At 34.3% G+C, this 72,089-nt stretch overlaps 3 protein-coding genes and 2 pseudogenes across 5 annotated transcripts; 4 read left to right on the forward strand and 1 right to left on the reverse strand.

Moving 5' to 3' along the window:
• The first annotated feature begins 2,964 nt into the window (after positions 1-2,964).
• Positions 2,965-8,981, forward strand: LOC124836692 (NADH--cytochrome b5 reductase 1-like). 2 transcript variants are annotated; one of them, XM_088098785.1, is made up of 9 exons: positions 2,965-3,153; positions 3,723-3,864; positions 3,993-4,083; positions 4,443-4,520; positions 5,287-5,367; positions 6,397-6,486; positions 7,384-7,449; positions 7,660-7,746; positions 8,681-8,981. In XM_088098785.1, the coding sequence occupies exons 1-9, from the start codon at positions 2,988-2,990 to the stop codon at positions 8,771-8,773; spliced, it is 894 nt and encodes a 297-aa protein (XP_087954911.1). In that variant the 5' UTR covers positions 2,965-2,987; the 3' UTR covers positions 8,774-8,981. The 2 variants fall into 2 exon arrangements, with proteins under 2 accessions (XP_087954911.1, XP_087954912.1); XM_088098786.1 differs by lacking the exon at positions 4,443-4,520.
• A 235-nt stretch (positions 8,982-9,216) lies between these two features.
• On the reverse strand, positions 9,217-25,708 carry LOC124836693 (vacuolar protein sorting-associated protein 36-like). 2 transcript variants are annotated; one of them, XM_088098784.1, is made up of 8 exons: positions 24,928-25,708; positions 23,228-23,431; positions 19,587-19,680; positions 19,428-19,489; positions 18,627-18,692; positions 11,396-11,531; positions 9,842-9,926; positions 9,217-9,459 (listed from the first exon to the last, which is right to left on the reverse strand). In XM_088098784.1, the coding sequence occupies exons 1-8, from the start codon at positions 25,576-25,578 to the stop codon at positions 9,402-9,404; spliced, it is 1,356 nt and encodes a 451-aa protein (XP_087954910.1). In that variant the 5' UTR covers positions 25,579-25,708; the 3' UTR covers positions 9,217-9,401. The 2 variants fall into 2 exon arrangements, with proteins under 2 accessions (XP_087954910.1, XP_087954909.1); XM_088098783.1 differs by having other exon boundaries at positions 18,627-18,696; positions 19,432-19,489; positions 24,928-25,707.
• LOC148192421 (uncharacterized) lies at positions 13,019-13,728 on the forward strand (annotated as a pseudogene).
• Positions 25,709-37,579: 11,871 nt separating the features above from the next.
• LOC124836691 (uncharacterized) lies at positions 37,580-44,443 on the forward strand. The gene is made up of 8 exons (XM_047311866.2): positions 37,580-38,012; positions 38,759-38,929; positions 39,029-39,130; positions 39,807-39,905; positions 40,483-40,614; positions 40,907-41,044; positions 41,364-41,543; positions 43,939-44,443. The coding sequence occupies exons 1-8, from the start codon at positions 37,632-37,634 to the stop codon at positions 44,338-44,340; spliced, it is 1,605 nt and encodes a 534-aa protein (XP_047167822.2). The 5' UTR covers positions 37,580-37,631; the 3' UTR covers positions 44,341-44,443.
• A 26,833-nt stretch (positions 44,444-71,276) lies between these two features.
• Positions 71,277-72,089, forward strand: part of LOC148192422 (uncharacterized) — a 2,594-nt pseudogene continuing 1,781 nt past the window's right edge.

The raw sequence follows: 72,089 nt of genomic DNA on the forward strand, positions 1-72,089 counted from the left end.
GTCAAACCTTCACCCAGTCTTCCACGTTTCCCAACTCCGGAAGTACATAGCCAACCCTTCTCATATATTGGAGTTGGAAGACGTTCAACTTCGCCAAGATCGAACGCTGGAGTTGCAACCAGTTCGTGTGGAAGACAGTCGCACCAAGTACTACAAAGGAAAAGAGGTTCGTCTAGTGAAGATGGTGTGGGACACAAAGACTGGTGACTCAACGTGGGAAGTGGAGAATGCTATGAAGGACTTGTACCCCCACTTATTTCCGGGTAAGTCTTAATTTTCGAGGACGAAAATTTTTGTAGTTAGGGGGAATGTAAGACCTTGGAAATTTAACACCGTAAAACCACCTGTCAAATCAAAAATTAATGCACTAAAACCCTGCTCAGACCATTAAAAACCCACTCACTAACTCTGACGCGCAACTGCCAAGTGTCAAATTGGAACATTCTGAAATCAGTAGTGGAAGACAGGTGTCCGTATGAGAGAGTGCGTCCGTTTGACCTTGGGAAGAAAACTGATTTTTCTGAAACACTTCTTCCCACTCTCTGCATGCACCCTTCTTCCTCCTGAAAACTGATTTTTCACATTCTCCTCCTTCTCTCTAGAAAGCTTCCATCTTCTCTCTACTGTAACTGACCACTCTCTTCTCCGATCAACATTCAGAAACCGTAGGAGCATTCTCTGAGTCGTGAGCTTCAATTTGGACCGAACAGATCCAAGTTCTAAAACTGGTAAGTCTCTCGACCCTAGACGTTCGTTTCTGGGTTACATGCAAAACCAAGATTTGGCTGCATGCTAGGGTATAAGCTAAATTCTTCTGCATTTTCTTTTGGTTAGACTTAGTTGAAGAACTTAAGAAAATCGTTGAGGGTAGAAAGCCATAGTTGGACGAGTCAAAATCATACTCTTAGGACGTTCACCACTGATCCAAGTAAGGGAATCTTATTTAATTTAATTGATACTTGTATGTTGTATGAACGTCCGTTATTGACTGAATGTATGAGATATATGCTGATTGATTATGTATGATGATGGTTGATATGTATGAATGTGAATATGGATAATTATTGTAGAGTATGAATTGTTAATATGAATCCTATAAAGTATATGAATTGATAAATGATATGAAATTATAAGATATGAACTGTATGAGAAATGTTGAGTTAGAAATAGATGAAAAATCTGAATATGACTTTCTTACTATGATAATGTACGCTCGTCGTCGAACGGTCTTCTACCGTTCGGTTTTCTAGTAAACGGTTTAAAATGGAATTCTTTCATTCGGAAAGAACTCAACATGCTATGTGAAATGCTATGTTTGAGCGTTCGGCTCAGCCTAGCGGTATCCGAGTATTTGAAATAAAATAATAATGTATTTATACCCTCGTACTTTAAAATAAGTAACGCTCGGTCTTACACCTAGCGTTCGTAATAAGTAACGCTCGGTCTTACACCTAGCGTTCGTAATAAATAGCGCTCGGTCTTACACCTAGCGTTCGTCCTAAGTAGTGCTCGGTCTTATACCAAGCGCTCGTATTATTGTATAATCAATCTTGATAAAATAGCGTTCGTACATCTGTAATAATATTTTTCCATGTTCGGTCATTTACTGGCATTGGATTTCCGTGGGTGAATTAATTGAAATATAGTCTTTAACCCATTTCTTTTCTCTCTGCATTGAATATGGTCTAAGACCTTCTTACTCTACTTACTTCTTAAGAATTGGTTTAACTCAAGAGAGTTAGTTCATTTAACTAACTCATGTGGTAATTACCGTTCGTCACAGATTGCTCTAGTTTACTCAGTTCACTTCTTAAATTCAAAAGATATTCTCTTAGTCTTCTTCTGTACCGAACGGGAGAATCGTTGATCTCATTATTATCGTTCGTCCTCGTTTTTCAGAGGGTTGAACGTTCGTTATTTCATGTCCTTGTAACTAATGATGAAAATAGTAATAAAGTAAAGGATTATAAAGGGTGAACATTATATGGAAAGAATATACGGTTATGGAATTTGAACGAGCGTTCCGGGGAGGAACGACTCATATATTGAATATTGGATTTGGTAAAGTATGATTGTGGTTATGCTAATGCTGGCAGTTCATCTTGATGTTCCATGAGTACTCGTCCTCACGTAGAGGGGGTAGGTCATGTGTGGGAACGGCAGGAGGTCCTAGTCCTTAGGGGTACTTTGGATAGGGCTAACCTCGAGTGGCAACTGTTGAGTGTATCCCAGTTACTACATCACTCGGGTGCAAGAACGCTTGTAGCTACACAGATTCATACAGTCCGGACGGTCTGTCTAGTAATAGATTTCGTATGATGTTATATGTTGAACTATATGCTTGTGTGGATTGGAATGTTTATTTTATATGTTGATGTATGAATTAAATTACATAAGCTTACCCTTCGTTTTTCCTTGTGTTGTCTCTCGTCCATGTACGTCCGTCCTGTCATTGGAATGATCATCCGTGTGGATGTGAGCAGAAGGCGAGGCATTACTAGAAGACGTTATCGAAGAAGAAAACCTGGTAGACGTGGAGGTCAAAGCCGAACCCTAGAGCGTCCGTTTATTTTTAGATGTTAGTTTAATTTTTGAACGTTCGGTTATTTAATTTTGTAAAACCGTTCGTTCCGAACTTCTAGTATTTCTGAATTACTGTATGGAATTCTGTACTTAATTAAGCCTTTTGGTTTATGAACTCTAATTTTAGTGTAAGACTGCATCATGTGACTGTTAATTGTAATTAATTCTATTATATGGTGATTACTGTATTTTGGGATGTTAGAGTAGGAAACATCCTCAACTTTATTTCGTAAATGTTAAAGTATAAATGGAACATGGACACGTTTGCGATTATTCTTTGCTTGGTTTCAGGAGAACAGTGAAAGGAAGAAGAAAAGAATAAAGTTGTTGTAATTATAAATATAGGAAGTTTGCATGCAGATGAAAGCAGAATTGATTTGGTTGATTTAGGGTTTGTTGGAAAAATGTTGGAAGTACCATTGAAGATGGCTCTTCGGTTTCCCAATTTGGATTTGAAGTCTTTGCCCTTTGCCCAGAACCTCAACCCTGAACTTCTTGGTGGCGTCGTTGCTCTTCTTGCTCTTGGCTTCACCGCTGCTTATATTAGCTATCGTACCAAACACCCCAAAGGTACCTTTCTCTCTTTTTTTTCTTCGTATCCATTTTTAACAACAACATGATAAAATATTATCGAATTATTATAAATATTCACTCTCATGAGCTAATTTTATAAAAGTATGTTAAATTTAAACTCGATTTTTAGTTTTATGAGATTAGATGTGTTTTTTTAATTGTTATAAAAAATTATGTTTTGTCCTTAAATTATATTATAACAAATTGTTTGTAAAAGTATATTTTCATGAGACAAAGATGTTCCATTATATTATAACTTTTATATATTATTTGTTGAAAATGATGCTTTATATGTGGCTTTTCATAGAGTTTAAAAACAAAGTAGTTTATAATTTAATTTAGGAGTGAAACGTTTTCTTATAATAATTTTGAAACGAAAAAATATATTTAAATGTTAAAAATGTATGTTGTCTATTGGTGTACTATTTTGACTTATGAAGCGATGGGATTTCAATATCAAAAAGTGAAAGTAACATTTAAAGAAAACTAATCAAAATTAATTAATTAACTTAGATTAGTCTTTACATACAAATTTACTATCAAATGGATTTATTTATTTTTTTCAGGATGTTTGGATCCCAAAAATTTCAAAGAATTTAAACTCGTAAAGAAGACACAGCTGAGCCACAACTCTGCAAGATTCAGATTTGCCCTTCCTACTCCTTCTTCAATATTAGGTCTTCCTGTTGGAAACAACATACTTGTTAGGTTTGGAAAATATATTTAAATTATATTGCTCTAATATTATATTTAATTTAATATATTTTAAATAAAACATACTATATATAATTTTGAAAAATAACAAAAAAAATGTATAAATTTTTTATATTAAGCAGAGGAAGAGATAGCCAAGGAGAAGAAGTTCTGAGATCATATACTCCAATCACGTTGGATTCAGATGTTGGGTACTTCGAGTTGGTTGTGAAGGTAAAACTTTTGTAGAAATTTTTTTAAAAAATATGAATTCACTTTTTCCATATATATTTATTTATGGTTTAAATACATTTTTTCTCCAAATTATTGGTCTATTTATCACATCATTTCTTGAAAAGAAATATTTTTTTTTATATTTCAAGTAAATTTATGTCATATTTTATTTTACATGAGATCAAATCGCAAATCAAGTTAACAAAGCCAATGCTACCACAACATGAAATACAATGTAATTTTTTGAAGACCATAAAAAACCAATAATAAAATAATAAAATAAAATTTCCAAGCTATTTAAAGATAAATACATGTTTAATTTTGTATTTATTGTTATTTTTGTTGTCATAACCAAGCAGATGTACCCAAATGGAAAGATGTCCCACCATTTTAGACAAATGAAGGAAGGTGATTATTTGGCTGTGAGGGGTCCAAAGGTATTATTAATTGTCTTTAATTAGAAAAATAAAATTTAATTAAAAAATATTAGAGCATAGTGGTACTTGTTTAATAAAGATCTTAAAATTTCTATTGTTCATAAATTTTGTAATAGAGGGAAATATAAAATATTTCCTATAGAGAATGTGTTCTTAGGAACCTAAAGATTTTCAAAGCTATAAAAAGTGTTATGTTTTAAATTTTATTTACTATAAAAGACTTACAAAATATTATTTAAGATATTAAATGGAGATCTATTAGTAGAATTAAAGTGGAATGAGATTTTATATTATTTAAGATTTTTAGTTAATGACCAAATAGTGCTAGTTGATGGGCTTGTGCTTTATAATTTCAAAATTAATAAACTAGAAAATATTTAGTAAAACTACTCGATAAACTAATCCCAAATATAAAATAACACACACAAAAAATGTAAATACAAAAGTTTATTATGTAAAATAAGGCTTGTATTCTTTAGATAAAAATATATTTTTATGTAATCATAATTTATTAAACTTTTAATAGAATAAATATGAGAGATAGTAAAAAAATATCTATATAAAATTGGAAATTTATACTAAAAAGAAAGTAAAATATATAAAGAAATATTTTAAAATAACTTAGCTAAAAATGTAATTTATAAATTAGAAAATTTTGAAATAGGTATTTGACTTGTCCAACCAACATAGTAAGTTATTGGTATTATTTGAAAGTGATAATTTGAAAAGGATAATGGAATATTAATTGTATGGTTTATAACTGTAGGGACGTTTCAGTTACAAACCTGGCCAAGTTAGGGCATTCGGAATGATTGCAGGAGGCTCAGGCATAACTCCTATGTTTCAGGTACTCACATCACATGTAAACCTTTTTAATAGATTCTATTATTTAAAAAAATTACTTATATATTATAAATTTATTATAAGAAACTGTTAAATTATTGGTAAATTTTCACTAATAAAAGAAATTATTGATAAAACAGACTTTATTGATATATTTTGTTGCCATATTTTAAAATTTTAATTACTAATAAAAATATTTATTAATAATAAATTCATTGATAAATCTTATTATTTACAGGAATATTTCTTGATAATGTAGAATTATTGGTGGATTTTTACTATTGGTTGGTTTTGCTATCATCAATAAAATTTATTGATGAACATTTTAGTTACAAATCTTATTATTAATAATTTTGATTTACTAAAAAAATATTTGTCATTACTTTTATTTATATGTAAATCTGATTTTTTATAATAATTAATTTAATTTTTAATTGATATGGAATTCGAATATCTGACCTTATTATAACTCAAAAGTATTTTCAAACTCTAACACTCGTTGATATTTAGTTTAGTTTGAGAAAGTAAATTTTAGCTCATTTTAAGAATTTTTGTGGTGAAACCTAACTAAATGAAATCATTATGCTTTAGTTTCTCAATTTTTTTTTTAAAAGGGTACTTATTTTTTAAAATTTTAGAGAATAAAATTTTAATCTCTTAAATTTAATGTTTAATAAGATGGGGAAAAAATTCCTATATTTTAGCTTGTAACACGACTTTGATTTAATATACATTGTACTAAATTTCAACTTAAAATTGTTTTATACAAAAGTCATGTCCGATACAACTCATTCTTGATAAAACCATATCAAGATGAAACGATTTATCTATTGTAATTTTTTTAAATCTATCTATTTCAATATTTTTTCAAAAAAAATCACCAAAATAATAGTGTTTTTGCCAAGGATAATTAAGTTTTACTAAATTAAATATTCATGATTAAGTAAATTTTTATATGAATATATACTTTAGGTTTTATTCATTATTGTTTGGAAGTAATAAATAGAAAAATAAGGTTTTTTTTTTTTTGCAGCTCATAAGAGCCATTCTAGAAAACCCTAAAGACAAAACAAAGGTGCATCTCATTTATGCCAATGTAACAGTGGATGACATTTTATTGAAGGTAATATCGTTACTAAAGTTCTTATTGCAATTTAAGTTTACTATGTTATTTATAATTTTTGTTCCTATCAAATTTTATTATTTATATTATTATTATTTTTATTTTTATTTTAATTTTTTTATTGAAAAATATTAGTTAGTAATATTTTGTTAATGAAGAAAGTTGAACTCGTAATCTTTTACACTTTCCCTTCTAAATTTTTCACAAATCTTTATAACTTAGTTTAAAAGTTTAAATCAAATATAAATTTATTTAAAGATAAATATTTCATCATACATATTTCTTCTTACATTATACTTAAATTCATCATCGTAATAATTTTGACAAATTATAAATTTAGTGTAATTATTTAATGTAATTTTTAAACTTTAAATTATGTCTCATTGTACAATAGATATTCTTTATATTTATTTAACTTACTTTTTTAAATTAACTTTTTAGCATGTTTAAAAATAGTTAAATATATTTTTAGTTCTTGAAAAAAAATTAAAATTTGTCAATGTTTCAAACTTTCATATATTTTAGTCCTTAAATTTTAAAACTCAATAAATACATTCTATTTAATTTAATTATAGGAATTATTTTGACATGTTAAAGTACATTTAAAATAATATTTGAGTGTTACCATTCAAATATCATTCTAAAACATAGTTGAACACAAAAAAAAAAATATATGATAGTGTTAAAAGGACTATGTCCATTTACTTTGTTAAGTTTATGAATAAAAATATAAAAAGTTTAAAGCATAGACGAATCCTAATTTTACGTCTAAGTTTTAGGATATTTAACTTTTTTTTAAAATTATCTAATTTATTTATTTCTATGTTTATTTTAAATTAAAATTATTTCATACATATTCTATTTGGTGTTTTTAAAATGATCTGTTTGGTGGTGCAGGAAGAACTAGATAATTTTGCCGAAAAATTTCCTCAAAGATTTGAAGTATATCATGTTCTTAATAAGGTTTGTTCTCATATAATTTCAAACTTTTCATACTTTAAATATCTCAATCATTTAAAAAAAAAAGAAGATCAATTTCATTTCAACAAATCTTTTCAGCAATAAGAAATAAAATTTACTATCATTTTATCACAATAAAGTTGAATAATGAAATGGTCATGAATGTCTCTGTGGATTTAAATGTTTGAAATTTTCATTATTAATTACTTGCAGCCTCCTCAACAATGGAATGGTGGCATTGGGTTTGTATCGAAGGAGATTATTAAATCACATTGCCCTGAACCAGCAAAAGATATTCAGGTTACTATGTATTAACAAATAGAATCTTAATTAAGAATAGACTTAAAAATAATAAATTTCTTTATCATCTTTAGAAGAAGAAAAGAAAAGAAATCATAAATTAAAACTAATTTGTTTATCAAAAAATATATAAATTAATCTGTACAAATATCTTATTTTATAATATGTAGATCAGTGTTTTTTTAACTTACATAAGCTATTTACGTATATGAAGATTTTTTTAAAAAATAAAAACACTTTCTTCTAAAAGTACTTATAAATAAGTTTATCCAAATAAATTTGATTTTCGTACATTTATTTCTTAGTTTAATTAATAGTCCTTTTTATATTACCTTAAATAAATATATTAAGAACAATAATCAAGTACATTATTAATAAAAGAAATAATATATATGTCTATATATATATATATATATATATATATATATATATATATATATATATATATATATTATATATATATATATATATATATTATATATATATATATATATTATATATATATATATATATATATATATATATATATATATAACTAAAATTAAATTTACAACTACAACTTTTCTAAATAAACAAATACTTTCATTTTAAAATAAAGAGACCAAAATTACATATTACTTATTAATGTTAAATATAATTTAAATACAATTTCTTTTTGATCCTTTGAAACATTTTCTAAGAACAAAAATTATGAAAAAACTATAAATTTTATATCTCTTTCCATCCTTTGAAAAGTCGTTTATAAACAAAACTTTGACTCAACTCCAAACTCTATATCTTGAATGCAATATTTAACCCTCATAACATAAATTGAAGAAAATTGTAGTTAAATCTTAAGAAAAACAATCCATTCTTTACTTACATTGCCCACAATAGACTCGGCTAGATTATTTATTACCATATATTTAAAGTGAAAATGGTAAAATTTTTGCAGATACTAAGGTGTGGTCCACCAGCAATGAACACAGCCATGGCTACTCACCTTGATGCACTTGGCTACACATCAGACATGCAGTTCCAATTCTAAGTTTCAATCTAATTCCTTTCATTCTATTCTTCTTCTTACCTACTTTTCATATGTGTGTGCTTAGCAAATTTAATCACATTATTCATTTGAAGACAGTTGATGTAAAGTGATGAGAGTGACACTTATCAGCTTAGTGTTTCTTTCTACTTGCCAAACAGCCAAATGTGCATAATAAAAATGCTCCTCCTAATTGTGACTACCAAATAAATATATATGCCTTGAGTATTTCCAGAAACTATTTTAATGGCTAAATATTTAAAGATTTCAAAAATTTTAAGGAATTTATTTACTTGTCTTTAATAAACAATACAAAATATGTATTATCAATTGAAGGTGCACTTTACAAATCTGATTCACATGAGAAATTGAATGAATACAAAAAAAGCATTATGTCGTGCTTATATCATGGTTCTTGTTACTAACTGAAATAGAATAACAAATACTAACTAAAAGACAATGTGTATAAGCTTTGCATTAACATCTTTTCATTTCAAGTATTATAATCCTTCTTCACAATGATTACAGTAAGTATCCTCTACAAAGAAACTATCACATTGATTAAAGCACCGTAAAACGTTTCTTGTAATTTTTTTCCTTTCTTGGCTTGAATTCAACCAGCCTGGGACTCTTAAGCATGACTATGGTTAGCCTGTACCCACAAGGCATAAATTTCCCGATCTTTTACTCTGCATAAATGCCAATATAACACTTTACAAATAAATTATATGAAAATGAACAAAATCATATCATATCATTGCAACATTTTACACCAGAAACCAATAGGACAATGTGAAAAGAATGAAATAAAAGTGAATTTTTTTCTTCATATGTGAAGGAATTCAATGAATGTCTCTAGTATGATTTAAAATGATTAAAAAAACATCGGAAAGATAAATAAAAAAAACAAAAACAAAAAAACAGTAAGGACAAGTGGTCGAGAAATATTGAGCAAGCATAATATAACGTAGGCTTAATAATACCATATAAAATTTTAACTAAAGGGGGAACAGACGTGATTAGAGTATCATGAAGTCAAAACTACAGGTTAAGTATAGAAATTTTACTTACAAATGTATATCATCTCGATCAATTTCAGGGAACAAGTTAATATAGAAGCGAAATCCATCGGGACTTATATCTCTGCACAGTAAACCTGGGAAAGATTCCATGAAAGTCAGTATTAGAGAAGTATTTTACTATGTATAACAGTCGGTAGTACATGTATAACAGTCAGTATTAGACGTATAGTTGGTTAAAGTCTGTTACGTCTGACACTCTTTATGTTTTATCCTACAGACTGTTCAATGTTACACAGCTACATATAGCTGATCTCTTTACGTATAGTTGGCGCGTGATTCGAATAGTTTGAGCATTCAGTTGTATTTGGAAGCTGTCTCTGTTCTTCCTCAGCTTCGTTTTATGCAGAATGCGAGATGGTTGAAACATTTACAGGGTACTATGTATTCGCTCTAGGTGTTTCTAGATTCGTGGCTCTGGCTTATTGGATAATTCAGATCTAAGAGACCAGAGGAACATATTTATTTTTGGCTGGAAGTGGCTATTTTTGGTTTTTGGCAGCTTTTATGGCTGAGATGGTTCAATCCTTCATCTTGGCTGACTTTTGTTACTATTACATGAAAAGCTTCATGCAAGGGCAACTTTTGAGGAAAATGCCTGCTTAAGGATCTTGGAACCTATTCTATCAAAAAGGAAAATCATGCCTAATTGATGTACAATGCTTTGAATGAGTTTTTATTTGTTGTAACTTTTGTTTGAGCAGAGACTAGGTTGTCCCGTGTATGTTTAGTTGGAATCAGTTATTGTACATGAACATCCTTTTGGTGTTAACCTAACTTTCATATTGCTTTCCACAAAAAAAAATTGTGTGGGCATGTTGTTCCACCCGTTATCGGGCCGCTATCGGACCACCCATTAATGTCTAGTCCCACGCTTGAGATGTATATATCTTGGCGTGAGGAGGTGTGTTGGAAGTCCCACATCGACTAGAGATAAGGTCAATTTATAGTATATAAGTGAGTGCAAATCTCACCTTACAACGGTTTTGTGAGTATTATAGTATTGTACTATAGAGTTTGTTACAATCTTTATGTTTTCTTCTCAGTTAGTTAGATATTAGTTACAATCTGTTAAATAATACACAGCTATATATAGCTTATCCCTTATCTTTTTGTATCTTGTCTAAGAATTTTACTCAAATTTAAATATTTATCGGACCACCCATTAAAAAATGTCTAATCCCCTACAAGCCGGTTTTGTGGGGTTAAGTTAGGTTTAAAGTCCACACTTCTAAGAGGAGTATTAGAGTAGTATTGTACTATGTAAAACAGTTAGTAGTAGATGTTCTTAAATGATTGAACAGTTTAATAGCCACTTAGAGTCTGTTACAATCTTTATGTTTTCTTCTCAGTTAGTTAGATATTAGTTACAATCTACTAAATAATACACAGCTATATATAGCTTATCCCTTATCTTTTTGTATCTTGTCTAAGAATTTTACTCAAATTTAAATATTCTTATTTATTTTCTCTGAGCCTTAACAATAACAAGCCGGTTATGTAGCTAAAAGCCTAAGAGATGAAGAAGAATGATCAAGCAGCATACCTTTGCTCTCAGCAGATAAGAGATGCTCCTTTGCCATTGCTGGGGCAACCCCTAGTGTCCTTGCAGCATCACTAGCACTTATCCCAGATCGAAGAGCATCAGGTTTCATTACAAGCATCTTGACTTTATTGAAAACCTAAACCAAATAGCAGTTAGTCATTTTAGTCAAATTTTACCACCTACCATTTCCACATTAGTAAAAGTTGAAGTAAAGATGAAAAAAGCGTTCATGAAGACTGACAACCTAAAAACATAAAATAAGGAAAACCCATCATATTTAATATAAAAGTCACAGTGAGGAAGATTGATATCATCTAAATATAATCTTATGTTCACGTAGCAACCTATTAAAGGTAAGATAGAAGAATCTAATAATATAAATCTATAATTTGGCATACGTCATATAATCCATTACAGATAAAAACTCAACTAAAAACTAAGGGGAGATCCAAACATCTACTTTAGAGCTCAAATAACAAGGTGAAATGTTTTGTAAAATAACTGCAGTTGAATTACTTTTCACATAAGCAATTGGAAAGGGAGAAAGCGGTTTACTGCTTTGCACAAACTACTGATCAAACTAATCAAAAGGCCATATAACTGGATTACTGGTTGAATCCCAGGTCCAGTAATCCAACCAGAAGTGATATAAACTGCAAACAACCAAATGTATGCAAGAGTAACTAGCTAGTTCATCCTCTCATATCATTTCTTTAAAACATTTGTTAAAATGAGAACAATATTCCAAACATAAAAGCTAAAAAAAAACTTAAGGCAAGTGAAATTAAAGATGTGTCAAAGAAGTTTGATACAAATATGTTTTCATTAATAAAGATAAATTGCTATGTAAATATAAATAAGAGAAGAAAATTAGTGGTAAGTTAGGCCGATATTGCTAGTAAGGAATTTATAACTGCAAGCAGACAGGTAATGTCATAACATGATAAAGCATGGTTCTTGTACATTTTCCACAGATTGAAATGATAATCAAAATGTGCTGTGCACAGTTTATCTGATTTGTGTTTCTCTTTTCCCTCTCTATCCTCTCCGTACTGTTATTCTTCTTTTTCCCTTTTTCTTTCTTTATCTTTTCCAGTTAAAAATCTAAAACAGTGATAACAAGATCCCATTATCCATGGCTACTATATCTTCTACAATAACGTGGCAGCTTGGCTCATTTTCAAACCTAGTAGGGTTGCTATAGAGCCTGATTTCCAACCTTGGCATACCCCACCTACATATCCCTTCTAAACATTCAGTCATCAGGTGATCTATTAGGGAGTGGAGAGTTTGAGAGGAGAAGGAAGAGTTAATGTCTTAACTGTTTTGGCAGTTAGGAGAGGCGGGAAGTTAGGAATTGTATAAATAGAGTTAGGTACATTGTTTTGGGTAGCTTCTAACATTAGTTTGTATAAACAGGAACATTTGTCCTGTGGAGGGGGATTAGGCTCCTGTATATTGGATGTACATTGAACCTTGTTGAATTGAATACAGAAAACCATTCTTTTAAAGTTTGATTTCTTGTTTGTGAGTGCGTGAGTGATTGTTCTAGATAGGTTTTACATCCAAAAACCTATCAAATTGGTCTGACCTGCCAAATCCAATTTGGGAGAGAAAGGCGAAATGGAGGGAAGAGTCGAAGGGCGATTGAACGTAGTAGAAGGGGAACTAGAGACTATGAAGATTGCAATGGATGGGTTGAAGGCGAAGACAGTAGCAATGCACCAAGACTCTACAGCAATGCGCCAAGACTTGCAAGAAGTCATGCGAATCTTGGGGGAACGAAACCGAAACAAGGAGGGAAACTCGAATGGGAGTCAAGCGTCCGTCAATGAGAACCGGAGGGGAAGGCGAGAAGAAGACGTTGGAGGGAGAGAAGTCGAACACCATGAGGGGCAACCCAATTGGAGGAGAAGGGTCGAATTACCAGTCTTCAAGGGACTCGACCTGTTGAATTGGATTAATAGGGCTGAGAAGTTTTTCGGGTGGCGGAGGAAGAAAAGGTGCACTTGGCCTACATCAGTATGGAAGGTAGCGCTGGCAATTGGTTGAAATTTTGGAAGAATAAAGACAAGAATCGTTCTTGGGAAGGCCTAAAGGGAGCAATGATCATGAGATTTGGAGGTAGGAACAGGGGTACCATCTTTGAAAGGCTGGCAGCAATTAAGCAGACTGGGACCGTAGAAGAGTACATTCAAGATTTCAAAATCTTGGTGGGTCAGACAAAGGGAGTGTCAGAAGAGCAGTTATTAGGTATTTTCTCACAAGACTACAAGAAGGCATCCGAAATCAAGTTCGACCCCATGATCCGCATGAGTTGATGGTGGCTATGAGGATCGCAAGGGATGTAAAGGAGGCTCTCGGCGGTGCGAAGGCTGGGAACTGGAGTGTGACCAAGAATCAGTCCTCTTGGGGGCATACGACTGGAACGGTGAGGCGATCCGAGAATAGTCGTAATGTCCTTGATGTGTCCTAAAGGACGTTTTCTGGACATCATCCTCCCCCATGCGAATCTGGTGATACCCACCCTTCAAATCTACCTTGGAGAAGTATTTCACCCTCTCAATTCATCCAATAACTCCTCTATGACAGGTATTAAAAATTTGTCTGGGATGGTGGCGTGATTCAAGGCTCTGTAATCAATGCAGAAGCGCCAACTGCCAGCTTCCATCTTTTTTCTTGACCAATATCACGAGACTTGAATAAGGACTAGTGCTTGTTCGTATGATCCCCGCCTTCAACATCTCAGCCACCTGGTTCTCAATCTCCTCCTTCATCACATGAGGATATCTATAAGGGCGGACATTAACTGGATCAGTCCATTCCTTGAGCATGATCCGGTGGACTACATTTCAGACTAGAGGTAGGCCCCTAGGCTCATTAAAAACCTCTCCAAAATCTGACAATACCCGCTACAACTCCTCTGTCTGGATCCTTCTAAAGTCTGGACTGGTTTCTACTGTCTCAAGTTTTATCTCTACCTTTCCCAAAGTCCAAACCAAAGTCACCGCTTCCACTACTTTCACTTTCATCAAAGCTTTCGGTTCTACTATTTTTCGTGCCAAAGTGAGGTCCCCTTTTATCATTACCACTTTCTCTCCCTGCTTATAAACCATTTTTAGTTCTCCCCAATTAATGGTTACTTCCCCCGTTTAGCCAACCACTCCATCCCCAAAATAAAGTCCACTCCTCCTAATTCAAACAAATAAAAATGCTCCATTACCTCCATTTCACCTATATTCACTGGAACCTCCCTGCAACAGCCTGTAGTTTGTTTTTATCTACCATCTCCCAGACTCACCCTATACGATGGGGTATCTTCCACTGGTAAACCCAGCTCCTTCACCGGCTTTGTTGCTATAAAATTGTGACTAGCGCCACTGTCAATGAGGATCATCACTCTCTTCCCCAAGACCCACCCTTGTAGCTTCATGGTTTTGTGCGGAGTAAGTCCGCCAACGGAAAACGATGACAACTCCATGCGTTTCTGCTCAGCCTCTTCCCCACCTTTTTCCTCTTTGTCACCGTCAGCTTCGTCTTCCCCCATGATCACCACCGGCAAGCTTTTTTCTGTATGATGTCTTGGACTGTAAGGGCCACCACAATGGAAGCACAACCCCTCTTCCCTCTTCCTGATGTACTCGAGATAAGGCAGATTCCTTACTCCTCTACCGCGAGCGTCGTTCACCGTACTACTTCTAGCTCTGGACGCTGTTGTTCCCTGAGGACCTTCCCTTCGGGTCGTCGCCGTACTCTCTACTACCCCTGATCGTCCCGGACCCGGTTTGAACGGTTTCGATCTCACTACGTTGCTAGTCCCACCTTGATATCGCCCCCACGACTGGCCGCTCTTGGTTACAGTTCCTCCAGCCGTCCTCGCACCTCGACTCGCCTCCTCCACGTCTTGCGCAACCTCCATCGCTGTTAATAAATCCCGTGGATTATGCGGACGAATCTGACTTCCAACTTCCCCTTGCAGACCCACGAAAAAAATACCCCAGGAGTTGATCCTCCATCCCGGCCTTTGTTTGCGCCACTAACATTTCAAACTCCTAGATATACTCATCAAGGGTGCTCTTTTGTTTGACTGCCACAAACCTCTCAAACACCGTTCCTCTATTGCAACCTCCAAACCTCCTTATAAGAGCTTCCCACAAACCTTCCCATGTTGGCGCCTGATTTTTTTCTTTCCAGAAGAGGAACCAATAACTCGCGCTCCCTTCCATGCAAACGTACACCAGTCGGAGTTATTCCCTTTCCCTCACCTTCAGGATCTCGAAAACTTTTTCCGCGCGAGAAACCCATCCTAATGGATTGACACCTTCTAAGGTTGGTAATTCGATCCTCTTCACCCAGTTCGGTTGTGCGCCATTGGAATCTTCTTCGTCATCACCTTTTCTTCATCCTCCTCTGTTTCCGTTCACCGAATCCTGACTTCCCTCCTGATGGCTCTCGGCATTTTGGCCCCGCTCTCTAAACATTCGCATGAATTCTCTAAGTTCTTGTCATAAGCACATCGTCTTCTCCTTCAACCTATCCACCGTCGTCTCAATAGTCTCCATTCGTCCCTTGATCACGTTCAACCTTCCCTCCATTCTTCCTTCAGCGCATTTAATTTTCCCTCCATCTCTCTCTTGTCTCTCGTTGATCTGGCAGGTCGGACCAAATTGATAGGTTTCTGAATTGGAAACTTATCTAATTGGCACTAACACACTAAATAACCAGAAAAGAAGTATAAATTGTATAATTTTGTATTCAATATAGTCACTGCACTACCAAACAACCTCCAAGAGAGCCAAATTCTCTCTCCACAAGATAAATGTGATCCTATCTTTACAGTATACAATTCAAAAGTGACTAATACCAAAATACATCAGCTCTTTTATAGGAGCTTTATTTCCCGCCCAACTATTACTACAGTTATAACTACCTAATGTCTCTCCCCCTCTTTATTCCCTTTTCTCTGCCTTTCATAAACTCTCCATTCCCTATCAATAAGTCTGTTTCTAGGTGCTTTGATGAATAAAGAGACCATTCTTTTGAAGAGCTAGATCTTCCACCTTCACTGTTTGTCATTGGTGCGCCATCATTTTCGTCGTTCACCGTGACGGGGAGTTTGTTTCTATGTGGTCCAATCTAGTCCCTACAGTCTATCACTGTCAGCCACTACAGACCACCATCCGTTACTGATGGCAATCTAGTCCCTGTAGTTTATCGTTGTCTGACATTACAGGTCCCCATCAGTTACTAATGGCAATCTAGTCCCTACATTTTTTCGTTGTCCGCCATTGTTGGCCGTCGTCCACTACTAATGCTAATCTCTTTTGTTAAAGTCATCTTAGATGAAGTTTCACGGTTGTCCACCGATGTCCAATATTATTCTCCATAGTTTTTAGGATTTCTCTCTTTTGTTCATCCATGGCTTCTTCCGCTGCAATCTCTTTTGACCTCTCTTCTATCACTAGTGCGTTTGACCCGTCCATATATGTTTTTTTTCCAGTGGCAAGGATGGCTTTTCTTAGTATATTTTTAGGCGTGGTGGCTCTTCAACAATGGCTTCTTTATCCAATGGATGTCAACAATGCATTCCTCAATAGTGATTTGCAAGAAGAGATTTATATGGAGCAACCTCCCAGATTTGTTGCTCAAGGGAGTCTTCTGGGTGGAATTTCGTCTTTTATGTCGTCTTCGCAAATCATTAACAATTTGGTGTCACTCAAGTGCAAAAGAATATATTTTCACTAAATTTTTATTGATTATATTAGTAACAAGGTTGGTACATACGATTTGTATACACCAGCTTGAGGGGAAGTGTTAGAGATATTATCTTTATCTTTTATCTTTAGTTTGTTATTATTCCTTATTTGTATTTTGAGCTTAGTCCATATTTCTTTTATTATAAATAGAATACCCTATGAATATATTTAACACAACAGAGATTAATCTCATACCTAGTTTTTATTATATTGAACAAAGTCATTTGCCCAGTACACAATATCAAAATGAGACTATTGAACATAACAAAAAAGAAAGCCTTATACCAATGTTAAACATAAACATTGACATATTATAGAAGTCTAGCCCTTTTTGCTCAAGCATCTTCACATTTCATTTATTAGGAGCATGCCTTCCGGACTACCATTTGTCTTGTATTATTAACAGACTTACACAACCTATTAGACCTCTACTTGTGTATAGTAGGAGAAAGCCAGTTACATAATTTAACTGTCTAGGCAGTTAGGGGGTTAGGGGGTCGGTTGAGGATACCTGCATATAAGGGAGATTAGTTGTAAGTGGAGGGTAGTTAGTGAATTCATTTGTTTTGATCAGGAACTTGTTAGTCCTGATAGGGGGAGGTTAAGCTATCTTCTTTCTGTAACCATTACCTGCATATTGAATAAAGGAGATTGTTTCAGTTCCACTGTGGGCTGTGTGTGAGTTCAGAGGCGTGTTTTTCATAGGTTCTTGATAAAGAACCTCTCACAACCTCTCTTAATAACAAAGACCTTTAGACTAGACTGTCTGATTATAAATTCCTTAGCCACAAGTATTCCACTGATGAAGAATATAGTGTTTCTCAATATGATAGATTTTATATCTCTGTATATCCTTTTCATGTTTCATTTAAGTCAGAAAACTCCCCACTGTATTCAATCGCATTCTCCCCATTTCAGCATAACCACCTCTTCTTTCATTTCCCATTACTCCTACTTCATCTTTTTCAGCTTTCATTGACTACTACTTCTCCAATCTCCATATGCAAACAATATTCTGTTTCATCAGAATATTTAACCTATTAGCAGCCAATCAAGCATCACATTTGAATAACACCCTTTTAATAAAGGATATGATTACTAGATGAAGTTTATTTGCAGAAACCTCCTAGTTTTGAATCTGCTAATAAATATCCAGTTTTCAAGCCAGGCTGCTGTGATTCATGAAACTATGCTCTTTATGTTAAGTACTAAATGGCGTAGAAGAAAACCCAACCTCTTTGTGGGACTCACCCTGACCTATAACAGTCAGTGAACAGGGAAGAATCTTAGTAAAAGTTTAAAGATATCACGGTTCATTACAAAAACACAGGTAGAATAAATACAAGCTATTCTACAACAATACACAAACTTCATCTCACAATTTCACAATTTGTACAAGGATGACTTTTGCAGGTAAATAACAATAAAAAACCAAAAAACAGTCAACCACGGAAGGAAAGATGAAACGAACTTACCTCCTCATCACTATGAGACTTAGTTTGTATTACCATGACTCCACTATCGAACTTTCGCAGAACCACCTGCCTGAAACAATAGAATAACATAATCAATGCATGGAAATACAACAACCAAAACGGGTATTGCATTGAAGTATTAAAAAGGGTAGAATCCTAACAAGTTGGTTAACATCAAGATCTTACCACAATGCAGGAAGAGGGGTGCACAATGTAAAATTGTTAATTGAAAGTAAGATTTTACAAAATTCATATAAATATGCTAATATGAGTACATAGACATGCATATTAGTACATATAACCTGAATTCATAATCAACATTCCATAAATGTCATGCACAATATTCATAAATCTTAACCATATCGCCACTTTAGTTCAGTACAGTGACCGAGCTAACATAGAAAAAGGTGGGTTGGGTTCAAACAATAAGGAGTAAAATTCCAAAACCAAAACCTGACCACTCCAAACAAAAAATAATCTAGAAAAAGCAAAACAGAGAAAAAATGGTGACCGGTGCAGGGAGCCATGGAGGGTGGCAGCTGACTCAAACAGAGTGAGAATACAGTGGCTAGGAGACGGTGCAGCTTCACATATCACTCTAACTTTTAAAGCAGGTACAATGTTAACTTTATAACAGGAATGAAAAATGAAACTTGGCAGCTTCAAATAATCTTAAAATCATAATTTTACCACTTGAATCACAATTTTACAACAATTTCACTCCAACTACAATTTAATTCCGATTTGAAAAGCCATGGAACAGAGTAACAAAAGTGATTTAAATAGAAGATAATGCCATACATACACATCAAACTTCTCCCACAGAGAACATGCTTGCAACAAATCATCGGGTGAGATCAATTCTGTTTAATATACAATCAAAACAAGGGGAGCATTAGTTCAAAAAATGTATTACTTGATAGAAAATTTCTAAGAGAACACAGAAGGAAGTACTGGAACCTGTGCCACGAGCCCGATTGAATAAGCAATATATATCAATAAGATTGATAATTCCCCCAGCTTTCTCAAGTGGAGTTTTAACAAAATCTGCCAACTAAGCATTAGCAAGGAGATTAGATTGCTTTAAACAACTATAAAACAAATAAAAGGAAATTAAAAAAGGCCATTTTATATTGGTTCTTTTATACAAGTGAGAAAATCTAAAAGAAAATTATATGAGCACAACCTGAAGGTGTTAAAAATATCAAAACCAACAACCCACATCCCCAGGAATGAGACTGAATGAGCTTTTTCTAGGTTATTGCACAACAAAGATGGAGTCAAAAGACCACTGTTGTGCAATCCAAAGAAACAGATACTGTTTGACAATCTTGTGCATGCATCAACATTTTAACCACAGCTTTTTGTACATGAAGCATATCTTCTGTTTTTCAATTAATCCAGGATATTCTAATCTTTGGTTCACTTTCAAAATGGTAATTTTTTCAATTACTGAACGACCTAAGTAACAAGAATAAAAATAGCAGGAATAAAATGCTTCACAGTAACAATAGGCTCCGCAATAATAATCCTTAATTGTGAACTGTTTAGATCAAGCCAACCTTTAAATGAGAGGAGAAAAAGACCAATAATAATAATAATTTAGAAGGAATAATATTCTACTTTATTGTATCAATTCCGAGATCATTGAACCTATAAAACATGAGTCTGCTGGTTACTTTAGGAAATATGAACATCTAATTCTAAGGAGCCAAATCCCTGTGATGATAGGACTGTTTCTTAATATGACTGGGATAGCATCAATAGCTGAGATACGACTGGGATAAAGAACAAAATTACATCAAGGATGAAATATAAAACTCACTAAAATACACAATGAGCAGTACAGTTTTGACACTCTCACTCAAGTTGGTGACTAAGTGTTTTCCATTCCCAACTTGGATATAATTCTTTCAAAGTTAATGAAGTTCAGCCCTTTGGTGAGTATGTCTACAAATTAACTGAGTGGACAAGTATTCAGTGTAAATCAAACCACTGTCTAGCTTTTCCTTGATAAAATGTATGTCCACTTCGATATCTTTAGTTTAATCATGCTGCACCAAGTTGTGGGACTATAATAATTGCAGATATATTGTCACAATATAATCCCATGGGTTCATCCCACTTTATCTTCAAATCTTCCAATATAATCTTTAGCCATAAAAGTCCACATATTCTTTGGACCATTGCTTGAAATTTTGCTTCAGCAACTACACTTTGATTTTTGCATTTCCAAATCACTAGGTTTTTCATGTAATTTCCAACACTTCTCCCTTGTGTGATGTGGCTTGTTATAGTAGGTACACTAGACCTCATGTTTTTTCTCCAAATTGGGAACCCAATTTTTCCTCTGGTTAATAATCGTGATTTGTCCACCTTCAGCGATCATTGCAGAGTTTTCACTAGTTGGGATCTCCAACATCAATCCTCTCCTACTTTCTTCATTTTGGATAATAGCTACCACTTCAATAAGCCCTGGGACTTTCTCTTTTCCTAGATTTGGATTTGGACCTTGTTGAATATAGTGAAAACTATGTATGTGATTAATCTCTCTTGTGTTGAATATACACATAAGGTCTTCTATTTATAATAGAAGAAATATGGACTAAGTCCAAACTACAAGTAAGAAATAATAACAAACTAACTAAAGATAAAAGATAAAGAAAAGATAAAGATAATATATCTAACACTCCCCCTCAAGCCGGTGCATACAAATAGTATATACCAAGCTTGTTACTAATATAATCCATAAAGACTTAGTGAAAATATCTTCTTCTGCACTCAAATGACACCAAATTGCTAATAATTTGCAAAAGACGACATAGAAAACGAAATATCAACCCAAAAGACTCCCCTGAGCAATAAATCTGGGTGGTTGCTCCATGTAAAACTCTTCTTGCAAATCGCTGTTGAGAAATGCATTGTTGATATCCAATGGATAGAGAAATCATTGTTGGAGATCCATCACAGCAATAAATAAACTAACAAAAGTCATCTTTTCCATGAGAGAAAAAAGCATATATGGACGGGTCAAACGCAATGGTGACAAAAGGGAGGTCAGAAGAGACGACAGTAGAAGAAGCCATGGATGAACAAAATAGCAAACCCATAAAAATTCAAGATTCTCCAATGAAGGCACCTAAAAAAGGAAAAGAGAGCAACCTCGATGATCTGAATAGCTACCTGAGGAGATGGGATGGTAGACGATAGCGCCACTGGCAGCAGTAGATGGCCCTGCCGCCGCTAGCAGCGGCAGGTGTAGTGGCAGAGGCAACATAAATGTTTTCCTCAAAAGAACCTTAGGCTCTAGATACCATGTTGAATATAGTGAAAACAATGTATGTGATTAATGCTTTCCACTCAAACCAACTCCCAAATCCACTCCCGAAAACAAACATATCCATACTGATTTAAGAAAAAATGTAGGTATCACTGATTTCTAGAACCATCAAATTCCACAACCATGCCATTGTCATGGAGAATTCTTCATCACATGATTTGAACATGGCATCAATTTCATTTTGGGGAATTATGAATCAGGTGATTGACGATTGCTTTTCCTTTAAAGATGGTTCTAATGAGTTGAAACCATTCGAGAAAACTCTTTCTATTTAACCGATAAGCAGAATGAGCATTATACAATTTTCTAGCAGTCTAGGATGTGTCACAGTTTCCAGACCATGATTCATGATCTCAACTATCACAGATGGGTGTGATCTAGGTAGGGTGGATTGCGCAACAATGAAGGCTGCAATAAGGCTCAAGGTCATTCAGCGATGAAGGCTAAGGTACAAGGTTGAACAACAATGAAGGCTAAGGTGGAAGGTTTCCCAGCAATGAAGGCTAAGGTGCAAGGTTGTGCTGCAATGAAGTCTGCGTCTGACAAAGGCTACCAAAGACTACAAGCACTGATAATAACATCTCAAATTTAGAATGAACATTCTACAATTCTCCAGCAGTCTAAAATCTGTCACAGTTTCCAGACTGTGATTCATGATCTCAACCGTCACAAATGGGTGTGAACAAGGTAGGGTGGATTGCCCAGCAACAAAGGATGCAATAAGGCTCAAGGTCATGCAGTAATCAAGGCTAAGACACAAGGTTGCACAATAATGAAGGCAAAGGCACAAGGTTGCCCATCAATGAAGGCTAAGGTGCAAGGTTGTGCAGCAATGAAGGCTTCATGCAAGGGTTTACATACATTCAGAGGCCACCAAAGATTAGGAGCACTAGTATCATCCCAAATTTAGAAGGAAAAATATTCTACTTTTTTGTATCAATTATTAGGTCATTGGACCTTCACATACATGAATGAGCCTTACTGGTTATTTTAGAAAATATGGACAGCAAATTCTAAAGAGACAAATTCTTGTGATTATGGGATTGTTTCTAAATAAATAAAACTAGTATTACTAGCGAGATATGGTTGTGATAAAGAATAAAATTACATCAAGGATAAAATAAAAAGTTCTTAAAATACACAATGAGCAACACAGTTTTGACAAATAATATAATTATCTCTCTTAAAATGTCTTACAAATTGCATTATCTTTCTATTACTATGAAAACAACACATGGTTGAGGAGGAGTAATTAGAGAACCTGACGAGAAAGTTGTTGATGATACAAAGCACCTGCAGACTCTTTGGTAACTGGGGATATAATACCAACACTCAATAACCAATCTTGCATCTCTTCCTTTGAACCCATCTCTTCATCGTTAGTTGCATTGGCTTGAGAATTTGAGCCGGACAAAAGTTTTAGCCTCATTTTCTCAGCTAGCATCACCATCTCTTTAGCCTTACTCTGCAAATCCAACATCAACCCAAAATTTGAACACCTTTATCTTAATACAAACTACACAAAACCAGATCAAGAATTCCAGTCTAAGTACTTTCTGATGAAACTATAATTGTAACAATCAAGTACTAGAAACTGAATTGATGACTGTTTGTACAAGCACATGGGTAAAGTTCAGCGCACAATTTCACATACAAAACTAAGAGAAGAAATAATACATTTATTGGATCATCAATCATTTTCCGTAGTGGTCCCTCCTCAATCTAATTGAGTGATGTTTCCCATTTTAACCAAGTCTAAAAGGAGAAGGAAACACATTTTCAGCAAATTATGATGAACTAGCAAATTCCAGACCAAATCCTATTAACCCATAATTACAGGTTACAGATCCCACAAATTAACTACATTTTCTGGAAAGCACAATTCAACCTATTTGTGCTAACCTCTTTCAACCGAAAAGCTCAAAGCAGATAATCTATTCGAAACAGTTTTAGTGATGCACACCTAACATAAAAGTTATGTCTTGGAATAATTTTTTATCTCCACACTCATAAATCCTAACTCGCATCGTGAGTTAAAAGTCATCACTAACACTTCACAATTCCCAAATACCATTGCTAAAAATACACAAGCAATTACCTATCCAATTTCTGATAATATTTTCACATAATCAGAGTAGACACAAATAAACAAATTGACATCGCATATGATTATCACCAGATAAGTTATAAAGCCGTTCACAACACTTTAAGAAGAAGGAATTCCTAAGATACCATTGCTAAAACTCAAAACAACCCTTGTTTTTTCCAACAAGAAAAAAATTATCTACCAAATAATACTTTCAGACAATAAGAGTACGCACAAAACAAACCAGATACATTATCTGAACATGAAATAATTGACATCATACATAATTATCTCTATCTCCTCCTATAAACATTCAAAAATGTAACTGACTCCTTTAAAGTGAACAAGTCGTTGTATAGGGTAAAGTAAGTAATATCAACCATTGACTCTCTAAAGTAACAACTTGCTATAAAGGGTAAAGTAAGTAAACCAACTGTTGATTAGAAAATCAATAGTCAATGATACCGAGACATGTATAACAAATCATATATCTCAGTCGTTAGTGAAAAAAAAAATCAACACTTAATGTTATGTATACATGCATAACAAATCAAAAAGGTGTTTGAATATTAATCATTTGGTTTCACATCACCAACCACTAATGTTAAACCTTGGTGATCAGTTGATCATGGGCTCGAAAGCCTCTTTGCATATGCAAGGAGAGGCTGTATACAATGACTCTTCCCATACCTTGTCATAGCCATGAGCCTTCTGGCACAAGGATGTAACCCGGTATTTTCTCGTCAACAAATTCACCCTCACACGATGAGCCAAATCTCTCAAAAAAATACTCTCTAAAATCAAAGGGGGAAACATGCTGCACTCAAATTGTACCAAATAAAAAGAGAAGACGATTTTGCAAACACATTACATACCATGAGAGCATTCAAATCCTGAAAAGCCTCCTGCAAGCTTCTATCAGTACTCTCCCACATTTCCTGCTCCTTTCTCAGTATTCCGGACACTCCTACCATCCTCACCGTCCCGTCACTCGAATAAATTCCTCCTGATGACGATGTCGTAGCCGTTTCCGCCGTCGCCGTCGCCGCCGCCGCATTACTAGACCCACTACCTGCCTCCTCCCACGCTCTGGCGCGCCAATTTTCCCAAAACTTGGCCAGAAACGCGTCGCAGTCCCCCTTCCCCCTCACCACCACAGTCACCACCACCGATCGCGATCCCACCGCCTCGACACGCCCCTCCGGCGAAAGTGACACTTGGAACCGGACCCGCGGCGAGGAGAACACTGAACGGAGGGACTTCTTGACGGAGAAAATGTGGGAGATGGCGGCGAGGGGGACTGCGCCGGCTGCTCCACCGCCTGAGGCTGCGGAATCCGGGAGCCAGAGGAGGCGGTAGGTGGTGAGGATTAGAAGGCCGGATTTGAGGTGGGGGAAGGAAGTGCTGGGGTCGTCTTCGCAGAGAAGATCAACACCGGAGAGGAAGAAGCACTCGATTTCGTTCGGTTCGAGCACCGGCCGGCCACTTCCGGTGATATTGACCGGCGGCAAGCAGTTTCCGGCCATCGGCGAGTGGCGAGGCTCGACGTGGCTGTGAAAGTGGCAGCTTTAGTTCCAGTGGAGAATAGATTACACTTGGAATCACAGACTACAAATTGTGAAGTTTTTTTCTAAGTTATTCTTCTCGCATACAAACTTCTTCAACTTCTTACAATATTTGCAAAAAGAAAAACCAACGAAAAGCAAACGGTCAAAATTAAAACGAAAATCAAACAAAAAGAACTACATCATTTAATTTAAAAAACATTATTATAATTATAATAGTTATTATTATTAGATTTCTCTTATTGTTTAATTTTATTATTAATTATTAGGTTAAATGTTAATTCTTGAATATTGAAAAAAAAAGACTATGAAAAATATATTATGTCTTCCATAATCTTAAGAAACAAATAAATTCTGCCATTAAGTTTTTATTTAACATTATTAAAAATATTTATTTTTATGTTATTGGTGTGCATTATAAAAAACTTATTTCGTTATTTTTATATATTATTTTTTTTATGATGAAATATTTAATTTTGTTGATGATTAATTTTCATAAAAAATATAGTTATTTACTCTTTTTCAATCAATATTACTAATTAGAACGTTGACCATTTGAATTGTTATAAAAATAAAGATGAAGTGATGAAAATAATAAATTCAAAATCTACATATTCAAATTGAGTGTATAATTATGGATCTAAAAGAATTAAAATATTGTAATATAGGTATTCTTAATATCTAAGCCTAAGATAAAAGTTTAACTAAAAATACTATTTTTTTATGGAAAATTTTGTAAGCTAAGGACCATGTCGATGTGGAGTAATTCGTTATAGATTCCTAAAAGTATTACTCCTTTAAAGGTTCATGTCCATGACAACTTTTATTTTATTTACATTGATATAGTAGTTCCACTTTTTTCTTTGAGACTACTTCACTCATCCATTGCATCTTTACTTGGTCTGTGTGTAGAATTGCTTATTTGCTTGAATGTTTTGAAATTTTATAATCTAGTTTAAAGTATATTTTGAATAGTTATTTGTGGAATGGTACGTCAATTTCATGTTGGATTTTTTATTTTAAAGCAATACACTCTTTTGTATTTAATTAATTTTCACATAAATGATTATTTTTCATTTGTATTCTTATGAATTGTGATTAAAAGAAGTTGATGATTTGTTGATGATTATTTTTCATTTGTATTCTTAAAAAAATAATACCTTACTGCATTTTAAACATAAACACAATTGGTTGAGTTGAAAAAACAAATAAAAAAAATTACCTAAGAAATAGTTGATTCTATGATAAAATGTTAGCTCTACAAACTGAGTTTAAATAGAGTTTAAAATAGTCAAATAACTTTTTCAGGTTTTTCAAACATTGGTAAAAGGTTATATGATAGTTTTAAAATAAGTTTGCAACAATTTTCACTAAGATTTAAAGAATGATCAATAGTACAAAACACTCGCATCATATATAAGAATAGTGAAAATATTGGTTTATAATAATGGGATACTAACTAATATCTTCATGAGATAAAACACCAAATACATAACAAATATTCTCTAAGCTAAAGTGTGCAAAATATTTTCAAGTTATATTGTTGATAGGGAAGCAATGTGAATGTTAAACTCAATCCCTTATGTGTTTGTTTTTTTATTATGACAACACATATATGTTTCCATGACAACAACATACATGTTTCTTTATGTTTAAAGACATATATTGCCTAAACTGTTTGGGTTGCATAATTTCTATAGTCATACATATGTTTACATCTGTTGTATGCATACTCATGTTTTCATATGTTAAAACCACTTGCACAAAGTAGATATTATGAAGTAATCGATTACAGTGGTTATGTAATCAATTAAGTTAATCAGATAGCTAATGCTTAAATTGTGGAAAACTACAAGTTTTAACCGATTACATTATATGTATAATCGATTAAAACTCGTGTCTTTGCTAACACCCGTTTGCTATATGCTATGATGAGTTTTGAGAAGAAAAAGTTTTCAAAATTGTCTAAGTGTAATACTTAACTGATTACATTGTTTACTTGATCGGTTAAGTCTGGTATTCTTTGAAACTGTTTTCTAGAGATGTTCTAACTGTCACAACGATCATATTTTCGAATAATCTGACTTACAGTTTATGTTCAATCGATTACATTAATTGTTTAATTAGTTAAATATGTTTCAATGTAATTTTGGTGTAACTATGTTAAAAGTGTAACCGATTACATTACTTTTGTAATCGATAAAAAAGCGTCAAACATAAGAAAATCTATATAATGACGCATTGCACTCTGCATTAACAATTTTTGATCATTTGAACTTTTATATTTGGTATCAATGAGTCAAAAAAAGAACTACAGGTGCGCTGATTGCTCCAAGAATCAAGATACAAAAGATTTGTAGATTTTTGAAGGATTCTTGAACGATAGCTTTGGACGTTTATTGGCTGATCAACTACTGCATGTTAAGGTGTTTTCTTTCCTGATCAGAACTTTGTTTTGCAATCAAAGATTGTGGTTTCCTTGTGCGTGTTGCCAAGAAGAAGAACTTGGTGTTCTTGTGACTTTGAGAAGGGTCTCAAAGGGGTGCTGCAGAGAAGAGAATTGTTCTACAAGGTGTGTTTTTACTATATTAGATTGATGAGTTATAGAGGAGATTAAATTTGAGAGGTGTTCTTTGTAAAGTCTTGCTGTAAAAACTCAGATCTTTATAGTGGAAGGTCTTTCAATCTAAGGTTGATTAGAAGACTCTAGATGTAGGCATTGAGGTCGAACCAGTATAAAAAGTTGTGTTTGTTTTTTATCCTTAAACTCCTTTACTCCATTATTTTCATTATTGTGTTGTGTTAAAGATCATTCTAAAGATTTCCAAAAAGATAGAAAAGAAAGCATTTTTATTAAAAATCATCTCACCCCCCACCCTCTTGGTGTTGAGAAACAAGGCATAAAATTTCTTACAATTGGTATCAGAGTTGGTTTTTTGAAAATTGTTCGAAAACTAATCGATTAAGTTTTCTGTTAAATCGATTAATTTGATCCTGATGGCCTCTATTTCTCAAACCTTTAGAGAAGGTGCTTCCACAAACAGATCCCCTTTGTTTGCAGAAGAAAACTATCCCTTTTGGAAAATTAGAATGAGAATTTTCTTAGAATCTGTTGATACAGGTATTTGGGATGATGTTATAAATGGACCTTGAGCCTACTAAAATTGTTGATGGTAAAATTGTTTTGAAATTTTTTTCTGAATGGAACCAGGATGAAAATAAAAGAGCATAATATGATATTAAGGCTAGAAATATTATTTCTTTTGCATTTACTATTGACGAGTTTTTAGGGTATCAACGTGTAAAAGTGCAAAATAATTGTGGGACGTTCTTGAGGTGACTCATGAAGGAACTAATGAGGTTAAGAGGGCCAGGAAGAATTCTCTCATTCAGGAGTATGAAATGTTTCGGATGAAGCCTGAAGAGAATATCTATGATGTCCGGAAATTGTAAATCATTTCATTGCATTAGGTAAGTCATTTGTGAAGGAAGAAATCAACATAAAGATCCTGAAGAGTTTGAGTAGGAGTTGGCAACCTAAGGTGATTGTCATAGTTGAATCAAGGGATCTGACTACCATAAATATGGCTACACTGTTTGGCAAACTCAAGGAGCATGAGTTGGAGCTTGGAAGATTGAGAGAGAAGAGGAAACTGAACATAAACATTCCATAGCTCTCAAGATATCCACAAGAAAGCCTCAAGAAGCAATGATTCAGATGTTGATTTTGATGCAGAAGTGCCAGAAAAGGAAGTGTTTAACATGATGGTAAAGAAATTTACTGAGTTTATGAAATCTCAGTGGGTTGCTGAATACTAAGAGTGGTGCGTATACTCAACTGATGTAGGGTAATTGGAGGTTATTCGTTGATCAAGTATATCAGGAATGGTGAATAATATTATGCAACTAGAAGTGGGGGAAACTAAACTAGACGAAGTTTCTCAAAGGGATTGAGAGCTTCTTGGGATACTAGGAGTGTTGTATAATGCTACGCAATCAGGAGTGAGTTAAACTCAATTATACTTCATTGAATATCTAATGGAACCTCTAAGTTAACTTAGAGGAGAACTGGACATAACCTTAACAGGTGAACTAGTATACAACATTTTTGTGTGTTTTAATCTGTTGATAAACGATGTAATCTGTTAACTTCTCCTATGCTATTTCTCTGATATTATGATTTGCGCTACTTATGCTTACTGCCCACGTTCAAACTTGGATACACAAAGTTGGTCAAGTAAAAGTGTTTTTTAACCAAACTTACCAACTCATAAGTGTTATGTACATCATGATCAGAGTGCAAATTGCAGAAAGTTATGGAAACACTATTGAGTCTCTCCTTCTAGTATTTTCCAACACATTCAATGTTATCTTTTTGTTACTTGGCTATTTTTCATTAGAAAATCAACGATTTTTTTATCAAGACTTTTGAAGGCATGACTGGTTAAATGATGTGTTATTTCTAGTTTCTCAAAATAAGATTTTTCTTGTTAAATAACAATTGTTTAAAAATCATACACAATAGATAACATATATTATAAGAGAGACGTAAAGACAATTTTATCATAATTAAAAACATATATATATATATATTATAGAGTATAATGTATCTTTACATAAATAAATAAAGCATGTTAAAGCAATATGTTATAATGTAAAGACACCTATATTAAAAAAGGAATGAAGCTCCTAATGAGTTTGATACAAGTCCACATGGATCTAAAGAATAAAATAGTAAATTATTTTGCTATATATGTTATTATATTATATAATTCCAAACTATGCACTTCTCTTTATTTGTTATAAATAATAAAAGAAAGGAAATTATTCCTTTTTTTGAGAAGGTGGTAGTAGAGGTTAAATGTGTAAATCGTGTTTGAATGTGAGATGATGATGGTTGACTAATGGGAATAGCTAAGACTAAAAGTTAAATGTAAATCGTGTTTATTGTTATAGTCCTATAAGTTGAAATATATTTTAGTGCATTTGGTCAACTAAAACATTTATCATTTTATCCATTTTCTCTTATTAGTAAATATCATAATCATTAAACATGGCTTAAACCATGTCAATATCGACAAGTTGGGAATTAAGTACAATGATAATTATCAATATGGGAGAAAGGGTTTGGTCCCTAATAGATTTAGACGAAGCACCAACAAATGATATATCAAGAAAACATAAAAGAGATGCAATCTTTTGTGTTTGTTTGAACCTTAGCATCTTCAAAAACTTTAGCTTGGTGACCTTCTATTTAAGTTTTAAGTTATGGTTATATATTTTATAATAAATAAGCATAGTTAATTTTATTTTTTAAGTTTATATATGTCAGAACCAGTAAAATCAGAAGTCAGAAACCAGTAAAATCCATGCACGTATTGTTTAGTGGAATTCACGTGTCAAGAGGGGAGCTTGACACTCAGATGACGAGTCCAGGTGTCAAGCGAAGAGGATCCGAAAACCAGTTAGTGGAAAGTAGGTGTCGGCTGAAGAGGGGACGTTCGTTTTGGCGTGTAAAGCAAAACTTAGATTTTCAGAAAATCTACCCACTTTCTCTACATGCAACCTCTTTTCTCGTTTTTGAAGAACCTCATTCTCTCCTCCTTCTCTCAACCTTCTCTTCATCTTTTCTCTGAGAAAACACCCACTTTCTCTCCTCCTATCATTATTCCGCCGTAGAAGTGATTCCGGCGTCAAGAGCTTCCAGCTAAACTGTTCGGTTTGTGAAGCTGAGCTGGTAAGTCTTTCTCTGCACCAAATCGTTCGTCTTCCTAAACATGCAAACCCAGTTCAGGGTTCTTGTGTTGATCACCATTCTCAAAATGAGTGGTTCTGATAGTGTTGGGTTATCACTTTGTGTAGTTGTAATTATCGAGCGTTGACGGTAGGAAAACCGGTAGTGGTGAAGTTGTATTTCTGAGCCTGGGAACGTTCGCTCACGCTCAGAGGTAAGGGAAGCTTATTAATTTAATTTATGATTATGTGTTGCATGAACGTTCTTTGTTTGATTTGGATATGAAAATGATGGTGATATGATATGGTGCATGAAACGTATGAGATTTCTGTGATTTGATGATATAAGATATGATTAATTTAATATGGTATGAATGTATAAATGTGTGAGACTATATGTTAGGAACTAAAATCTTAATAATATTGATTCTGATAAGAAATTCCCTCTAAGAGAATGTACGTACGTTATTGAACGGTCCTTGACTGTTCGGTTTTCTAGTGAAGTTGAATTTGTAGTGGATTCTTTCATTCGGGAAGGATTCTAGTTGAGAACGAACGTCTGCACTTCAGAATAGTGTGTATGAGCGTTCAGCCAAACATAGATGGGTATGACCGTCCGGTGTGTTAGTAAACTTCTTTGAAATTGAATTCTTTCATTCGGAAAGAATTCTAGTGAGGACGAACGCCCTCTTGTAATAGTGCTACGTTTGAGCGTTCGGCCAAGCGTGGATGCCCTAAGTGTTATGTGAGTAATTGAGAAACTTGTACATATCTGGATACTTAGTCATTCTGAAACCCTATCTTCACCATCTCGTATTATCTCTATTTCTATTTCTATTATGAGTTCAAATCAGTGATGGGTCTCGACTCAAAGCGTTCGTTATGAGTGGCGCTCGGTCTTATACCGAACGCTCGTACTCGTCTTTAATTATTAAACGTGTGGAAATAGCGTTCGTCCAAATTCTGTAAATCCTTTTACCGTGTTCGGTCATTTACTGGCAGTCGGTTTCTGTAATTGATTTATTCTAAGTATGGTTCTATCATCGTCTTGAGGTGTCTATGTCCATTGGATCCGGCCTAGAGCCTCTGTACTTAAATTATTCTTTGAAGTATTGATCTGAACTTACGAGAGTCAGTTCATTCAACTGATTCAAGAGGTAAATGACGTTCGTCATATATGGTGTTATTATAGTCGGTTTTATTCTGTTCTGGAACGGGGAATTCTTCGATCTCGTTCCTAACGTTCGTCCTCGTTATGAAGAGGGTTGAACATTCGGTATTTTATGTCCCTGAAACTGATGATGAAAATGACAATAAAGTAAAAGATTATAAAGGGTGAACAGTATATGAAATGAATAATCGGTTGTGGATTTTGAACGAGCGTTCCAGGGAGGAACGACTCATGCATTGAATATTGGAATTTGTAAAGTATGATTGTGGGAACCTAATGCTGGCGGTTCATCCTGATGTTCCGTGAGTACTCGTCCTCATGTAGAGGGGAGTAGGTCATGTGTGGGAACGGCAGGAGGTCCTAGTCCTTAAGGGTACTTTGGATAGGGCTGGCTAACCTCGGGTGGCAGCTGATGAGATTATTACAGTTACTACATCACCCGGGTGCACGAACGCCTGTAGCTACGCAGATTTGTACTTAACGTCGTTCAGCTTTTGAACATTAATATTAGTGTAAGACTGCACTGTTTAATTATTAAATGTAATTAATTCTATTATATGGTGATTACTGTATTTTGGGATGTTACAATATATATTGACACATTTTCTACATATTTTTGTATTATCTAATTTATTTTTTTCGTTCTTATATCCAATCATTAAAGTTATGGTACCACAACTAGTTTTATTTTAAGATGAAATGTTATGTTTTTTTTATATATGTATTGAATGATAAAATTGATTGTTTTTAATTTTGTTCAAGGAATTAAATTAGTAGTTCCCTGTTAACATCTAATATATTGTGTGTTCAATGCTAAAAATATGATAAATGATCTCTAATAAAAGAAGTCATTATAATTATTATTTCTTAATTATTGCATGTGTTATTAAAATTAACTTATATGATCTATTATTATTATATAATAATTTAAGCTTATGTTATGAATGCACAATTCTGTTTTTATATACTATTATTTTTAAAAAAAATACTTAATTATAATGACTATTGGAAATGTAATAATTCTTATAATTATTTATTATTTTTCTTTATGTATTAAACTTTTACAAAGTAATTTTTACCTTTTACAATTTTACTTTTAACTTCTGATTCTTGGTCATGGAAATATATCATCACATACAATTTATTTAAGACAACTACCAAGATTAATGATCTTTAATACAAAGACAATCGCCTAAACAAAACAAAAGTATAAGAATGAAAAATCTACAAAACAAAATTATATGAATCAAGGCCTAATAATATATATTATGTAACGTCCATTTAAATAGTATAAACACTAAAACAAAATTAATAAAATAACACACTTCAACTTAAGAAATATATAAAATACACTTATCCAATATAATTATAAGTCTATTCCATATTTACAATGTTAAAGAACAACAACATAAATATTTACATAATAACTCTCAAAATATAACTATACTAAACTAACTAATATACTCAAGTTGTACATTTGTATCATCGCCTCCCAAAGCCTGCTCCACATAACCATTTCATCCTCTGCTCACACCCAATCAGGTGATCATTGCAAAAAAAAAACCAAACATACACAAAAAACAAACAACAAACACACAAATGGTAAGCTAATGTTAAAAGGAACAAACACATAATATTATAATTCATCATACATCAAATTTCATACAAAGTTAAACAAACATCTTAAGCATACCATAAACCTAAACTTGACCATTCAAATCCAAAGTATGAATGTCGAGCTATGTGGGTCATGTACTTGTGGTGTCTTTACTACTCTACAAAGTCATTCACTACTCACGTCGAATTTGAGGTCGACATCATATCGGAAGACGTTAAATTGACGTCGAACATAAAACAATTGGACGTTCACACTAAAGCAAATTTACGTCGAATTTTATTAATATTCAACGTTAATCAATTTTTTTTAATTAATTGTAATCTTTTTTTACAATTCTACTAGACTTGAAAAGTAGAAAAATGATAAATATCAGATTTTGGTATTTTATAAAGCATGAACTATGAACGTGTAGTGTAGTATCAACAACAAGCAACAATAACAAACAACAAACAAGTTCAATCAAAAACAACAACAAATAGGTTCAACCAAACAACAACAAACAAGTTCAATAAATAAGTTTTTCAAAACGAAAACGGAAACTAGCCTTCAAAAGGTGGGTTCGTCGAAATAAAGTGTTGTCACCAGTGAGAGAGAAAGCAGAATGCGTCTATGAAGAACAAGAACACAAAAATAATCCGTCAAAACAAACGAAAATCATACCTAAAGTAGTTAATTAACATGTATTTGTAACAAATGAAAGAAAGATTACATGTGATGGTCGTCAAATAACAAATGAATGAGTTTTCAAGTTCCCGCTCAAATTTTTATTGAATTCACTAAGCTTTTAATGTTTAACGTTGGGGCATTCGACGTTTTATATCCTTTTGACGTTTAATTCTAGAGAATTCGACATCATACGTAAATACATTTTCACCTTCGCGCCAAACATTTCGCAAAATTTACCCAATATAACAAATTGACGTCAAATTACAATTCTAAACGACGTCTAATAATTGCATTTATTTACAAAAATGTCACAGGTCATTTTTAACATTGACTATTCAGTGGTTGGACGTTGAACATGTGACGTTATACTCTGTTTTTGCACTAGTGATTGCCAATGGGTTTCATCGTACCACACTCATAAGGTTAGTCCGTTCCGCGTCTTAGGATATAATGGAGCACGTAGATTAGGACCTCGTGCTACTCTTACCACATGCATTGCTCCTCTCTAATTGAGAATGACTATTCATTAGAGTGTCAGGATAACCCTCACGAACTTTGTACATTCATACACAACTTGAAATAATCACTAGAAGTTTTCCTTAGAAACTCTTATTCAATCATACATTGATATAGACACTAACATCATTAGTAAACTCTAATAACATTCATAAAATATACTAAACATGTCATAAAGTACCAATCAACCTTAAAATAAACCACAGAAGCAAAAGAATGAAACAACAAAGAGAGAATGCCATAAACACTAGCGTTGAGTGGCACATCCTTGCTGTTAAGGCCATTCTTTGCGCAAACCTAGCACGTGAGCGCCTTCCACCTGCAGTTGAGTGCTAAAGCTCTCGACTCTCTAGCGCTCAGGATCCGCTGACTGTCGTTAAGCGCCACACTAGAAGAGTGAAAACCTCTACTTTTAGCCCTAGTTGCCTCCAATACCTCTCTTAATGATTAAAATGGTATCCTAGACATTGGGAATGATTTAAAAACAAGTTTATAGCTTAAATTAGATATACTAAACCAACTTGACTACTCCAAATTGCCTAAACTCACTTCCACACTTTTTAATGCATAAATTAACAACCTAAAGGTCTAAACTAGTAAGAAATGATCCAACAACAGACCTCAAACATTTACTTCAACTCAAACTTACTATTTTAGAATCTCACTAATCAAAATCACTAAAATGAACTAAAAACCATACAAAACACACCATATTAACTACCAACCAATTCTACATCAGATTTCCACTAACTCAAAGCTCAAAAATTTTTTAAATGACCCTAAAACAAACACAAAAACTCAGTTCCACCCATTCGACCTTTACTTCAAAATCTCACCTATCAACATCCCATCTTAAGGTCCAAAACTACCTATAACTCAGCTTATTATCTACTTCCCATTACAACATCAACTTCTTATCATTTTTATACATCCTAACAGCAACATTTGCAAGTTCATTCCATTCCCAAATCAAAATTATGCATCAATTAATTAAGCTTACTCAATAAAACACGATTAACACCGATCATTGCAATTATAACCAAATTAACATACAATAACTTTAAATACTAACAACCACCATTTCATGGTTTATAATTCAAATTAAAAACAACCATTTGCTTCCCTTACCTGGTTGAGAAAACTATCACGACTTTATACATCATACTATCTCTGCCTCAACTCAAAAAGTTCTAAAAACACCTACAAACTATATAATCTTGATCAGAGTAAGTCTTGAGAACCTTTGATCAACAATGAGTTAGAAAAGAAGATCAAATGACACATACGAAAAAACTTATATGCATGTGCCTTAAACTAAGGCTTAAAGAAAAATTAGTAAAAACTTACTTGTTTTATAAGAAAAATCGAAAGGTAGAAAATGAAAAACTCACTATTGTGATCTCTTAACATATCTTGATCATCAAACACATGTATTAAAAATAAAAAATCTTAGAAAAGAAGGAAAGAAAACTCTGAGAATGATTTTTAGAAAAGATAGTGCATGTTAAAATAATAAAACATGTTTATGAAATTCTATCTATATTAATTAATTATTTTAATATTAAAATATTGGGTCTCATTACTTTAAAATATATATCCACTTTAATATTCTACTTTCTAATTTCTTATATATTATATAAATAAAAAACCAAAATTTAAAAAATATAGAATTCAAAACTAAAATTAACTATGAAGTTTTTTTTTTACAAATAATAGTTTAAAACGAAAACACGAACACTTTTCTCTGTTTTGATAACATTTAAAAGAAAAAAAAAAGAAGTAGACGAGAAATAATGTCAATTGTTTTTTAATCATGATAATGGTAATTGTTTGATTGAATAAAATTCGGATAGAAAATAGAATAAAATTTATTATTATTTTTATTATATTATTATTTTCTTTCTATGCAATCAAACAATTTTACTTAATATTTTATAGTTGGACCTATTTTATTTATTTTTTCATCTATTTTAGTTCTTTCTTTACAGCCAAACCTACCCTTAAAATAATTATTAAACCCTTGGTTTCTTAAAACAACATTTGATCCTTGATAATCAATAAAACTTTATTGAATAACACTAGATTCAGTCAAAAGGCCACACAAATAATAAAAAACGTTAATAATAATGTAATAAGAAGAAAAATTAACAAAATATAAAATAAACGATAGTAATAAAATAAAATCCTTGAATTGCAGAATCCGAATCAAACACGAAGATGAATGCAGATGCAACTTTCGCACCGTTCACTTTCTAAAATCCATTAATATTTTCTCTCATTTTCTCACACTTTCTCTCTGAACTTTCTTCAATGGCAGTTGCAGCTTTCAAATCCTCTTCGCGAAGAGGAACCCAATCCTCTGCTCCTTCCAACGCCTCTTCTTCCTCTGGCAGATCCTCCACTAGAGCTCCCAACCCCACTCGCAGGTCGAGGAGCGTGAGCGCGTTCGCTAGGGGTAGTTCGGCCATTTCCACTGAGTTCCTCAACAAGAGGGATAATCCTCTTTTCGACGAAACGCAGTCCGCGAAAACTGTTCTAGAAACTTCCACGGCGCGTGGAGCGGCGCGAAGTGCCGAACCCGCGCGCAGGGAATCAGGTCGGGCTCTTTCCAGAGCAGAATCAGGTCGACGGACGCGGTCAGCTTCGCAGTGCCCGGTTTCAAGGCGGTATCTGAGCTATTCTACTTCTGAGGTGCGTTGAACTGGTCTCTAATTACAACTAAAAGTGTTAATTGATTTAGGACTTTGCAATTGAAGTATAATTATTAATTATCAATTTTTCATATGATTTATTTATTTTATTTTGTTTAGTCCAAAAATGCATTCATTCGAGTTCCTAAATAATGATTTAATTATAATATAACAAATAAATGTAGGTAAAGTTGAAGATTAAACTAGGAGTGTGAATTTTTTAAAATAGATTATTAAACATCTTTTTTTTTTTCATGGACATGAGGCTGGTAAGTAAAGTTTAAGCGAGTAATGTGTTTATTTTAAAATAGAGAATTGAAAATACAAATTGAGTAAAGGGACTAAAATTGTATTGAGATTTGATTGTTTAAAACAAAAAATGTAATATAGTGTAAATTGAGGAATGAAAGTTTTATTTGTTTGTTTGTGTGTGTGTCTATAATATCATTATGTTTTTGGAACCCCAAATTTGTGTTGAGAAATTTGGGGGCTCGGAACTACATCTGTCAGATAACAACTGGTGTAAGAGGTAAAATTAGTTTCTTAAATAAGTGCTGTTGTAGCTTTTCAATGTAGTATTGATTACTGTTTGTTTTTTTTTGTATTTATATCTCTAACCATATTGATGATGCAGATCAAAAACTAAAATGAATTAATATGATAAGGTTAACTTTGGAATGGGGGGCATTGAAGGAAAGGTTTACGTGAAATAGAACTTATTTGCACATTTGTTGTTTTTTTGTGTAGAGCGAGGTTGAATGTAAAGAAGGGAATGATTTGAAGTTAGTGGGGAGTAATAGAAAAGGTGATTTGGTGAGAAGAAGTGAGAATGGTGTGACTGATCAAGTGAAGGATTTGCACACATGGTCTAGTCGGCATTCATCTGTTGAGGTCTCAGATTGTTTTGCTGCCACTCTGGTTAGTTCCTTCCATTGCTGGTGTGTTTTGTAGCGTATTGGAAACATCAAGTCAGGAAAAATTTACTTATTTTTCAATGGTCATTTTGTTTGTTTGTAGTCTGGTTTGCAAACTCAAACCTGTGATGACGAAGCATCAACAGCAAGTTCTGGATTTGGTTCTGATGAGAAAACTATAAAGGCAGTTTTTGAACAGATGAAGGTGAGGTAACGAAGCGTGCAATGTATTTTTGGATTGATTGAACCGTCAAGTTGATCCTTCAAAGTTACTAGCTTGCACAGTAGTTCCCTAGATCTTTTGTCTCTAGGGCCTACTTGCTTAATAAAATCATTTGAGGACTGTTATGGTATCGTTCTAGTTCTTTGAAAAACTGGTTTGGAAATAAAAAATTTCAGGACATGTGGTGATATATGTAACTTTGGTCTAATAATTCAGAGGTTTACTCTTCAAATATGGTGAAATTGAAAGGAGCCAAGCAGAATCGATTGCAGTTTTTCACCCTTTGTTGCCTCTGTTTTTGTTCCCTTACAACGTAGAACCAACTCTTTTGTTTATAAATTATAATCCATTCTATCCCAGTGGATATGAACAATATTATAGTGGGTTTATTTCGTTCCATTCCTCCTACCATTAAAAATCAATACAAAGTCATTCATAGTTTTTTGTCATGTGTGCTTAAAAACTTGATGCCACAGTTCACTGATGTAGAGTTTGTTTCCCACGAATAGGAAATTTCAATCCATTTCAATCCATGAGAAATTATTCCTCCTAGGGAGAAACTTTAATGCTTATATGATATAAAGACTGCATAAAATGAATAATTGTTCTTGATGACAATTAGATAACTTTTGGTACATTTGGGTCTTGATTTCTGTAGTCAGTACAAGGAGATCTGCCGGAAGCCAGTGATATATATGAAACAGTTCGTTCTGAAGTGAGGCGTGCTATTTCTGAGATTCAGATTGAACTTGAAAGTGTATGTTTCATAAACTCCTATATTTCTCATTGTTGGTTTTAAGTCAACTGCCACTGTTTGAATTGATTTAGCTTAGCGTGATTAATACAATATGTCACTATTCATGAGTATGTGTTTGTGTGTCTCATACTAATAATTACAATTGTATATCATTAACATTTTAAAGCTGTGAAAGGAAAAGGTTGGGTTCGACAGCTACTAGCCTTAAGTAATTGCTAGCCAAGAAGCAGGGCATGGCAGTTTATTCTCTGGAAATAAATCATAAATTGCCCCTGACGAAAAAATTGAGGACAACCTCTTCTAGTTTCACTGCATTTTCAAAGTTGAAAGTTCAACTCGTCCAGGAACACATGACATTTTACATGACTTTTCTCAATTGATACATTTCTTGTGATTTTCATTTATATTTCTAGGGAAATGCTTACTAACATCATTTCTTTCTTTATAGTTTGTGCTCAAAATTTCTGGTTGCCCATCACAACACAACTCACAAAGTCGGAGTGTTATTTATTGTTGATATAATTGTAAAAGGAAGTATTATGCTATGTTCTAACTTGTTTCTAACTCTGGGTTTTAGGCTATCCAAAAGAGAAATGTTACTGCCATCTCTGTTAGTAATGTGGCTGATATTCCTCCTGACTTGGTAAACCCTGGTGCAATAGAATTGGTTTTGGAGATTAGAAAAGAGTATGCCAAAAAGCATGAAGAGGTGATGTTCCATTCGATACTTTTAAATGGAGCCTGGTTAACTTTTTTTTCTTTGTTGGTGCTCATCTCATAGTTGAGCTTGAGGGTTGGTATCATTGTTGCCCAAGAACATGTTTTGTTTCTGAAGCTCTTTTGTGTTTTTATGTGGGAACTCTCAAATGAGCCACCAATTCCTTTCCTCTCTCAAGATCAAATTTCAGTCTTGCCCTTTGTTTAGAGTTTATATTGTGTATTAGGATTATAGTCTCGTCTATTTTTAGTTTCACTCTAAGCAGACCTTATCATACTTACAGTCCCAGCAGCGAGCTAGAAATCTTCGAGCAGAACTGGCCATTGAAGAGCACCGTGAGCGGGAACTGGATAGAATCTTGAGAGAAGTTCTTCCATCTCCCAAGACCCCTATTGTACAAAAATCTCGTACAGCAAGAAAAGTATGTTTTATTTTGGCATTTGTTTATTCTAATGCAACTTTTCAAACCTGTCATGCGTGATTCTTAAATTCTTTGCCCATTATAGCATGTGTTTTGTATTGTACATGGAGCTTATTTTATCATTATGAATGTAGAAAGGAAAGATTTGCCTAAATCATAAACCTTATTTGAAATATTTTAACTCATTAATCTCAGTGCTGTGGGATGAAGATGATGATAGTATAGCTGTTGCTATAGATATTTATGCAGTTGTGCTTTTTTTTCTGTGTATTTAATTCTGCTCCATTTCCATTTTAATGAACCAAAAACTTGGTCACAGTCGTCTAGCTTTGAAAGAAGGAGGATGTCAAAACGTCTTGCAGAAGATGCCAAAGCTTATTTTGATGAGTGTGTCTCGCTATCAACTTTTGATAGTTCTGACTTTTCATCCCAAGAGGATCCCTCACTCAATTTGGTTGGTCCACCTACTCCATCTGGCAGCCATGTATGTTTAACCGAGGCAAGTCCTAATGCTTCAGTTTCTACTTTCATTACATTCCTCAATGATTAAAAGGTCTCTCAAGATTACTTTCTCGCATAATTTTTTTCTAAATCCCTAATAAAGTTCTTAAATAATATATTTTTAATCTTATTCCATTATAATACTTGAAACCTTCGGTTATCTTGGTGTCTTAAAGGCATTAGTATGGAAATATTAAGTAATTAAAGGTGGGATACTATCATGCTTATTGACACCTGAAAATGGGGTCTAAAGTGTATGCATTCTCATTAGAGGCAAGTAATGTACACTGATCAACTATGTTGCTTGTTTGATGATCTATATTTTTAACTGTTTGCTTTTTGATATTGATATTAGACCTNAGAAGATGCCAAAGCTTATTTTGATGAGTGTGTCTCGCTATCAACTTTTGATAGTTCTGACTTTTCATCCCAAGAGGATCCCTCACTCAATTTGGTTGGTCCACCTACTCCATCTGGCAGCCATGTATGTTTAACCGAGGCAAGTCCTAATGCTTCAGTTTCTACTTTCATTACATTCCTCAATGATTAAAAGGTCTCTCAAGATTACTTTCTCGCATAATTTTTTTCTAAATCCCTAATAAAGTTCTTAAATAATATATTTTTAATCTTATTCCATTATAATACTTGAAACCTTCGGTTATCTTGGTGTCTTAAAGGCATTAGTATGGAAATATTAAGTAATTAAAGGTGGGATACTATCATGCTTATTGACACCTGAAAATGGGGTCTAAAGTGTATGCATTCTCATTAGAGGCAAGTAATGTACACTGATCAACTATGTTGCTTGTTTGATGATCTATATTTTTAACTGTTTGCTTTTTGATATTGATATTAGACCTATAATAACTTCAAGGCTACTTAATTGTGTTCCGGTAAAATTTCTCTCAACCTGGTAGGAAGTGAAGAGCTGGGAATGAAAAACCTGACTTCTATGATGGTTCAGAATAATTTGGCTAAAGTATATTGCAAGTTTTAGTTATCACTCAAGAGTGAGAAACTGGAAGGGAGACAGAAGAAATTGATTAATAACAGTGGAAGATGCCTTTTGACTTTTATACATCTCTTGTCAAATGGCTTGTTAGGGTAGATCTTCTACAAAATTAAAACTTAATAATTGACGCCTATTGCAGGAATGCGTTAGAAAGTTAAAGTATCGCCTATTGAAGGAAACTTGTATAAACTCGTATATTCCCTACAGAGGATAGTAGTGTAACAAGGGTAGCCATATTGCTAGAGGTAAGGGGAACCAGAAAAGGAAGAAAAAAACTACAGTTCAAACCACTAAGAAAATTTGAGGTCAATGGTTTCACTATACATTATACATTTTGACATTGTTTGTTCAATAGGGAAAATGGTTGATTGTTGTTTTATAAGATTTTTCTTATGCAAGGGACAAGAAGGAAAATTGGGAATAACAAATGACAATGTTAAGATGTGTTTCTGTTAGGTTACTTTATGGGAGTACCCTAAATCTATATTCTACTCTTGCTTCAACAATCGAATAACAGAAAAAAATAAAGTATGTATGCATTATTGATTCAGTAAAGTATCGAAAATACAAGTATACTCTCCCTCAAGGAAGCCTACCTTCCTCCACTGGCAAATATGCCCAGTCTTTACCCAAAAGAAATAACCTAATCCAAAAGAAATAACCTAATTAATTAGAGTTACAGGAAGACCGATCGGTGTGACACTAATTAGAGAATGTTGAATGATTTTCAGTGCTGTGAAAAGGGCAAGAAAGTTGGACGAAGTTGCTAAAATGGATTTCATGGTTAACAATACCTTAAAATATTTGGTCTTTAACTAAGCTGCATGATGGCATATAAGCCATGCAACCAATCTCTCACCCAGTGGGATAATAACCTTCCAATTTTTTTGATTTTCTGTTGCATTAAGAAGACTGGAACCAATAACAACATAACTTCTATGTTGGTTCAAAATAATTGGCAATAAGGAAGTTGCAAGTTATAGTCATTTGCCTATGCTCTGAGAATAGGAACCAAAAGGCAGGAGGAAAATTGATTGTAGGAGTGGAAAAGACGCCTTTTACTAGCTTACTATAATAACTCTTCTCAAATGTGCTTGTTAGGGAATATCTTTCTACAAAAATTGCTAAGAGGAATGTTTTATAATCTATGGAGTGATCTTATTTCAACTTTCAATGATGACATAGTCATGTGCTAATAATGATTCCAATTCCTTATTTTTCCGCTCCATTGAATGTAAAAGGTTTTATGATAAGAAAAGCCTCGAAAAATGTGTTGGGTGAAGTTAACCTGTTTTTGAATTGATTGAAGTTGTTACAAATTCTGTCTTGGTCTAGTACACTCCTAAGGGAAATCATGAATTTTGTTGCATCGTTTTCACAGGAATCAGGCACTCGAGGACAATCGATGAATATCCATTATGGTATTTCACAATCTCCTGCCAACAATGATTCTGTGGGAGCTTTTCATGGTCAAGTCAGTTCAACCTCTGACATCACAGAAACTGGTTCCAAACCCTGCTTTTCCTTTGCACAGAAACCATCCGAAACCTCTGCAATTCAACAAGACATTCAACAATACATAAAAAAGTTCGAAAAAAATGTGTTGAAGTCTTCAACAGTGAGATCAAATTATTGCGAACCTCTTGAGTATAGTTTTCAGTCATCAACTGAGAGCTTGTTGATTGATAGGGTTCTTTTAAAAAGTAGAATTGATTCTGGTAATTTGTTACTATGTGGTGGTGGTAATAAATTGTTGTCAAAATTTTACGGGAGAGGGATTTGACTTGGAGGGCATAGTTCAAGCTAACTCTTTTATATGCCTTGTAATTTTGATCTTATCATTTACACATGTATAAAATCTAAAGGTACAAGTGTTTATCTTTTCATGTACAAGTACAAATGTTTGAGCAATGCATTCTTTTATAACATTTTCACCATTGATTAAGATTCATTAAATGCTAATATGAGAACCAAAAATATAAATTTTAGCAAGTTTTAATTAATCCAATGTCTTGAGTGTTTCTAAGTAAGATATGGATTGATAAAATGAGTGATTACTCGATTTTTCTTGTGTTCAACTAGTTAAAAACTAATTTGGATTGTATTGTACTCCTTTTTAGAATATATTATAAATTAAGTTACAATCTTATCCAACTCTTGCAAGCTTGTGAATTGGGGTGAGTTAATTCTTTATAATTTGAAAAATATGAAGTTATGAAATGGCTATTCATGTGTTGACCTACTTAACAAATAAAAATATCTAAAAAAATCATAACCCTTCATTAGTTTATCAAAACATTCAGATATAACTTCAATTTAAATCAAATACAACTATCAATGTTCTTAAAAAAAGCCGAAGTTAGAAATATTGTAGTTCATCAAATCCAATAAAATCTTAATAGTAAGTCTGGGCGAGTTATAAAAAAGGGTTAATAAGTGAAAATATATCATCATTTTTAAAGGACTAAATAAATCAATTCAATGAATTAAACTTAATTTGTGATCTCTTTTTTATTCTCCTTACCCCTTTGTCCATGTTAATATAATATGATTATTGGCATCATGTTTTCTCATGGACAAAATTTTAAACACTAATTTTTTTAATATATATATATATATATATATATATATATATATATATATATATATATATATATATATATATATATATATATATATATATATATATATATATATATATACGGAGTTTGCTAATTTACGTAAGGAGTTTTTTTAATTGGTATATTTTAGGAAAGTGTATCTAAGTTTTAAGTTACAAAAAAGTTCCTATTAAAAAAATCAACTTTAAATTCAAGGATATTTTAATAATTTTAAAATTTAATTTAAAATAAAAAAAATAAAAAGTAGTTTTTTATCATCTTGATTGGTCCACAAAGTTATTACCTTTTTATTATATATTTTTTTAAAAGGTAGTTGTTTTTTAAAATAAAAAATAAAATATTTTTGTGATTTTTTCAATTGGAACTAAGGGATGATAGAGAAAAGGTTGAAGTGAGAGATGAAAGAGAAATGATTGAGAGGAATGAAGGAGGTGACCAACGGTTTGAGGTTTAGATGAGTTTTGATGTAAAAACTGCTTTTATGTAATAATAAGTATACGTGGAATTTACTCACAACTTATAATCAAATTAAATTTATATTTAATTTTATTAATGATATTATTTAAGATTTGTCGATTAGTTTAGATATTATTTTGATTTTCATATTTATATTGGATTAAAATGAATAAAGATGGTAACATGGAGAATGTTAAATCAGATAAGCTAACAATTAATGGACTGAAAAGAAAAAGTGAACAATGAGTGAACTTAGTTATGTGAGGGTACCAATAAACTCTTTTAAGTCATTTTGTGATTGATGTGGTAAGTCATGGAAATTTGGTTTATTGGTATATAATAACTTAAAATTTAGAAAAGTAATGTTAGAGTTCTAATTATGTCATTGAGATACTAGCGTGGATTCAGTTTGAATTTTTAATTATTTTTTATCTCGATACTCATATATAGTTTTGGTGTTATCTTAATTTATTGTTTTGCTATGGGGTAATAACTATATTTATTTTTGAAGTTGTTAAATGACGTGAAAAAAAATTATTAGTGATACTTGATGCATATATATTTATTATATATATCCCTAAAATATACGGCATGCATATATAATAAGGACGCCATTGAGTTATAATAATAGAAAGCAGTTGGAAACATATAACTGAATATTGAGAATTACAGTCATCCTTAAAATACTATGAAGTCAAAGCTTGAGGTACTAGAGTTTTCCAAAATGCCAAGGGTTTTATATATTAAAGTTTTTTCAAAACACATAAGTTTAAATAAGGAGATCCTAATGAAACTAGGATTCAATGTCATCTTCCTCTAATGCTTGCTTCAGGGGCACTTCCTCGACATTTGCTCCCATCCAAGTGGATGATCATCGCAAGAGGAATCATACACAAACATAGCACAAACACAAACAAGCGGGGGTGAACTAATTATATAAAAAGCATACAATATGACAATATGTGCATGCAAGAGTTAACTCCAATCAAGCAAGATAAACACGCATCCTAACATGTTATGTTCTAGACTTGACTCGTCCGGACTTTAGAATGATAGTCGAGCTATGGCGGGTCTTGCACTCGTGGTGGCTTATGAAACTTGGGTTCCCTCACCCTACCACACTCACGAGGTTAGCCTGTTTTGGGCCTTGAGGCATATTGGAAGCCCCCAAGACTAAGACCTCCTACTACTCCTCACTACATGGTTCAATCCTTTCTACGTGAGAAGAAAGACCATTGGAGTTTCAGGATGACCCCCAAGACTGAGCTCCTACTCTCATTCTAAACACTAAGAATCTCACCAAGAGATTCTACACAGATGGAACTTGGTTTACAACTTGGATCATCTTTCCACCACTTTATAACCATACACTTTTTGCTACAATCCACATACTTGTTTGAATATCACAATGCAATACTATAGATGCAAAAGAATGTTTCACCAACAACCAAAGAGCACACTAATCAAACGCAACACAAGAGAAAATTTAGAGAACCAAACCCAACACTCGTCGCACAGCGCACCACCCTCGCAAGGCGACACTGGCGCTATTCGCATAGCGCACCCACCCAGCTTGCCTTGCAAATTAAGTCTGAATAAGTATCAGACTTTGGGTCTCGCGCCTAGCGCACCCAGGTCGCTATGCGAGGGCCCAGACAGAGACCAACCCCCTTAAAACTCTCGCTATGCTTCCCACTCGCCTTTCGAATTAAATGGGCAGTGGTTCCAGACCACCACTAGTCGCATACCGACAAAATTCGCCATGTGAATCCACAAACAGAGAGCAACACCCTCTGGTCATTCGCAAAACGCACCAGCTCGCACAACGAATGACTCAGACAGTGAGCACCCTCTACAAGGTCTCGTAATGCGAGACAGCTCGCACAACGACTCTGCGTCATCTACAGAACGCAAATTTTGGAGAATCACACACTCACACCAGCCCTTACCATTTCTAGGCCTCTTGGCCAACTTCTAAGACCTCCAATTCGTGTATTAAGCTCAATTACACATGCCTAGATGATCCTAACCCTCCCCATTACTAATCTAAACTGATTAAGATCAAGTTTTATCTTTTAAAACATCAACTCCTACAACTTACAGACCAAATTTCAATTCAATCCCTTTTGCACTTGTTTTGACCAGTTTGATGACTCTAACAAATCACAAATAACCTCGCTATATTGTCCCAACAGACTACAAGAGCTCTATACCCTTAACCCTCAAATTCACTATCCCACTTCCTCCAAAATAACTTAAACCATTTCCAATTCATTATGCTTTCTTTCTAAACAATGTTGTAACAGACTTCACACCCCGAATCACTCCCAACCTGATCCATTACAGTAAATTAAACTCATCCACTCAGTTCATAACATCACAACACAATTCATAGTTTTCACACATCAATACATATAATACAACATACTCAAAAACGAAACATACAACTCCAAACAACATACACATTTATAAAACAAATTTAAAACAAACAACTAGCTCCCCTTACCTTGGTGGTTATAAGCACAGTACTGATCAGAACAGTAATCAAGACCCCAACAGTGCCTTACACAGCCAGCACACAACAAGACCCTACAATTCACTAAAGTGGAGACAGAAACAACTCTTAGAGCTATAGTAGGCAAAGAATCAACAAAAGGGGGGACTACTGGCTACATGCAACTAGCAAAGTTGCATGCCTAGGTTCAAGAGATGGAGAAACAGAAAAGAATGACTTACCCATCCAAAACGGAAACTAATCGGATGGATGGAAAGCTATCAACTCCGTGAACGAAAGAACACCACCTATTAGACAATGCAACGGTTGAAATTTATGTAAGGGTAGAGAGAAGACAGAGCAAGAAGAAGAAGAACAGAGGTTAGAGAGAGAAAGAAAGGTTGGCTAATGAACTCAGAGTTGAAAAAGAAAATCCCTTCTAAGGTCATGATGTCCTTAGTTTTACGGGCCTGACTGCCTCAACATAAGGCCCAATGGCCCTATATTTTTCAGGCCCTTACAAGAAGCTTTTGGTGAAATATTGAGACAATCTCATGGATTAATTTTTAGAAATAGTGATAAAATGTTTTATAAAAATATAAGTGACTAAAATCTTATGTTGATCCTTTAATTTTTATAAAAATTCAATTAAATATATAATTTCAATTTAGTTTTTTAAAATATCTAATTAGGTCTTTTATTTTAGATTGTTTAACTATAATAAAATTAATATTAAGTGTTATTTTTTATAATGACAAATAGTATTATTAATATTATTATTATTTTAATTATAAATTAAATTATTAGAATAGCTAAAAAAATTAAACTTCAATAATATTAAGTCTTTTTTAATTTTATGACATTATAATATTGTATTGCTGTTATTCAATGTTAATATATTTATTAAAAGAAAATTATATTATTTAACTATTATTTGGACTAAATTTCCTTAGTACACGTGAAAAATGTTTTGAAATATATATAAAAAAGAGTATTAAGATACTGTAGTAACTTGTGACTGATTATAAGGTACAGTTTATTTGTAGAAGATGTTCAAAATTAATTATGAATGGAGATGTACAATTTATTAATTAGGAATCTGACTTATAAGCCTAGCATTCAAAGAATACTCTTTTTTGCATACGAAATTTTATACATGATTTATCTCTTAGAATATTATTAGTCACGAAGGCAAATAATTTAACATATTACTAATTATTCTGTTTTTAATATCTTAATTTGACTATCAAATTAAAGAGTGTCACCACATTAATGTTTGGTACCATAGAACCATTTTTTATAATAATAATTAAACGAAATTGTGTTAAAGTTATTATTGAATTGGATCGAGTGTTAAATAATAAACAAAAGAGAATTACTATTATATTATTATATTGTGTTAGCATAAAGCTAAAGAGTCAAGTGTCATGAGTTCTTATTGCAAAAAGATCTTCGTAAAAATTTGTTTTATGTTAAAATTTTTGTAATTTAGTAGATTTATATATAGGTTGTGGTTTATCTTTGATTCTATGTATTGTTTATCTTAGATTGTGTTAAAATTCATTTTGAATCAGAAAACCTCATTCTATACTCAAGATAATCGATTATCAAATTATAATAATCAGTTATGAGTAATCAATTATAAATAAGTAATTATGAGAATTTTTATGCAAGTGTTTTACGGTTGTGCATTTTGGAGGTATCCTTGAGTGAGATCTCTCTAAATTATTGAGACTCTCATTCTAAAATACGAAATACAACATTTGAAATAAGTGTATTTTGAAATTCTTATCTGTAGTGTGCGGTGATAAGTGTTATAGGGTTTGTGTAACCCTTGTGTTGTGGCTTTGAGAACTTGACCTGTTGGCATAGAGCAAAAACTTTCACTAGGAGTGTGATTGAGTGTTGTTGTTGTTGCTGAGTTGAAAGCATGTCATCCTTTGTGAATATTCAAAGGAGGTGTTCATTCTTTGGAAGATTCAAAGGAAGTGGTCATCCTTCGTGAAACATTCGGAAGAGGTGTTCATCCCTTGTGGGTTACAGGGAAAGTGCGTTTCATCTTTTGGGGTAATAAGAGAGGTGTTCTAACCTTCAACTTGTTTATTTTCTTTGTGATTGTAATAGTTTATTGGTTTGTGCTAGTGAAACGTTAATTCTCGGTTAAGATTAATAACTGGATCTAAGATCTTTGTGATCCGAACCAGGATAAAAATTACTTGTGCAATTTTCTATCTTCCTTACTCTTTTTATTTGTTTAAATTGTTTTAAGGAATTTATATTTACGTGAGAAAATTATTAAAAGAACGATTTGTGATAAGAAACCAATTCACCATTCTCTTGGTTTGTTGAACATGTTAACCATTTCACTGCACCGTTGCACCGCTCTGACATATTGATTTTACAGGTATTCATTAATTGTTATTTATTTATTTATTTATAGCATAAAAGAAAAGATTAAGTTTAACAAATAGGAAAAGAAATGTATAATATAATAATTAATATTATCAACTTCGTTTAATTAAACATATAATCTGGGAATTACTTTTTGAAAAGTTAAAATAAAAGGTTGAATAGTGTAAAAGTTCATTTTTTTTAATATGTGATTCTATCGCTCCATAATCCTACATCATTTAAGGGTTGAGGTATATATAAGAGTTTAAATACTCCTTTAACCCTTCAATGTGCTTTTTAAGGAATAAAATCGTGAGGAAGCATAGGCTCTAAAGTGAACAATACATCAGATGATAGGTGATTGACCTTAACGATATTACTGGACAGGACAGACTTAGGATAAAAACATTAACGTCCATTGTAAGGTCTTGGTAAAACTTTTCCCCAGCCTCCATCTTACATGGTTATGACTCAAAGCCAAGTCCAATTGTCACACATATGGAATCCAATCCAATGACAACCCTTCAAGCTCAAATGTAGACATTGATTTAGCAAAGTAAGAAACTGCATAAGGGTTGCGACGAAGAGCTCGAAGCTTTGTGTACCAGTACCAGGCAGACCTTCAAGCGTTGAACTAAAAGCTAGCCACCTTGGAGAATAGGAAGCCTCCTCCGTGTCCTTGTCCTTGGAAGAAAACTCCCCAACCAGTGGTTCAAATGTAGTACTCATCGGAAAGCGAGGAGTCTCACTCGCAAAAGAATTGCGATAAGAGTAGCATTCCGGTGCGTCAAGGAAGTCATCAAGGAGAGGGTTTATGCAACTCCTAGGTAGATCAAAGCTCGTCACCATGACGAGACTCCTAGGTTAGTTGTAGTCGATTTATTCAACATAAATCCTGAAGAGCTCAAAGCAAATCGACCTAGTGACAGATCCGAGAGACTCACGAACGATCCTGCCACTCAAGATGAGATCGTAGTGCATAGAGGAATCACAATCCCAACCAAGATGGAGAGTCGATAGAGTCTCAAAGTTGTACCGAACATCCGATAGACTGGTAAAATGAGAAGGACATCAGACCTCTCGAGCACACCCCTGACACCTGAATTTCTAAGATAGTGTTGGTACATATGCCTACCTAACATCGACAACTTCTATTTCATCCTAGAAGTAGCCTGGGCTAACATCCTATAGGAGATTTTCATCAATATCTACTGGATGAAGTAATTGACCTGACGACTCATCAAAAGGTCTATTTGATCCAAGCATTATTCATATTCAGGACAAAAAAGTATTTTGTATATTATTTCCTACCACCTTGGATTGATATTACATTCTACTCCTATACTTGGTGGAACCATTTGACGTGTTAAGTACCATGTATAGAGTTTGGTTTGCCAACTACAAGACAGTGTTCGCCACCTTGGATACTTTAAAGTACATGACTCTCAACAACCCTCCTAGGTCTAGCAGCCCGTTCCATCTCCTATGTAGCCTCTAGTCCGAAGTCAAATCGTCCAGGCACAAACTAACCCAACTCAGGTGAGGGGAATCGTCCATACCATCACAAGAAGTTTCACCGAAGGGGGAAGCTCCTAGGCAAGGTAGGAAAGGTACAAAAGGAGTATCAACATAGTGAGTCATTTCCTACCATGATGTTTACCTCCTATAACCTTCACAAAAGAAGACTTTTGTATAAACAATCTAGATCAGGACGATCTAGTAGTCATCACAACAACCATTGTCAAGAAGTGAGTTCACAAGATCCTCATTGACCAAGGAAGCTCAGTTGATGTCCTATTCTGGCACGTCTTCAAGGAGTTAGACATTCTGACCAACTAGATCTAACCCTAGCCAGAACCTTTGCTTGGACGGGCAGGAGAGCGGGTTCACACAAAAGGTTATGTTGACAACACTCTCGACCTTGATCCTAGGTCGTAGTTCCATAATGACGGTCGACCTTTATCTGATCCACCAAAGCAAGGTTGCCTCTTAGGGACCAAACAACCCTAGGTCACAAAGGTCAACGAAAACACAGGAGAATCAGTCCGCGCTCAAATAGAGGAATTTGCCTGTTCTCCAACTGACATACCAAGTATTGATCCCGATTTTCTGTTCCACCATTTATCTATCTTCCCATAAGTTAAACCAATGGCCCAAAGAAAAAGAAGGTTGATAACAGTTGAAAAACTGTTATTTTCATGCTTAAAATTGATACTAAAAGCAACCTTTAACACTTAGAAACTAGCTTGAAATCATGCTTTTGGTCATATTTTTAGAAATAAGAGAGCTGCACAGGTTTATGCTTGATTTCAGTGTTTTTGTGCAGGTTTTAAGGTGAATTTGGTGAAAGAAGTGAAGAAGGACAGAGATGGAATCAGAAAAGACATCAAAAAGTGCAAAAGGAGAAGCCGCAACTGCCGCTGAGCGGCAATTTACCGCTGAGCGGCACTCAGACAGTCACGTTGGATCCGCTGAGGGGTGAAAAGGCCGCTGAGGGGAAGAAAACAACTCACACACTTACCGTTGAGCGGCACTATTTTGGGCTTGAGCCTAATTTTCTGTAATTTTAGAATAGTATATAAGCTTTAGGACGTCCTAGGGTTTGTATCTTTGGCAAAGACGAAACAAACACTCTCTTTTCCACCCCTTGAAGGAAGATCTTGGATGCTTAGGCTACCTCCTCCTCTTTCTAGGGTTCTATCTTTCATTCTTTCATTATTGTTCATCTAGTTTCACCATGAATATGGTGAACTAAACCTTGTATTGTTGTTGGGGAATCAATGTAGTCTTGTGAAACTCTCATATATGGAATTTGATTTAATGTCTTATATTAAGATATATGCTTTCTTTCATCTTTAGCTAGGGTTTTTCCTCTTTGCTTATTGCTTGCTTTGTTTAACTCATTCATTGCCATGATTATTGATTTTGTCGATACGGGAACGTACGGGGAAGTCTAGATCAGGGGAATTTCTCCCAATAGCATATTGGTTGCCTTTAAGCTCCTGCACTTTAAGAACTAATTACTAGGAATGCTAGGAATTGTATGAACTCGTAATTAGGGATAGGCCTTCTTGCAAGGTAATTTAGAGAGTGGCATTAGCATTGATGATAATAATGATGAATTCCTGAAAATATATATGAGAGTGGATAAGATGAAATTGATAACCCCAACAACATACTCATCCGTTTAATTCATTAAAGTGTTTGTTTTCCTCTTTTCCATTGATCAAAATTCATGCATACATGTTTAATTACTGTCTCTTGCATTTAAACCTACAATCAATTTGTTCTTAAGTCTTAAATAATCAACAAATCATATAGCTAAACTAGGCCGTGAGTCCTTTGGGAAAACGATACTTGGTCTTACCTTGTTTTATTACTTGATACGATTCGGTCACACTTGCCGATTGTTAAACAAGTTTGTGGTGCTGTTTTTCGGTGTTCATAAATTTGTCATCAAGCTTTTGGCGCCGTTGCCGGGGACTCGTGGTTTAACTAGTTCATTTGTGTGATTATTGATTATCTTTGACTTTGTTTGAATTTTAAATTTTGAATTTCTGTTTTTATTTTTTCTGTTTTTATTTTATTTTATTTTATTTTCTGTTTTTATTTTTATTTTTCTGTTTTCTGTTTTTATCTTCTCATCTCAGATTTTATATCTTCTTTTATATCTTTTTGTGCTAACCAATTCTTCTAGGGATTTGTTTGTTTGTGTATGCAGGAAGCAATCCGAACTAGAAGCAAGAAAACTGCAGAACCTCTTCTTGAAGGTTTAGACGAGAGTAGACGGAGGAGAAGAATCCGTACATCTAGAGAACTTTTTCCTCCTCCGGAAACTCTGTTACAACCATCACCACAAGGTTCTAACCATAGCACTGAGAATATGGAGAATAATAATGCCAGAAGAACTCTTGCAGATTACACAAATATAGCTGGACCTCAACACTTTAACAGCATAGCAAGACCAAGGGTCAATGCAGTCAACATGGAGGTTAAGCCAACATTAATCCAACTGGTGAAGAGTAATCAATTTAATGGGTTGTCTCACGAAAGCCCATATGAGCACCTCACAACTTTTTATGAAATCTGCAACACGGTGAAAATAAATGGGGTGTTGGATGAAGCAATCAAACTTAGCTTGTTTCCATTTTCACTAGGAGGCAACGCTAAGCTTTGGTTAAATTCTTTTTCAGAAGAAAGCTTTACAGAGTGGGAAGCAGTGGTGACCAAGTTCCTAAACAAATACTTTCCACAATCAAAAGTAAATAAAGGAAAGCAAGAGATTTCATCATTCAGGCAAGGCATGGAAGAATCACTGGGGCATGCATGAGACAGGTATAAAAGCTTATTAAGAAAAACACCCACGCATGGCTTTGATGATGTGCAAGTAGTCCTAACCTTCCTTGGAGGTCTTGGTCCACAAACCAAGATGATGCTTGACGCCTCAGCAGGAGGAAATATCAAATGGAAAACTCCAGAGGAAGCTACAGAAATCATTGATAATATGGCTACTAGTGACAATGAGCTCAACAGTGAAAGAGGAGCTCCTATACAACAAAAAGGAGTTCTACAATTACAAACCCATGATGCCTTGCTAGCACAAAATAAGATACTAACACAAAAACTGGAGACTCTTACGAAAACTCTTGCACAACTACCAAAAGAGTTAAAGATTGTTGCACAGGCTCAAGCATAGTTGTGTGAAGTATTTGGAGGAGACCATATCAATGGTCAATGCGCTTTTCTAGCAGAAGCATTATAAGATGTAAACTTCATGGCCAATCAGTACCGTCAGGGGAATTTTAATCAAGGGTGGAAACCACACCCAAGCATTGGTCACGGACAAACTGGGCAAGCTGGACAAACTGGGCAATTCAATAAGCAACAGCAACAACCAACCTTATGGCAACAGATGGCTATACTAAATGAAAGGTCAATAAGGATGGAAGAAACTCTTAATCAGTTCATACAAACAACTGAGTCTACTCAAAAGAGCACTGAGGCTTCTATTAAGTATTGGGAGACTCAAATGGGTCAGATTACCAAGCAATTGGAAGAGTGTGATAACAGTTGAAAAACTGTTATTTTTATGATTAAAATTGACACTAAAAGCAACCTTTACACTTAGAAACTAGCTTGAAATCATGCTTTTCTTCATATTTTTAGAAATAAGAGAGCTGGACAGGTTTATGCTTGATTTCAGTGTTTTTGTGCAGGTTTTAAGGTGAATTTGGTGAAAGAAGTGAAGAAGGAGAGAGATGAAATCAGAAAAGACAATAAAAAGTGCAAAAGGAGAAGCCGAAGTCACCGCTCAGCGGCAGTTTACCGCTGAGCGGCACTCAGGAGCTTGCGGGAGGTCCGCTGAGGGGCAAAATGGCCGCTGAGGGGAGCAAACAAGTCACACACTCACTGCTGAGCGGTAAAATACCGCTGAGTGCCATTCTAAATGGGCTTGGACTGTTTTTTTGGCACTTTTATGGGCTTGGGCCTAATTTTTCTGTATTTTTGGAATAGTATATAAGCTGTAGGACGTCCTAGGGTTTGTATCTTTGGCAGAAACGAAGCAAACACTCTCTCTTCCACCCCTTGGGGTAGATTGGGAGATGGTGACAGTTCTCCTCTTCTCTTTCTCGGGTTTTTCTATCTCTTTCATTCTTTCATTGTTATTCATCTAGGTTCACCATGAATATGGTGAACTAAACTCTGTATGTTTGTTGGGGAATCAATGTAATCTTTTGAAGCTCTCATATATGGAATTTGTTTTTACATCTTTTATTTAAGATCTATGCTTTCTTTCATCATTAGTTAGGGTTTTTCCTCTTTGCATAATGCTTGCATTGTTTAACTCATTCGATGCATGATTATTGGTTTTGTCGATACGGGCGCGTACGGGGAAGTCTAGATCCGGGGAATTTCTCCCAATTTCATATTGGTTGTCGTTAAGCTCCTGCACTTATGAACTGATCATTAGGAATGCTAGGAATTGTATGAACTCGTGATTAGGGAGAAGCCTTCTTGAAAGGTACTTTAGAGAGTGGCATTAACAATGATGATTTGAATGTTGAATTCCTAAAATATATGAGAGTGGATCAGATGAAATTGACCCCCAACAACATATTCATACATATATTTCATTGAAAGTGTTTATCTTTTGCTTTTTGCCATTGATCAAAACTTCATGCATACATATTTAATTTTCGTCTTTTGCATATAAAATCCAAATATTTCTCTTTAAGTCTTAGCTAATCAAGAAACCACACAACTAAACTAGGCCGTGAGTCCTTTGGGAAGAACGATACTTGGTCTTACCAAGTTTATTACTTGAACGATTCGGTCATACTTGCCGATTGAAAAACAAGTTTGTGACATCATATTTTGGTGTTCATAAATTTGTGCATCAAGTTTTTGGCGCCGTTGCCGGGGACTCGTGGTTTAACTCGTTAATTTGTGTGATTATTGATTATCTTTGACTTTAATTTTGAATTTCTGTTTTTATTTTTTTTTCTGTTTTTATTTTATTTTATTTGATTTGATTTTATTTGATTTTATTTTATTTTGATTTTATTTGATTTGATTTGATTTGATTTGATTTTATTTTCTGTTTTTAGTTTTCAGTTATTATTTTATTTTGTTTTATTTTTCTGTTTTTTTTATTTTCTGTTTTTTTGTTTTTATTTTTATTTTTATTTTTTTGTTTTGTTTTTTTGTTTTTTCGTTTTCTGTTTTTTTTTCGTTTTCTGTTTTTATTTTTTTTTCTGTTTTCTGTTTTCATTTTTCTATTTTATGTTTTTATCTTTTATCTTGCTATCTTTTATCTTCTTATCATTTATTCTTTGTATCTTCTCTATCTTTTTGTGCTAACAAATATTTTCTAGAGTTTTGTGCCTAATGCTTGCAGGATGCAATTTGGTCAAGAATTTAACTATATGGGCACTCAATTCTACCAAAGTAATCTCAACCACTGGTGGGAACCTCACTCAAGCATGGATCAAAGCCAATTTTGGCAAGCTGCTGGACAATTTGAGAACCAACCACAACAACAATGGCAGCAACAACCCTTTTTATCAGGAAGTTTGGATAGGTTGGAGGACACCCTTCAACGATTTTTGAAAAATTCCGACTCTACTCAGAAAAGCATTGAAGAATCATGTAAAAAAATGGAGATGCAACTTCGTTACATCAGTCAGAGATTGAATGATGATGTTAATACTGAAGTTAACCTTAAGGAGGAAGGGCAAGTCATTATCACTGAAAGTGACAAGATTATTGATGAGGAAAAATTAGAGGGAGATGAGGAAAGGGTAGAGAGAAAAGAGAAAGAAGAGTTGAGTGAGAAAGATAAAGATGAAGAAAAAGAAAAAGAAGTGGTTGAGAGAGAAGAGAGAAAGAAAATTTGTGTGAAAATAAAGAAGTTGAAAAGAAAAAGAAAAGGGAAGGAAAAAATAAAAGAAAAGAAAAAGAGAAAATTTAGGGAGAGAAAAAGGAAGAAAAAGAAGATGAGAGGAAAGAAGAAGAAATCATATGAAAAATCACATCCTCATCTAAAGAAGAATCATAGGAAGGAAAAGAAATTCAAGTGCTTTATGGAAATCTTCAAGAAATTGGAGATTAAAGTTCCTATGATTGAGACACTGCAACAGGTTCCTGGTTTGATCAAATTTCTGAAGAAGTTCAGTAGAAAGAAGAAAAAGAAGAAGGAACTTGAGCTTTATTGGGTCAAGCTAATGACATTAAAAGAGCGCTTGCTGGGAGGCAACCCAGTGAATTTAAAAACTTTTGATTTGGTTTTGTAATTTTTAATTTGTGAACATTATTTTTGTATTTATTTTGTTGGATATAGCATCTACTGAAGGATGCTAGGTGGTTAAGTATCTACTGAAGGATACAATGGCTGTAACACCTACTGATGGGTGTTGGTAAGAAAATTTTGCACCTACTGAAGGGTGTTGGTGGATTTTGGGTCAGGCTCGTGACGTTAAACAAGCGCTACCTGGGAGGCAACCCAGTTGATTGAATATTTTTGTTGATTTGTTTTAGTTAGGGTTTGCATAAGCATTTTTGAACATTGAATTGCAGGGAGCCAGTGAGGGGCATGTCTAGGAGGCACGTAGGTTAAGAAAAGAAGGAGAAGAACACATCACGAAAGTGCCGCTGAGCGGTACTCTCGCAGAATAGGGTTTTAGTTCCCCTTAGCGGGACCCGAGCCCATTAGGGTATTTTTAAACCCTAAGCTGCGCATTCTTTCACACTTTCAGACTTTTCTTTGCACAAACACTCCTACATACCTTCTCCAAGGTTTTCTACATCTTTTCAATCTTCCCTCTTAAGAAAATTTCTCTTCCACTCACTTTTTCACTAGTGTGCCATCAAAGTTTGGGGTTGGAAGAGAGCATTCTAGCTTGGAAGCATTCTCATTGCATCTAGTATCTCCACCCAAGTAAGTAAAATGCATTTTGTTCATTCTAGGGTTTTGATTTTGAATATGATGGTCAAAGCATGAAGATTTAGGGGTTTTGATTTCTTGGCATGATTTGATGATATATTTGATGTTTGAACCGATTAAACTGCATGATTATGAACTGGAAAACTGAAAATTGCATTTGGGTGGAGTTAGGAAAGCTTTAAAACAGGTTTTTCAAAAATCTGCAGAGTTACCGCTGAGGGGTAAACTGCCGCTGAGCGGCACTCTGCCAGATTTGATTTTTCTGGTTTTGTGTGATCTGGAATGTGGTACTGGTGGCGCTGAGGGGGAATTCTGGCCCTCAGCGGTGGTTTAGCTTCGAAAGGAGTTGTATTCTGTGTCTTACTAATGATTAACATCATGTTCTGTGGTTTTGTTTGTGTTGTGAATGTAGGAATGGCATCCTCATCAGGAAAAAGATTGAAAACCATGGCAACCAAGAGAAAGGAAAAGGAACCAGAGCAACCCCAATCTAGTAGGTTCCTCTCTAGGAAACATGAGAAGCACTTTAAAGTGGTTCAGGACAGGAGACTGCTAATGGAGAGAAAGGTTGGAATGATACCTAACCTTGCTCCTCAATTTGGAGAGCAAGTTTTAGGGAATGACTGGGGAAAGCTAGCCACTTATCCTGCACCTGCCAACATAGCTGTGGTTAAGGAATTTTACACCAATGCAAAAAAGATTGGTGATTATCCAGCTGAGAATTATTTGGGCTATGTCAGAGGCCATGCTATCAGGTATGATCCTGATTCAATTAATAACTTTCTGGACACTGTATGGGCTGGTGAGCAGTGCCAGTTTGCTCTTTGCATGGAGGAAGGTGCTGATTATGAGGATGTGGAGAGAGTACTGTGTATACCTGGAGGACACTTCCAAAGGAATCGATCTGGCTCAGTGGTTAACATTAGGAGGACAGATTTGACTCCTCTTGCAAAGTATTGGATGGCGTTTTCTCATGCCAACATTCAGCCATGTTCACATGTGTCAGATATTACTCTCAGCAGGGCATTCTTCATCTATTGTGCTATCAAAAACTTGAATGTTAATATTGGGCAGGTGATAGCTGATGAAATTAGTGTGTGCGCCAATACTTCAAACAACAAAGCACCACTAGGACATCCTTCTTTGATCACGCACCTTTGCAAGATAGCTGGGGTGGACACTTCTGCTCCACCATTTGAGAGGCCAAGAAAAGCTATTGATGAGGCCTATTATAGACAGTACTGTGGAGGTGATGATGCAGCTCGGCCAGTTCCACCACGCCGTGCTCGTAGAGAGAGAGGGCCAGCACAGAGCCAGACATCTGCTGATACACATGAAGCAGAACCAGTCCAGATGAGGGACATGTACATGTCTCTTATAGGGGCTCAGTTGCAGTCCATTCACAGAGGGCAGGTGGCCACTGCTGAGATGATTGTGGGGATGTATGATACACCTCCAGCCCACAGGTGGACTATGGATGAATTCCATAATGTGGTAGCATGGCCAGAGGAACCAGTGCATGGAGGAGGAGCTGAAGCAGCTGAAGCTTCAGCTAGAGATATGGAAGAAGATGAAGCTGATGAGGATGATGCATTTGAAGATGATGAAGATGAGGAGGAAGAGGAAGATACAGAGGACAGCTCAGATTGATGAGGAGCTGAGATAGCATTTACTGATGAATGTTATCATGTGCTTATGTTTTGTGGTTTAAGTTTTCTGAACTTATTTGTTTTTATTTTTAGACTAGGGTTTGATGTACTCTATTGAACACCTGGTTTGTTGTGATGGTTTGCTATTAACTGTGATTGTATGATAAGTAATGCGGAATGATGCTTATGATTGATTGATGTTGAGATGATGTGCACATTAAAATGCTTATATAGGTGATTCACAAGCTTTGTGAACAAATGCAGGATATCATGATTGTGATTGTGAAATTAAGCAGGATGTGTATGTCAAATGTGAATGAGCTTATATGTGAGATTTTGAGCTCCAGAGTTGTTATTGTTGAATGCTATTACTTTGAAAGCATGAATGGTTTTGCCCAGGTTTTCTATGATTGAATCAATTGCTTGTTTTGCATCATATGATCAAGGCCGTTTGTTGGAAACCTTTTTATTGGCCAAATTTGTAAAAGTTAGCCCACTAAAAGAGAACACTTTGTGTTCAATCCTTTTGAACCCTTAGCCTTGAATATACACTAAAACCTTTGATTGAAAAATCTTTACCTTGAGTTAAGTAGAAGATCTTATGTGGTATTGTTAAATGTTCAAGTTTGGGGTTGTTGGGAAAACATGAAAAGCATTGAGCTAAGAGCTAAAAAGTAAGAATATGCATAGAAAAAGAAAAGAAAAGAAAATGAAGCAAAGCTCAATGCAAAGGCAAAAGAAAGTTGGGAAAGAATATGATGATTGTGTTGTATGATTCTCTTAACTCAAGGATTTTGTGATCCAGAAAAACCAATTTTCTTGTTAGCCCAGCCACATTATAAGCCATAGAAAAGTCCTTGTGATGATGCATGCTTGTGAATGTTTTTGATTGTGGTAAAATGAAAGGCAAATTTGATTCATGTGACCTTGTGATAGTAGAGTGAATGAGTGATCATCTCTTATACACTTGAGTGTGAGTGAAACACTTGACTTAGTGAGGAAATATTACATGAACACATGAACATCCATGCTTAATTAATTGATCATTCATGAGAATAGCATTTGTTGGAATTTAAATGACTTTGTGAACACTAAAACATGTGCACATCTTGATTAAACTCTTGGTCATAAGTTTGAGTGAAGTTGTTACTTATCTTGAAAAAGAGGATTTTTGAATGAGTGAACCATCATATGAATTGGTTGAAGATTGAGTTACATCTTATTTGCTTGAGGACAAGCAAAGTTTTAAGTTTGGGGTTGTGATAACAGTTGAAAAACTGTTATTTTTATGATTAAAATTGACACTAAAAGCAACCTTTACACTTAGAAACTAGCTTGAAATCATGCTTTTCTTCATATTTTTAGAAATAAGAGAGCTGGACAGGTTTATGCTTGATTTCAGTGTTTTTGTGCAGGTTTTAAGGTGAATTTGGTGAAAGAAGTGAAGAAGGAGAGAGATGAAATCAGAAAAGACAATAAAAAGTGCAAAAGGAGAAGCCGAAGTCACCGCTCAGCGGCAGTTTACCGCTGAGCGGCACTCAGGAGCTTGCGGAAGGTCCGCTGAGGGGCAAAATGGCCGCTGAGGGGAGCAAACAAGTCACACACTCACCGCTGAGCGGTAAAATACCGCTGAGCGCCATTCTAAATGGGCTTGGACTGTTTTTTTGGCACTTTTATGGGCTTGGGCCTAATTTTTCTGTATTTTTGGAATAGTATATAAGCTGTAGGACGTCCTAGGGTTTGTATCTTTGGCAGAAACGAAGCAAACACTCTCTCTTCCACCCCTTGGGGTAGATTGGGAGATGGTGACAGTTCTCCTCTTCTCTTTCTCGGGTTTTTCTATCTCTTTCATTCTTTCATTGTTATTCATCTAGGTTCTCTTTAAGTCTTAGCTAATCAAGAAACCACACAACTAAACTAGGCCGTGAGTCCTTTGGGAAGAACGATACTTGGTCTTACCAAGTTTATTACTTGAACGATTCGGTCATACTTGCCGATTGAAAAACAAGTTTGTGACATCATATTTTGGTGTTCATAAATTTGTGCGTCAGAGGCCAAACAAAAATTTTGGGGCTAATACTGAGGTTAACCCCAGGGAAGAATGCAAAGTGGTGGAGAGTACAAATGATGAGAGAGTTGAGTTAAAAGAAGAGAGAGAAAAGAGAGAAAAAGAAAAAGAAGAGAGAGAAAAAGAAAAAGAGAGAAAAGAGAAAGGAGAGAGAAGAGAGATAGAGAGTAATGATATTTTTCCTTTTCCAATGAATCAAAAGAAGCAATTTGATTTTACAGAGTTATTCAAGATGGTGGACAATGATGTACCTTGGAATCAGATACTACAACAAATTGCAGTTTATACTAAACCTGAAGAAGAAGTCTCTACAAGGAAAAGACGTAGAGAGGAAGATACAAAAAAGTATAAAGCTGTTAAAAAGGAGCCATTCCCTCTAAAGGAAAAAGATCCAGGAGGTTTCTCCATTCCATGCACAATAGGGAAGAAGAGGATAAACAAAGCCTTACTCGATTTAGGATCAAGTGTTAACTTGATACCTTATTCTTTACTAGAGCAGATCAGTGATGTTGATGTGAAACCTGTAAAGGTTAACTTAGTAATGGCAGATGGATCTTCAAAGGAACCCTGTGGAATAGCAGAAGATATTATAGTTTGTGTGGGCAAACTCCAGTTCTTGGTAGACTTTGTGGTGATGAAGATGGAGACTGAAAAGATACCCATTATTCTTGGAAGACCGTTTATGAAAACGGCCAAAGCTATCATTGATGTGAACGAAGGTATAGTGGTGCTCCAAGACAAAGAAGAGAGAGTTGTTGTAGATGTCTTCAAAGATGAGAGGCAGATGCAGGAGGAAGAAGCTAGTCATAAAGTTGCATTTCAAGATGTACTCATGACTAGCTCTCAAGATGAAAAGTCCAAGGTTAAAGGTAAGCATTGTTTATTGTTTCAGGTATCGGAAAAAGAGAAGATTGGAAGAGGAAGGAAAGTCCCTGATGACTGGATGAAAGAACAACTCCAACTGGGTACACCTGTGCGAGTCAAAAACAAATTGTGGGTTGTGAAAGGCTATAAAGAAAAAGAGATGATAGAGATAGAGTCTCCATATTCTAGAAGAGTCAAAACAGTACACCGGAAGCAGTTGAGGAGTTGGTGGAATATGGACATCAACCAGGAAGAAGGAACTTGAACTTTATTGTGTCAAGCTAATGACGTTAAAAGAGCGCTTGCTGGGAGGCAACCCAGTGATTTAAGGACTTTTAATTTTTGTTTTGGTGATGTAATTTTGAACTTTTGGACATTATTTCTGTAAATATTTTGTTGGGATATAGCATCTACTGAAGGATGCTAGGTGGTTAAGTATCCACTGAAGGATACTAGGTTTGTTACACCTACTGATGGGTGTCACTACAAGAAAATAGCTAGTTACCCGCGGATCATTATATACGGATTAAATCCGTATGTAATAAACGTATTATATACGGATTTTACATACGGATATTGGGAAATCCATTATATACCGACAAATCCGTATATAATTAAAAAAAATTTTATATACGGAGGATCTGTATATAATTGGCGTACGTAATAAAAAAACAAGTAAAAATGAAAGTGAAAGCTCCAAAATTTCCCACACTCTAAAAAAAAACATATCTTCTCCCTCTTCTGTCCTCGAACCTTCAGTCCAGTTCTGCCTCTTCTCCCTCTTGTCGAAGCTGCAGTCCACTTCTTCACTGCACTCTCTTCTCCGCTGTGAGTCCACCTCGCCTGCAGGGAGGCTCTTGTTCAGTGAAACCCGCACTCGACGTCACTGCTCGTAGATTCAGATTTCATTTGTCGAACACGGTGAGTAATCGAAGCTTTGAGGATTATTTTTGTTTTCGTTTTCTCTTTTTGTTCTTTGGAGGTTTGAAATTGCGACTTTGGAAACCCTAGGTTGGTTTCTTCGAAGTGGTAGAGATAAGCTGGAGTTGTAGTTGCGTTTTGGTCCTGGTAAGTTTGAATCGTTTAGATTTGAGGTTTATTTGAGTTATCTTTTCTCTCGGTGTTGTTACATTGTCCTATTTTTGCTCGTTGTTGTTTCGAGGTTTGAAATCGCGAATTTAGAAACCCTAGGTGATGGGGTCTTCGAAGTGGAAGAGATAAGATCGAGCTGCTATTGCCTTCTGCATTTAGTAAGTTTGAATTGCTTATATTTTGGTTTCGTTTTATTGGTTGTTATTGAAAATGGGTCTTGACGAAAACTAGTCACTGAAAATGGTTTGCTTCGTTTTGGGTGCTTTTATTGCTTTCAGATATTATTCATCATGGTTTTGACAATCATGTTAGTGGATCCTATTTTGTCAAAAAAGTGGTAACATGGTTTAAGTTTGTAATCCTCTGTTTGAAGTTGTTTCCTGGTTAGGTCATGTAATCATTAATTAGATGTTTGTGAATTCTGCTATAATATCTGTTTATTTTTTTGTTGAAATTTTATTTTGACTTTGATACAGGAGCTGAAGTGGTTGAGAAGTGTGGGGTACCTCATTGGGAAGGCTTAAAGTGTTGTACAGTGAAGCAAAAGAGCTAGGTACTGAAGCAAGGTATGTTTACTCCTGAGTTTTGCTGTGTTGTTTCCCCCTCTTTTATGTTTAAAGTCCTTACTTGACTTCTTATGCAGTTTAGCATTAAATTGTATAAAGTTCATTTGAACTTCCTGGGAGAATTTTAATAGAAGAATAGAGGAAGCTGCTGGATCAATCTCAAGGTTAGGAGAATTCTGGTGGTGTAGAGAAAAGAAACTAAGAAGAGCCAAAGTAAGTGGCGCTAAACATTATCTTTGATTCTGTGAAATATGGTGTTATGATTATATAATGGGTGAATGATTCTTTCTAATATGATGAATGCAAATTAACATGTACTTTGATTAGAATAAGGTTTTAGTTATGTTTAGCAATATTTGTATGTGACGTTGTGAAATTGGTCCGAATAGGGGTTTCAAGCAGAATAGGAAGAGTTTGATAGGTTCTCTAGGAACATTCAATTAATTGATTGATTAAGGTGCAATGTTGTATGATTGCTGGAGAATTTCACCTGATATAGTTTATAATCCAGAAAACCACACCATTAACTGACATTTTGGTTAAGAAATGAATATTTAGTAACCAAGGTAAGTAGTTCAATGCGCTTGGAATTGGTTAAGTGCAGGTTTGTTTAACGTGATAGCAGATATTGCGGTGTTACCTCTGGTTGCAAGTTTAATATATAGGTTTGTTAAGTGCAGGTTTGTTAAGAAATATGACATAACCTCTTTTTTAAATCCAACACCCATATAGGAAATATTAGAAGACCGCTCCAACTGCTCCTCTGATATTCCAAAAGGTATTCTCATAGTAGTGTTAAGAAACTAGAAGGCATGAATATTAAAAACTACTAAAATATATAAACTGACTGGTAAAGAAATGCACAACTAGCTAAAACTTGGAGCACTCAACTTTCATACTGAAGAACCACTTTTCAGAAGGTAACAACTCTCTAACTTGTGGCTTATGACAGTAGAAATCATAACTTTCTATAGAGATTTCACCCAGTTTACTATTTCAACTTCCTTCATTTCCCATAGTCACATTGAAACCTATTTCTACCAAGAGAAAACGAGAGAGCACCTCTGTATAAAAACTCATCCCTCTACATTTTCCCTTTATACTTCCTAAAGAAAGTAAACAAATTAAATAAACATATCAATGTATATATATATATATATATATATATATATATATATATATATATATATATATATATATATATATATATAGAGAGAGAGAGAGAGAGAGAGAGATATATATATATATATATATATATAGAGTGAGAGTAAAGATGTTACAAAAGAGGAGTTGAATTGATTTATTGGTTAGGTTTAGAATGAGAAGTAGTGGGAAGGAAAATATTGGTAGAAAAGAGGTAAACAGGAAGTGATATGGATTTGGATTGAAAATGATGAGTTAGGTATAATGGAGATAGTTATTACAGTTAGAGTAGTGTTAAGATAAAGATACGTTGGTGTGTTTAGTTCCCATCTTTATCTTCTTTTTCTCTCATCCCATCAAACTATAAAAAATAAATAAATAAAAATTAATACAATGTATTATATGATATCTGAAAGCAAAGAAAAGAGCCTGAGTAATGATTCCTCAAGATAATGCATCCATCTTAAAGTCAAAGAAGTCCTCTGGTTCAGAAGACTATGCAAGATCGTTGGCCCTGACATATTTTCTTATTGCTGCTCCTGTTGCAGTTTTCTGTGTCTATGTTGCCAGAAAACTAATAAATGATTTTTCTGATCACTTGGGGATGACCATAATGGCCATTGCATTATATTCACAATTTATGTGAGATTCTCTTTCTTTGCTTGTTATATGCATACAAACGTACACCAAGCATACAATTTTGTTCTTTGACCCTATATTGTTCAGCTGTATTGATTTGGCACTTTATTTATAATCTTGAGAAACATTTCTTTATGTTGCCACTCACACATGCTTGTTTGAAGTAAGCTATAAGTCGGGATTAGTTAATGATAGGTTCAGTATAGTTTACAATAGAAGGAAAAGACAAGGTAGTTGGTATAGTTGTAATTAAATAGGTGTAACAAACTATTATAAATAGTCTTATTAATGAGGAGAGTGGACAGTTTTATGGGTTTAGCGAGAAGGATTGTGAAGATCTTGGCAGGAGATTGTTAGCTGTATTCGATACTCCTACAGGTATTACTCAATCTTGTATGTCAATGACGGTTGTGTTTTAGTAACTTATCTCTCATAATCATCTTTCTGAATACAGAAAAGGACTGTATTGCATGTTTTTATAATTTAAGATATATTATCTTGTAAGATCTTGTAATATTATGTTCATTTTTCAGTAATAAATTTATGTGTTGTTCTGGTGTTTATAAAAAATGGCAGCTCTTGTTTCTTGATTGCCCCAGACCTTACATTTTAACCTTGATTCTTTTCCCAATTATATTTACAACCCTTTAGAAATTACACAGTTAAAGAGGACCTATCAAATATCCTATACATACACTGTATAAGAAATCAAAGAATGATCTTGTGTTGTATTTTATTGTGTATTGAATAAGGCTATTATAAGTCCTTAGACCAGGGAAAGCCTATAAGAGGGTGGTATAAACCTTAAGCATTTCAAAATATGAGCTTAATTAGATAAAGGGAGCTATATGTGGATGCATATAAAATTGAATACATATATTGACTGATTAGTTCCAATCATAGGAGAAGAATTTGTGTCACCATTAGATAAAGGGAGCTATATGTCACCATTAGATAATTACCCTCAGTTCCAATCATATTAAACCAGCACTATAGATGTCGAATTTGTGTGACGAATTCAAGTGTTTAAAACATGAAACCATATTACATGTATTTACATATAATACTTTTATTCAATTTCAGTTTTGTCCAGTCATGTGCAAAAGTGTTGCAGTGTTATTCTGTCATTAATATTTTGATTCTGTTCAGCTGTATTTTTTTTTCTTTTTCGATTTGGTTGTGCCTTAAGTAGTTGCTAGCTCTCTGATTGATCATATAAAGAAACGGCATCATGTCCAGCTTTGATCAGTTGAGCCAAGTAGCATTGCACATTTTGGTTCCAGTAGCAAACTGTCCATAAACTGTACTTTCTGCATTGAGTTGTTATAATCTGCTTTGGTCCAGTTTTCTGGTGTTTCAAGCTTTGACCAAATCTGCTTTATGAGTCTAAATGTGTTTAAACTGATTGCAAACTCATATTAATCTCAGAAAAGCAAAATGACTGGTTGAATTCCTCACACTCTGATTTCAAAAATCTGCATCAATATTCTTCACTGGTTTGAAGTTGTGCTCACTGTTGTTGGTCAGATTTTGTGGTTTTGAATCTTGGTACAAGTGTGTTTACTATTGTTATACATGTTTCAAGTAGTAGCAACTCTTGTTAATCACTAAAATGCAAAATGCATACCTGAGTTCCCTACTTTCAGTAGCTTGTCTTGTCTTTGTTTCACAATTCTCCAATTCAATTTCTGGTCTGCTTTGGTCAATACTGTTTCTGCTCAGTTTTGTTGTGTATAAAGCTTGAGACAAGTTTCTTTTATGATTTTAAGCATGTCTCAAGGGATAGCAACTCCAATCAATCACAGAATTGAAAAATGAATGGTTGAGTTGATTAAATTCTGGATTTCAAAACTGTCACAGTTTTAAATAAAGTGTTTGCACCGTGCTTGCTGTCTTTGTGTGGTTTTAGGTCACTTTAAATCTTCTAGCTGATATCCTGTAGTTAGATCTAGTGTTTAGGCATTCTTTGAGTCTTTATTTGAACCAGCCAGCTTTGAATGTACTGTTTTATTAAATCTGCAAAAGTTTTCAATGCATTTTTCGGCATTTTAAGCAACTGCTGCTGTCATATGAAGCCACTGGCTGTGTCTATGTATTCTAACCAATTGAGCAAGTCTATGTTGTCATTTCAAAGTTGTGTGCAATGTTCAAATGGTCCTTGAGAAGCCTATATGCACAATTCACCTTTAAACCATCACATTTTGCTGCATTTTAAGCTACAACTGTTGTGAATTATAGAATCTGATTGTTTCAGTGGAGTTTAAACATTTGTGCATGTGTCTTTTACCGTTTGAAAGTTGTAGTTACTGTTCATTTGGTAAATTTGACACCAGTAACATGTGTTCATTAATCTGTTCTTTTTACTGTTTATTGTGTGATTTATAGGAGGTAGTGTACGGAGGTGTGATTAGGGAAAAGCCAAGAAGCAAAGAAGATTGTCCACAATTCCTGAAAGGTATGCTTAATGTTATAGTCCTAGCATTTTTGAAGTAATAAGTAGTGTTCTTTGTCTTGACTCTGATTTATGTTAATCATCAGGTCAAAATTTCCCCCAACGTTGTAGTAAAACAGTGAAATCAAAACTCAAGTAAGTGGTTCTAACCTTTTATTTGGATCTTTTTGCCCAAAATAATGTTGGAGTTGTGATGTTTTCTTGGATTTTAGTCAATGAGTTTGTTTTCTTTAATCTATTTATTTATCTTCTATTCTATTTTATATATTTAGTATTTATAGATATATTTATTAATTTGGTTTCTACTATTGGCTATCATGCCTTCTGCCATATTTTTATTTTGTTTTCTTCTACATTATAAATAATGAGTGGTGCAAGCAGCACCATTGCTTGCTTTGGAATCCTTACTTATTTCTTTGGTTCTTTAGTAAACAATACCCCAAACATTCCTTTTCCAATTTATAAATGTAGAGTAGAAGCCTAGTTTTTGAATAATGTCATATAGGAAACAATGACCTTAAAGTCCAATTTCCCATCTTACAAACTTCCTTTCCCTAACAAACAGTTTAATCTATTTGCAATAGGATCCTCTGTGAAACATGCAAAAGAAGTTAGAGTTTAGGATGACACTTTTAGCCTCTGAACAGTTAGGTTCTTGTTACCCTTTTCATCTAAGGTTGAAAGGTTTCAGCTTTCTAATAAAACATCTCCATTAAAAAAAGAACATTTATAGAGAGGAAGATTCTGGATTGAGTATTAAATCACAGTACAAGAAAATAGAAAGTTCAAAGAATAGAATATTCCTTCCATTCAACTTAAAAACAGTACTCCAAGAAAGAACTCATTGGCAAACAAATAAAAAAATTAATTACCCTCTTTTCAGTGAAAATATCTACAATTGAAAAAGGAGTATTTGACAACAAAAGCAATAGAGTTGTAGATCATGATAGAACAATGAATACCTTGAGGGACTAACCAGCATGGATCACCATAAGTCGTTTTCCCATCAAAACCACCAATTAGCAAATTCCTTGGATAAACAGGTTAACTTCATAAAATTAGACTTCTGAACAGGAACCATAATCTTTGATTTCCACGGACACAAAATGAAAATAACAAAGACTCCCTCATGCAACTAACATACATAATCTGTTTTTCTCCCTCAACATTTAGCCAAATCCCCAACCGTATTTTGCAAGTCAGAAATGTATTTGCAAGGATGCCAGAGATCATTAACAAGTTAGCTTTAACAAAATAGATTGACAGACAACAGTTATAATGGTTAATGCCTTGCTAGCTCATTTGTAACGTGTCCACCTCCTCACTCCACTAACACTATTATTCTTTCATGATCTTTTTCCACAGCATTGACACCAAAAAGTTCTACTTTCTTCATTATTTGTATCAACCCATGTACCCCAACTCACTCAAACCTCACTTCCACTCCTCTCATACTTAAAACTCGTTCTTTTCTCTTTAAACAATGGAAGAGAATACTCAATACTCTCTTACCCGCACTCTTGGTCAAAGAGTATAGATAAGTGCCCCACCAATGTATACTTAATGCAAGAGGCTAAAAACAAGATATCCACAATATACATGGTTTTAAAGTGTATCCATGACACTTTTTCATACACAAACAACACCCCAAAGTATCCAACCATGTGTACTAATTATAACAACATCACTTTTCAAGGAGCAGTGATGGAAATTCAATTACTGATTGTTTAGTGTTGAACTTTCTTATTACTTTTCCTTGAAGGAAAACTTGTAATACATAATTAATTTAGCCTTGGATTAAGTAATGGCTAATTTGTCGTTAATTGATATGTATACAGAACATGGATCAAGTTCCACCAAATCGTTCATGGATGTACGATAGGTGTTATAGAGGAAGAGGTGCGTTGAAAGAGTCATTTGTATTGGGTGTTGAAGAGTTTATAATTAAGGCTTGTGAACAAGACCGTTATCAAAGAGATGGGGGGCTTCGATGTCCATGTTCAAAGTGCGATTGTACAAAGATTTTGAACGAAAGAGTTGTGAAGGTTCACCTGTATAAAAACGGTTTCAAGCCTAATTATTTCATTTGGGAGGATCACGGGGAAACCATGCAAGAAGCTGATTTAGATAATGATGTCACTTTCAGGGGTGTGGAGACAAAAGGTGAACCAAATGAACAAGTTATGACGATGGAAGACATGGTCCATGATGCTCTTATACAAAGACAACCCTTCCAAGCATCAAATTCTTCTAACATAGAAGAGGCTCCAAATGAAGAAACTCAAAGGTTTTATAACCTTTTGTTGGAGGCAAATACGCCTTTGTATCAAGGAGCATCAGACTCCAAATTATCAATGTGTGTGAGGCTTTTAGCTTGCAAGTCCAATTGGAATATTCCTAACCAATGCATAGATTTTTTTGCAAAAATGCTTTTGGATGTAACACCACACAAATGTGGTTTACCAAAAACTTACTACGATGCAAAAAAGATAGTGTCGAAGCTGGGATTACAATCGCAGAGGATTGATTGTTGTGTGGATGGTTGCATGCTATTCTATGATAATGAATATGGTAAGATGGATGGAGCGTTAGTTGAATGCAAATTTTGTGGGAAGCCAAGGTATCAACAACACAAGACAGGAGCAAGTTCAAAA

Source organism: Vigna umbellata, chromosome 9 (assembly GCF_029865625.1).
Source record: "Vigna umbellata cultivar VRB3 chromosome 9, Vumbellata_1.0, whole genome shotgun sequence".
Taxonomy (NCBI): Eukaryota; Viridiplantae; Streptophyta; class Magnoliopsida; order Fabales; family Fabaceae; genus Vigna; species Vigna umbellata.

Coding starts and splice junctions, on each gene's coding strand:
- LOC124836691 (XM_047311866.2), top strand. CDS start 37,632: ATGGCAGTTGCAGCTTTCAAATCCTCTTCGCGAAGAGGAACCCAATCC. Junction 38,930..39,028: donor ATTGTTTTGCTGCCACTCTG/GTTAGTTCCTTC, acceptor GTTTGTTTGTAG/TCTGGTTTGCAAACTCAAAC. Junction 40,615..40,906: donor ATGCCAAAAAGCATGAAGAG/GTGATGTTCCAT, acceptor TCATACTTACAG/TCCCAGCAGCGAGCTAGAAA.
- LOC124836693 (XM_088098784.1), bottom strand. CDS start 25,578: ATGGCCGGAAACTGCTTGCCGCCGGTCAATATCACCGGAAGTGGCCGG. Junction 11,532..18,626: donor AGTCTCATAGTGATGAGGAG/GTAAGTTCGTTT, acceptor TATTTGGTTTAG/GTTTTCAATAAAGTCAAGAT. Junction 9,460..9,841: donor GATCGAGATGATATACATTT/GTAAGTAAAATT, acceptor GCATTTATGCAG/AGTAAAAGATCGGGAAATTT.
- LOC124836692 (XM_088098785.1), top strand. CDS start 2,988: ATGTTGGAAGTACCATTGAAGATGGCTCTTCGGTTTCCCAATTTGGAT. Junction 4,084..4,442: donor ACTTCGAGTTGGTTGTGAAG/GTAAAACTTTTG, acceptor ATAACCAAGCAG/ATGTACCCAAATGGAAAGAT. Junction 5,368..6,396: donor GCATAACTCCTATGTTTCAG/GTACTCACATCA, acceptor TTTTTTTTGCAG/CTCATAAGAGCCATTCTAGA.